The 72,089-nt window shown below is 39.6% G+C and overlaps 1 protein-coding gene across 1 annotated transcript; it reads left to right on the forward strand.

Annotated features, from left to right (window-relative positions):
* Nucleotides 1–5,612: 5,612 nt before the first annotated feature.
* SMC3 (structural maintenance of chromosomes 3) lies at nt 5,613–31,356 on the forward strand. Its single transcript, XM_057375545.1, has 29 exons — nt 5,613–5,789; nt 9,158–9,233; nt 10,596–10,634; nt 11,422–11,489; nt 11,863–11,934; nt 12,114–12,193; nt 12,757–12,835; nt 14,165–14,282; nt 14,836–15,011; nt 15,616–15,696; nt 15,968–16,132; nt 16,659–16,780; nt 17,120–17,333; nt 18,970–19,073; nt 19,290–19,389; nt 19,830–19,990; nt 20,440–20,581; nt 20,887–21,037; nt 22,065–22,217; nt 24,129–24,280; nt 24,414–24,572; nt 25,224–25,331; nt 25,704–25,812; nt 26,300–26,547; nt 26,669–26,881; nt 27,530–27,721; nt 27,878–28,055; nt 28,609–28,715; nt 29,028–31,356. Exons 1-29 carry the CDS (start codon nt 5,775–5,777, stop codon nt 29,097–29,099), a joined length of 3,654 nt encoding a protein of 1,217 aa, XP_057231528.1. The 5' UTR covers nt 5,613–5,774; the 3' UTR covers nt 29,100–31,356.
* The last annotated feature ends 40,733 nt before the right edge of the window (nt 31,357–72,089 follow it).

The following is a 72,089-nucleotide window of genomic DNA, read 5'->3' on the forward strand; positions in this document are numbered from 1 at the left end:
CGTGCTGAGTGCAGACATCCAGAGACTTCTCTGCATCCATCCCCCAATTTCTCCAAGGAGTCTCCGTGGCCCTCAATCAGTCTGTGTGCTGCCATTGCTGGGAACATGTTGAAAATATCCCTTTGGTCAATGATGTCATCAAACCAGCAACACCTCCAGGGTCAAGACAGGCACTGCTGCTTCCCCTTGGTCCCTCACCCCTCTTGTGTAACAGCAAGAATCAGTCTTCCTGYAGTCACATCTTCAGAGCAAGTAGCCAGCCCTGCAGATGGGGGACACAGATTAATGTCTGTGTGACTTCCTTACTGCYAGGATTACCTTACTGCCCACTAGAACATGAGGAGATTCTTTGGAAGCAAAATTCACCTCCTGMTSTCCCAGTCTTGCTGTCTGAGCTGGYGATCTTTCACYTGGAGCTTAGGATTAAACAGGTCTTYATATTTCAACCTTTGTTTATGATTGATTTTGATGAGAACCAGTTGATCCTGTCCTCCATGGGCTGTCCCTGAGCCCTGTGGATGAATGGGCAGGTGCTGGCCTCAGGAATGCCATACAGCCCCCGGAAAGATGCCCCTTCTTGCCCTGATGCCTGTGAGCTGGTGCTGACCCAGGTTCTCTTCAGGTCAGCCCCTACAGAAGTGTGGGATTCTGTGGGCTGCCACCCTYACTGCTAGGGCAGCCACTGGGTGCAACGGATCTGTGGGATCCAGAGTCCCTGATTYGCTTCTCCTTCCTGTTTGATCCATCCAAAAATGGGTCTGGGCTTGCATCTATGGGTGCCCTCCAGCAGAGATGACCCCATAAACAGCCCACTGCAAATCCATTCCCTTCTCCAGAGTTTAAAATAGAAAAACTATAGAGCAATGCTTTCTTCCACAAAATTTCCAAGTGCAAGGAAGCTTTTTGTTGCATCGCAGCAAAGGAAAGCAAGGCTGGTTTCTCCCCTKGGGCAGGATGTGACCCTGGTGGCCCACGCCATCTGCCGGCAGCGCTCCCGGCACGGCCCCGGCTGCGGTGTTCAATACCTTCATTTGATTTGTGATATTGGTGAACCGAGGGAAATTCATTCAACCACAACCACGGTTTATTCACAGCTCGTCTGAAAGATGATGAGCAAAACAACTGGTTTCCCTTAGTAAACCTAAGCAGCAGATTCATTCATAACAACATATGCTTTTTTTCAAAAAGGAACCCTTTTCTTTTGTCCGTTTTATGTCTAAGTTTTACCCCACCAGTCTCTTCTTGACAAATGTGTTAGCTTTCTTAAGATGTTGTTGGATTAAAGGGTTTATAGATGTATACTTAGCAGTCAACAACAATTATTTAACTTTGCACATTCAAAGGATTATAATGGTCAGGAGAAACCTTTTTTTTAACGTTTAAAAAGAGACTGTCTGACTGTTTTGAGTTGTTTAAAGTGACTAGAAACTGAGTCAGAAAAGGAAGAGCACAAAAAAACCCCTTTGGTGCTTTTCACGCATATTTTTCATGTAGCTGTCTCCCAGCATATTCCCCATACCTGGGACCCCTCCGGGCACACTGTAGGAGGGCAAAAAAGAGCAAGAAAAGGATCTTCAGATGGTGGGAAGAGGTACCCACCATGGAACAGAGATACCCCTGGCTAACACTGTGCAGCCAGCATCTGAACCTGTAATTATATCCACCCCTTATCAACTGAGATTTTTTTTTAAGACTCCTGCAGGCTTAGGGCTTCCTCTTCTAAGTTTTGTGACAGGCAGTTGCTCACTGTCAAAATTACAGACATTTCTGCAGGTTCTGGTGAGGGCTCAGAATGTGCATTGCAAGGTACAGGTGACTACACTTTTTGAGAGCAACATAGTTTGGTAATTTTGTTCAAGACAAAAAGAAATTACTGGAAAGGAAGCCTGTGTGTGGTTGGCTTGTATTTTTTTCAGCATAAGTGCTCCTTGTCTCTCAAAATCTGGTGAGTTGAGTGCRTTGAGGTGGATGCATGTGGCAGGGTCTGTTAAGAAAGCTGTTTTCTCTCACTTTGCCTGCCTGAATCTCCACTGTTATCAAAGGTGAGAGAAAGACTTGTTACGGCCTTGCTGCTTTAGGATTGAGACTTGAGAGGTTTAGGGGAAGAGGTGCTCTTGGCTGTCCCACAGTTACCCTGTTTGACCTTGAGCTAGATACTTTCTCACTGCCTTTGTTTCCCAACCCGAAAGTAGAATATCAGAATGTCTGTTTGAGAGTTCAAAGTGCCATTGTTCACTGGTTTCTGCAGGGTCTAACTGAAGTGTCCACRCAAATCCAAGCTCCCTGGTTTGCAACTGAGATCCTGCTGCAACACCAGCACTAAGAAGAACTGTGTCCAGAAGTTCTGCTTCCCCTGATGATTTCAAATGATGGAGCACAAGTGATTGACGTTGCAGTGARCCTACCGATTTCTACAGTCATTTGAAAAAGGCAGTAAATACCTCAGTGATTGCAGCCATTCATGAATAAAAGCAGTCTATACACGTGTTAGTTCACAACTGAAAGCGGTAATRGAAGAGGTTAATAACACTTACAGTGCTCTTCCCCTCTCCACAATAGGTTTAACATTTTTTTCTGAGAGAAATTCTACTATTTGAGAAGAGAGAAAAAAAAACTCTACAGAACTGAAATCCCATCTATATTTCCCATTAAGTTTCATGAAAGAAGTGCTTGACGTATTTTTATGCTGATGAAGCCTAGATGAATTAAAGCAGTGTTCCCACTTCCTCCTTTCTGATGCTAATGTCTAATTCTAGCATATTTATACAAAAACACTGCTTATAAAGCAGGGCCATGGAAAAAATCTCTGCAGCACCTACTGAAGCAAGGTGAACTCTGCTGCGTAGCGAGCACTGATTATATGTTTGCAGATTCTGAATATAGAACACTGTTTTATGAGCTGCCAGCTTTCTGCACTCCTACAGCCACAGCAGCTTGACAGAATAAAAATGACAAGCATCACACTTGGGTTGGAAGCATATTTTAAATATGTACTACCAAACAAAAAAATACCAAAAAATACAATAGCTAGCCCACCACTCTACTCCCTCAAGTACAATCTCTAAAAGCTATGTGACAAAACCCTGTGTGCAGGGGCCTTATTTGAAAGAGTCTTTGAACCAGACAATCATTTGCCACTTAATCCTTAATGAATACAGTTGCTATTTTTGCAAGCACGTCACACTGGTGASAGTGTTTGATGATGGAATATCAGTGGGATATGATTTTATTCCTATGAATAAATATATCCTGGTGTCTGTGCACATTTGTATGCACACGAGCCCTCTCCAGACTGCTGGATCCAAAGAGAGAATAAACTGCGGAATAAAAGAGATCACAGGTCCTTATTTTGTGCCTGTTCATAATAGCRATACACGTGTTGGTACACCTCAACAACAGGAAACTGTCTGGGGTACCAGATGTGGGTTGTTTGACTTGAAGCAGGGTTTTCAAGAAGACTTGGTGCATTCAGGCACAACAATGTCAGAGCAACAGTCAAGACAAAAGGCAAATTTTCCTTAGATGGTTTCTCTGAACCCCTTCTTTAAGGAACRACGATTAAATCCTGTGGGAGTCTATGATTAAGTGAAAATAAGCTTCTGAACTACAAAGGAAATCTCTAAAATGTGACTCAAGGCATCCTGTAYCTCTAAAAGCAGAAAACAAAGAGGAATGAACTTTATAACTTGCCAATTTAAGAACATTTCTATGCCTATTACTGCCCTGAGAAGGTCCACCTGTGTCTTTAGCAGAAGACTGTTAGTGAGGAGATATCCTGGCTCTTTGTTGGGATAAAACCCTCCCTGCAGTGTTTCAGCAGAGGTTKGACTGCACTGCCTGCTGTGGAGGGYCAACAGAAYCTCAAATGGACAATATTGAGATTGTCCATTTCTGCTTTCTCCAGAGAGTTTCAGGTGGTTTTGAATATTTCAAGTTTATCTAGAATGTGTRAATCTCTGTGATCTAGGTTGTGTAAACGTATACAATTTATTTACATGCAGATATTAGCACAAAAACAGATGTAAATTTTTTGACCTGGTACAAGATTAGTCAATTGTGTTGTAAGGAGAAGTGGATAAGTGGGGAATCTGACTTTTCTTTCATTTCTTAAACTCTCTTCTCCCCCTGCCATGGGTCTCCTTGGATGGACCAGGCATCTGGGACCTGAACTACTGGCATCTCTAACTCACTTCGCTCCAGAAAAAGCGAAGAAGAGCAAATTTAGTATCACAAACTAATCCTAGAGAGAAGCTCTGAGACTTATTTGAGGATTTAAAATTTCCTAAAATCCTAAGATGAAAGGGATTTTGAAAATGCAAATAGGGAAAGTATTTTTCCCTCAGTCCCATTGAACGGAGCTATTTAAATGCCAAAGAAGACTGGCAGGAAATTTTCATTTTGAATTTGTTTGCAGAGCRACCATTAAATGCTTTAGTTTTTTAAGCCCTGTGTTTTCTGAGGAAGCAATGGACCATGTCTTCATAGGTGCTGGTAAAATCTGTTAAAATAGCCYCTTGAAGGGCTGTTAGTAAAACGATTTAATTACATGGCATTTAAAAATRTCTGGGACTGGGGAGATTTTCCTATTAGGGAAGAAAAGTAATTCATCCATCTATTATTGTAGGAGAAGTAGAAACAAGACCTTTCTGCTTAAATTTAATYTTTATTAGTGTTAAGAGGTTCAGTGGAGGAATTCTATTCCATGTTTTAGAAGTGTTGGCTATTGCTGCAGTTTTGAAGGAGCACTGTCAAATTGAAAATCGCATTTTCTCTAAGACATCGTGCTTCTACTGTTGTCACAACAGCTCCTGAAATTACCATAACTAGAAGAGATTGGGTGAAAATTAATATTTCTCTCCCTCCATTTTGTTTATTTTTGTGTGTTTGACTGCTCCTCAGGGGAGCTGAAGAGCGGCTCTCTGGGAGGTACAGGAGCAGCCACAGCAGGCAGTCAATCTGTTTTCCTGGGAATATTTCTTACCATCGCTGTTTGCCCAGCTCATCCTGGGTACATATTTGGCTTCGCCCAGACTTTTCCCCTGGGGATGCGGAGCTCGGCTCCCAGCCCCACAGAGCCATGGGCCAGCCGGGAGGAGATGGCTGAGGGAGCGGATGCGGTGGGGCAAAGGGCGCGTTAGGGAAGGCCCGAATGCTGCTGATGTCTCTTTTCTTTATAATTTTTTTATGTTTTAAAATGATTTTTACATCCTGAAACGGAAGTTGGGACTTCAGACCGTGCCTTTCTCCCACCTCCCCCTCAGAGCGGCCCCTCAGAGCGCCCCCTGCAGGCGCGCGCCGGCGCTCGTCCCGCTCCCCTCAACTTGCCTTTGGCGCCCAATCCGCCCCTCGGCGGGAGAAACCACTTCTCCCAACTCCGCGGGGGGAGACCCGCGCCCCGGCAGGCACCGTGTCTCGCCTTCTGCGCCACGCAGCGCCTTCTAAAAGGCCACCGAGACACTTTAGAAGACAGAAAAAAGGGAATTATTGCTGCAAAATAGGTCGGGACTTCTTCGGCGGGACAGGAGCGCTTTCTCTGCTCCGCACTTCTCCCTCCATGTGGCGCTGAATGGTTCGCGCCAGGACGAAACGGGGAGGGTCCGCCGCCATTTTGTTTGCGTGAGGGGTGAGCCTGCCCTGTGCGGGAAGCGGGGGGCGGCTGAGGGGGCGGGAAGYGGCGGCGGAGACCCGCGGTCAGCCCAGGTGCTCGGACCGGAAAAAGACGGGGAGGGCGGTCTGAACGACAGCGTGGCGGGCCTGCCCTGTCCTCGGCAAACATGTACATCAAGCAGGTGAGCCGGCGGGATTCGCGCCGCCCGCAGTGTGCGGTGCGGCCTGGGCCTGGCAGGGGGGTTGGCCCAGCCCGCCCCGCCCCGGGGCTCTGCACTTTCGCACCTGTCCGGCCTGCAGCAGGGGGCCCGCGGGCAGGCGGTGGGCTCCGAGGCCTTTGCTTGGATCTTTTCGGCCCCGGGGGGCGGACCTCGGTCCAAGGTGGGGGAGGCGTCCCCGGCCCGGCCACGGGTCAGGTCCTACCGCTGGCTGGCCCCGCGGTGTSTTCTCTGCTTTTCTGCTCCTGCTTCCTTTTCATTCATTGCAGATGTGAAGTAGCGCTGGGGGCACTCCTTTATGGACCTGAGACTTGTTCGCGGGGTCCGTTTGTACGTCGGCCCCATGTCCCGGCCTCCGGAAGGCTCGTACCCAAACAAAGGGCTCTACTTAGCTGTCAGAGGCATCTTTCAGCTGTTCAATTAGTGGATTTTCTTATTTGTTTTGGGGTGTTGTGTCAGGCCCTCGGGCATGACCCATTTCACCTGTTATGCTTCACGCTTGCCAAACGATCTGTGGCTGGTGGTCAGTTAAAAAGATCCTGATATGSACCTTTTTCAAGCAGTTTTTGGGGTCATTGTTATATTACTCCTGCAGCATCACTGTAGCTGTTTTAGCAGTGTATTKTATAGTGTGCACAGATTTTTATTACTGCTTTCGTGCTGCTGCCTGTGTGCATTTGTACAAAGCCTACCACGATTCTCATTTCCTGGTGGACTCAGAATTGACCTGTTTCTGACATCCTGAGGGTGTCTTTCTTAAGAAGAATACTTTGTTACCTTTGAAAGAGCGTGTTCTACATAGATAACAGGTTTGCATCTACTGTTTGGCTGACTGAGCAGTATTTCAAATGTCTTTTTATTGTGTTTCTGTAAGTCACTATCACAGGGGGRTACATTGCTTTACAGACTTTAGGTAAGAGTTCTTGTTCTCCAGGTTTGAATTGTTCAAAAGCAAACAGTAGTGAAGATATTTAGGGTAAGAAGTCCAAATTAACTCAGAACAGGGGAAGCGTTTTATTTTGAGGAAAATAAAAATAAGGAAATTATTTTTGTAACCAATATTGTTATAGGGGGTAAAGAAGAGAGTATGTGAACGTGGTGAGTACACAAGGTGTGAACATGAGAATAAAATGAATAAGAATGAATTTGAGTCCATCAGTATCCCTTATTTTGTTGCTTCCTAGAAATTATTCTTGGAGTTTGAACATCAAAATTATTTTTAAGTCTTAATCTGAGTCTATACAAGGCAATAAAGARGTTATGAGGTTTCAGAATATGTAGGATGGATGAAGTGAAAACTGCCTAGAGAAAAGCTTTGGGGAGAGGAATGGCAGTGTTTAGAGTCTGCCTCTCGTGGTGCCCAAGTGTGAGTGGTAAAGTTGGTGCTTATGTAGCAATATCCAAGAAATAATAATTGGTTGGTTCTATAATTTTGTAGTGACTTTCAAGTTCTTACGAGAATAAAGTAAATGAATTATTACAGTCCAGATGTTTTTAGAATATTATAGGAAAAATGTAAAAGTAGTAAAGACCAAAATTTTGCCCATCCTTTTAATTTCTCTCCCTCCTATTGAAATTGAGTGAGTTTGGAAGCAGCATTGTTTCAAAATGTTTGGATTTTGTAAAATATTTTTTATTTAATATGTGAAATCAAAGTGAGTGAACATAGTTGCTGTGGCCTAGGATGTGTAGCAAGACCTGAATAAGATATTCTGTTCCTGCTTTTCCTTTAAAAGCTTCTAACACTGAGCTTGCTGCAAAAGTCTCCATCTGGTAGATGAGACAGCCTGGTTTTTTTAGRGGTGGTCGGCTGTTTGTATTCATAGCCACAGTCACTGGGTAATCTTCAGTTCATACATTGTCTTAAATTTGCTTTCTATAGTTTGGTCCATTAAATTCTGAAATATTTGATTACTTCCAATGCAATTGATCTGAATACAGTGGAGGTATATATATTGATCTGAATACAGTGCAGAAGAAAGAAAACTGTATCTGGCCTGAGAAGAGGATGCACAGATAGCTGCAGTTCAGAAAAGGTTTAGGTAGGCAGATAATGAAGGTAGCTGTATTGGAACACTTACTCCTTTTTCAAAATAGCTTCAGCTGTAGTCTGATGTTTGATGATGAAGGATTAGTAGTTTACTGCCTACCTGTATTCTTACCTTCAGATTCCAGTAGTGAAATAACTTTGCTAAGAGAATTTGACAAAGAAGCCGTAGTGCCTGGAAAGAGAAGGACTGTCCTGAGTTCTGCCTAAAAGTTAGTTAGTGCTTGAACAAAAAAAATCTAAATAATTTAATATCCTAAGCTTCAGCAGTAATGATATTGAGAAGTATTTTTTAAGGTAATTTTGTGTCTTAAGAAGGAATTTTTGGTGTATTGTAGCTCTCATAGTGAAACAGTCCTACTGTTTTAACTGTATCCTGTTTCTCTTGGGGAAGAGCTGGGTGAAGAACACAGATATTAAATGGTAACTGTAATCCTTTTTTAAGTGTGCCTGCTGAGCGATCTGTAAACATCAGACCTTTAGGTGGCTGCTGCCTTTCTGATGCCTTACTGAGCAGAGCAAAGCTGCTGTGCTTTCAGCGCAGCTTTCATGTGTGGAATAGGTTGCTTGGTGCTGAAAGTTGGATCAGTTTTGTTGCTATGCAGAGCTGAATTTTTAGGATATTATAACCCTGTACCTTATATATTACTAGGCCGGGCAAACATCAAAATGCTGCTGAAATTAAATAGTTGAAATTTGACTGCTGCATACCTCCTGAAGTTACTTGTGTACATTTTAATTTGTCTTGTTAGGCTGTGAATTGGTAGAAACAAGACAAGCTTGCTTTTTTATGTTTCTCTTTAGATTGCACAGTAAAGTGAGACTATTGCATGTGAAATAGGCAGTCTAGTACAGTTTGTGCAGCCTGCAATTGTGTGGATAATTTGCTAATAAAATTCTCATGCTGTAAGTAGATTGCATTATAAAAATTAAATATAAGTGCTTGTTATATTGAGTTTTCTTTCTTGTGTATGATACTTWATGCAAATATGTATTTTTGTGTAGTTTATCACAAAAACTCCCGAATTTCTCTGGCTTGCTATGCTTTGGCCTGCACAAGTACCAGCATCTCTTGTGGGAAGATAAATCTGTCCCTAAAGTGATGCTTAGGTGAGGGACAAGTTTATGATGTGAGTTTCTGATCTTAAGCTAGAAAGTTGAGTGTGTACAGGAARGGCAGGCAAATTAAATTATAATTGATATAAATATTCTTTCAAACTTTATCATTGAAAAGCTGTTCAATAACAGAAAGAGCTTTGTTAAAATAACTCATTCTTCTCACCAGGTAATCATTCAGGGCTTTCGAAGCTACAGGGACCAAACCATTGTGGACCCATTCAGCTCCAAACACAATGTTATTGGTAAGTTTTGACACTAGCTTTTTAGCACTAGTTAAAGTTGCACTTTTATTTCAGATGACATTCATGTTGGTCTCCTTTATAGTTTTCAATATTCTGCTTACATTTGATGATTGTATTTCCTACTCTGGAAACTTCTGTACAGCTCTCAGTAACATACCATAGGGTGTATATACTTACCGCAAACATCTATTAATGTTCAGTTTTGCTGGGACAAGAGCAGAGTCTTCAGAAACTGAGTGAGGCTCATAAACTYCTTCCTGGGTGCACATTTCTGTATCAGCCAGACCTCTTTTAAAGATTGTCCTTGCAGGAAGAGCAGCAGAGAATTTGCATAGGATTCTGTTTTGTTTTTTTGTCTGTGCAAGTGTTATCATTTTTATTTCACCAGCAGTTATAAATTCCTGCAGGGAAAAAAGATCMTCTTTCTTCCAGTTTTAAAGGAATGAATGTGTGGAATGTGGACTGTCAAAAAGTATATGTTTCGAAGTGCAGTTTCATGACACCTATGCTAATAGTATATTGTTATCCACCATTCTCACACCTCTTCCTATTTCTGCCTAAAGATGCCTGGCCTTGCCTTTTTGTTTCCACTGATTTTAGGGATTGTGCAGCAACTTTTGAGACTGCTGACCCAACAGGAAATAGTCAGCTTTGGTCATTAAATCTTAGTAGCCAGGATTTACTCTGTATTTTTAAAATACACTAAATAAATTCTGATTTCACCAAGGGTTTTTTGCTTTTTTTTTAAAGACTCAATCCCAAGTAGTTTTGGGAATGAGGTGAGTCTGGATGGCAAGTGGGCAGGTAGGGATGTTTATTGCTTCTGGGAGACAAATAGGTTTGAAACTGATACAGTAGGTGCTGATCCTAAAGAGAAGACATGGGGCCTTGCTTTACTCCAGTCTTTAAAAAAAATATCGCTGGATTAACAAGTGGAGTACTAAGAAGTTTGTATGCTATGTGAAGTTCATACAGTCAACCTGAATGTGCAGGCAAGTGGTTTCCTCTGGATAAATGTTCTGGGGCCAGGAGAATTTGACTTGGGTCTACTGTTCTTATTGATCAGAGTATCAGTAGAAGAACCAAAAAGATGACAATAAGTAGGATTGGTTTAGCTATTATTGTGGAGTAGTGTTGGAGTTTGTAAATCAAGGTAATGTGTTTTGAGTGGGCAGAGGGCTTCTGTCTTGTTCTCAATGACTAAGTGATCCACCCACCAAGTTTGCCTCATTCCCTTGAGATTTCATTTGTCTGTATTACATTTGGATTCTGCTCTTGAGTATTTTTATGTAGCATTTAATGTACATTACACTKTTAACCTGGGTCAACTATAACCTATGTTATACTTGTTTTAATTTTCAGTGGGAAGAAATGGATCTGGAAAAAGCAACTTTTTTTATGGTAAGCATGGATATTTTACTGGGCATGAGATGCTGATGATACCAGGTTTCTTTGCTTGTTTTTGCTAGAACTTGGTTTACCAAATGATCCTCCTCAACATGGAGTGGGAAWTAACCTGACAGTAATGAAAGGCAGATCTCAATGCACTTGTTTAATATCTAGTTCAGGTTTTTCCCTAGAATTCAGCTTCTTTTACTAAGGGCCTTTTAAGATTTTCAACTGGCAGAAGTATTTACAGGAGGAAACTAAGTCTGAAAGTTGGCACCATGAAAGAAGATTATGATATTTGCAGTTGTTTTAGACATTCCTAGTAGCTAAGTTCCACTCCATAGCAGTTAGGCACAGCTTAATRAGGTTATGAGGGGGATTTTATGGGATGGATGCATTACTGGAGGAGCAAGGATGCTAATTAAGGGAGGCTTTGTGATGGTTGTTTTTATAAATTGTCAAACACTTAAGTATTTTAGCAGTGTTTGTAGCCTAGGCTGTGTGCTGCGTATATGTAGAGGAAAGCTCAGGAATCCCTGCCTGTTCAGCATTGTTAATGATATGCAGTGAACCAGTAATGTGGCAACAATGAGTTCTTCAGATAAATCCTGATGTACGGCAGGCTGAGKGATAAAGATCCAGCAGATTAAGGTTGTTAATGAAGAAATATTGTAAGATTTTAGCAACAGCATGACTTTATTATACAACAGTAAACCAGTATGTTTTGAGTTAATGAAACTGCTGCATGCCTCCCTGAAGGAAAGAATAAATCTTGTGTTTCTTTTCTATTTTATTACAGCAATTCARTTTGTTCTCAGTGATGAGTTTAGTCATCTTCGCCCAGAGCAGAGACTGGCTTTGTTGCATGTAAGTGAAGGTGTACTGCAACAAAACTAAAGAATAAACTAATGCATTTGAATGCTATGACAAGAATGTTAAATTGCTGGGCTGGGCTGTGGATATTTTAAGCCAATTATTTTCAAGGCATCTTTCTTTGTTTCCTGTTGGCAAAAGGGAATTTATTGCACTGCAATACATTATGTTTATAATGCACACCAGTGAATGTGTAGTTGGGATTTTCAAAAGTAAAAACATATGTCCTGGATCTTACAGAGATGGTCTTGCATCTCAAGTCCTTGAAAAGAAAGGGGAAGTCGGGTCATCAGGGAAAAGAGGAGAAGAGTGAGTTCAAAATTTTTATAAGGTGGCAGTTGTCTAACGAGAACATCTCCTTTCTTAGGAAGGTACAGGTCCTCGTGTCATTTCAGCATTTGTGGAGATTATATTTGACAATTCCGACAACAGGCTACCGGTAAGTTCAGTGAMCTGCCYGGGATATAAATTATCATTTCARACTCAAGTAATCTCAGTCATATGGAAGGCTGCAGTACAGTAGCTGACTCTTGAGTCATTTCTGGTAAAAACAAATATTCTGAGTGTAGTTAYATCTGCTTGCTTGTACGTATATTTGTTGTTTTTTGTTTTCTTAAGATTGATAAAGAGGAAGTCTCACTTCGCAGAGTCATTGGAGCCAAGAAGGACCAATATTTCTTAGACAAGAAAATGGTGACGTAGGTACTTCTTTTCCTTATCTGAATGAGAATAGTAGTTCTGTAAAATTCTGTAGGCAAATGCAACGTTTGCATCCTTAGCATGAAATATTTTATTTCTGTTGTGCAGTACTGAGTGCCAGTAGTCAGACAGCTGGAGCATCAGTCCTTGTGCAATYGACAGCAGACTTTGAATTTGCAGTTTAATCCATCCATTGATGTGGTGTTTAACTGCTTATGTAATATTTCTTTCAGAGCTTTTTAAAATAGAAATTACCACACTCTGGGTGGTTTTATATCCTTCCTTGTGATATCTTTGCCCGTATTTCTCTCCTCTGTCCTTTCAGGCGTTTATTTCTTAATCTTTTCCCAATTCTGTAGTATTTTAGATATTTTCCAATTTTATTCTCTCATTTCATTTTAGAATTAGCCATTTGCAAATAAAGAAGCTTCTTCAAACAGAGCACGCATTGCATGCATTAATTATATTCTGTGATGTATAGTTGTGATACTCTATTGCATTTTTACAGCTGTCACTTTTACACTTTTTGAAAGTTTTTAATGGATTCATAATAACATTTCAGGAAAAATGATGTAATGAATCTTCTTGAAAGTGCTGGATTTTCTCGCAGTAATCCCTACTACATTGTCAAACAAGGRAAGGTAAGATTCTTTTTCACAAGGTGGAAGGAATCACTGTCAAGGGTATCATGTTTCTTGGATGCCAGACTAATTTCAATTATTTCAGAAGTAAATCAAAACCTAAACCTACCTTAGTTTAAAATAGTTCTTGYATGTAGATACTTCTCTGGCAGATACTATTGTTTCAGTATATTGGGCAGATACTATTGTTTCCAGTAGACTGATTTTAAGAAAAAAAAATAATTTCTGTAAATGTTGATATTTAGCAAAGAGTTTTTGTCATGGTGATGTTTACAGTCAGGTGTTTTTCCATATACTTAATTACAAAGCAAACTTGATTCCTGTGATTATTTCAGTGTAAATTCAAAGATTTTCGGATCTATAGACAAGGCTGCAAGGCAATGGTAGAGAATTTTAAGGGGTTAAAAATACTGTTAATGGAGAATGAATGGAAAATGCAGAAGTACCAAAAGTGAATGCACACCAGGAAAAGGGCTCATGGCATGACCTGTCTTAACTGGTCTTCAAGATCCAAGCAGCTTTCTAGAGCTTTCAAAGGACACCCCCATCTGCAGACAGAGGACAGACTAGTAATGGCTCACAGGGTGGATTAACAAGGAGATGSTCCAAAAGGTTACTGGGAGGCATACTTGAAATGGAATGTAGGAGACTTGAGAATTTGATGTTGGGAATGCTAACCAGTAGTAGTCTGCCAGATGTTTATCAGGATAAGTTTTGCTATACAGTTGAATGTGTGCATTTGAAGAGCTTGAGCTGAAAAGCACTTTTGGGGATTGGTGCACACTACTTAACAGCCAAAATACRCATACTGGTTTTAATATAAGACAAATTAGAAACAGTTACCTTCTTAGAAAAGCATGCAGCCACTGAAATGCTGTTGAAGGGAAGTGARTTTTATGTTGGGTGTAATTGTGTGACTGATTTAATGTCATATTAATGAGTGTTTTATGATGTGAATTATCCTAAGATTTATAGCCCATCATTTTACTGTGGTTTTATGGAGGCATTTAAATGATTTGATTTAGCACAAGGACTTAAAAGCCCAAACTTGAGTTTCTCTAAACGTAATTTTGAGTGGTTTATGATTTCTTCTGTGTATGCAATACTGTAATACATGTATCCTGAGTTTTGGCAACAAATGGTAACATAAGAAAAGCAACAAGTTTCATTACAAGCAGAATACTTGCTGTCCTAAAGTAATTGTCTCATAAGGAAAGCAGTGCGGTGTGTGCTATGTATCTGAATCTTCCTGCCCAAACCTCAGGCAAGCAGGTGGGTTAGCCATACATCCAGAGCAGGTCATTGAAGTCATAGATCTTGTATTTTCAGATCAACCAGATGGCCACAGCTCCTGACTCTCAAAGACTGAAGTTACTAAGAGAGGTAGCTGGTACCAGAGTGTACGATGAACGTAAAGAGGAGAGTATTTCACTAATGAAAGAAACAGGTAAAACTTTAAGAAATTATTGCTTTGTGTTGCAGTAATTCCATTACCTCTAAAACTTTGGGCTTTTTCAGTAAAGCTAGATAGATGTTATTTGTGGTGTGTTAAACCAAGCATGTCGTATTTCCTCTCTGAATTTCCAATAACTCAAAAGSTTTAATAAGTTACTTTCTGTGTACTTTCAGTAATAAATTCTTTTAGCTTAGCTATTATGGATAAATTTTGTTGTTCAAAACATATGATGTCAGCTGGCAGTGATCCAAAAATTCGGATACCTAGTGCTGGCAAACACGAAAGTTCACATTGTAGTCAGTATTATTTGAGGTGTGTGAGCCAAGTACATGCTGGTGTTGCCTTACATAACAAATATCAACAGTTCTGCTGTTAGGATGTTTTTTTTGAGAACTTCTGCATTTCATAATGTAACTTCTGAGAACTTTGACGTTTCATAAATGTTGACAAATAGTTAATCACTGGAGTAGATTCAGTGGCTATAAAGATGGGGGATTATATTACAGTGTTTAACTGAATTTCAATCTTGKCATGTTTTCTAAAGAGGGCAAGAGAGAGAAGATCAACGAGTTGTTGAARTACATTGAAGAGCGACTGCATACTCTAGAAGAGGAGAAAGAAGAGCTGGCCCAGTACCAAAAATGGGATAAAATGAGGAGAGCATTAGAATACACCATTTATAATCAGGAACTTAATGAAACTCGTGCTAAGCTTGATGAGGTAAAATATCTTGGCTAGTACAAAATGTAATGCGCTGTTGGTTTCTTTTTGCTACCATCTCCTTGTATTCCTTGATAAAATCCTGACAGTGCTAAGGAAATTTTCCTGTCCAGCCATCCAGGAGCCACTCTGGCAGTCACAACTGCACCACCTGAACTAGGACTGAAGCCCCTTCCCAGCGCTGGTGCCTTGCTTGACTCCCTGCACACCACACTCACAGTCAGACCAGATTTCACATAGCAGAGTCTCAGATGTCTCGATCCTTAAAATAGTTTAATCTTGGTGCAGTAACTAAATAAAAAAGGAACTTTWGGAGCTGGTGCCTCTGAGGAGGGACCCCAACAAAGGAAACTCGGGGTTTTTATCCCATCACAGTCTAAGCTCAAGGTTTCCATGCCCTTTGTTATGTAAAGGGGCATTCTCTTGTTTGTGGCTTCCATCACCCAGGGCTCAATCTGCAGCAACCTGCAGCTGCACACCGAGCTACCTGCGCTGTATGTATTCTTCAGCATCACTGGTCTTCATTAAATATATTATTTTCTTTATGGAATCACAACTCAAACAGAATCTGTCWAYTTAAACTATTGGTGATATTTCCATRCAGCTTTCTGCTAAACGAGAGACAAGTGGAGAAAAATCGAGGCAGCTGAGAGATGCACAGCAAGATGCTAGAGATAAAATGGAGGTAAGAATATTTTAAAAGGGCTCTCCAGAGGTGTATTTTTGCTTTGTGGTTTTGGGGATTTTTTGGRGGAGGCAAGGAGGGTGGGTGAGGGCTGGTGGTGTCTAACTAAAATTATATTAAATCCTGTTGCATGCTTCCATCCTGTTTGGAACCTTGAAGTTTTTCACACATCAAGTGTATTGTCATCTACWGAACAATGATCTTGTGAGTTTTGATAAATATTGAAATATGCGTTCAGTATTTAAGATACTGCAAATTTACATTCGCATAGGAAATAGAACGGCAAGTTCGAGAACTGAAGACAAAGATTTCTGCAATGAAAGAAGAGAAAGAACAACTTAGTGCTGAAAGACAGGAGCAAATCAAACAGAGGACTAAATTAGAGCTGAAGGCTAAAGATCTGCAGGATGAATTAGCAGGCAACAGTGAGCAAAGGGTACGTAACAGCAGTGAAGTCTTAAAATGTCATTGCCACGAGGTAGCGTTCTCCTACACTGAAATGTGCGTTTTAGACTGGAGCCTGTTATTTTGTAACATTTGCCAGGTAAAGTGACTTTCCCCCCATGTCCTTAGTGTGATTCTAGGGGATGTAAACTTGGACTCCTGTGTTTATGGTCCTTTGTTTATCATCCTGTATGTTCTGAAATCAAGCATATATAATTCTCTTGATCTTACTTGCTGCAAATATTGTGAAGGAGGGTTTTGTTTACAGCGCTAATTTGAACTTACTTRTTTGGCCATACAGACCTTCCTTGCTTGCATAGTTTAGTTTCTCGAGAACATTAATTTCATCCCTCTTTGCTGAACTGATTGGAACTAAATTCAGTTTGCTAAGTGTTGAAACAATATAGTGTCAGATAAGCAATGGCATCTTGCAATCTTATGATGTATTTATTCTTCACAAGGGTATATTGATCTATTRACATTACCTAACGTTAAATACTGCTTTGTTTGACTTTCAGAAAAGACTGCTAAAAGAGAGGCAAAAACTTCTTGAGAAAATTGAGGAGAAGCAGAAAGAATTGGCAGAAACAGAGCCAAAATTTAACAGCGTGAAAGAAAAAGAAGAGAGGGGAATTGCTAGGTCTGTGTTACTCCATGCAATTTTTCTCAATGGTATCCATYTGCTGTTAATGAAAACTTGTACTTGTTGCTTCATAATGGGGTAGTTATGTGCACTTGGAGATGATCTGTAAAAAGCCTGCTTTATTGTTGGGGTGGGAACAATATTTGGCAAAACCATTTTCTAAGCTTAACCACTTCTAGGTGTTTTTATTGTTTATAACATGATCCTTTTATTTTTGTTAATGATTTGGTGCTTTAATTTTAGAGTCTGACACTTCATGAAAATTTGAATAGTAGTTCTTAATGCCTGCTCTTAAAAAATCCAAGATTTATTTATGTCTTTCCCTTCTCAAAATAGACTTGCACAGGCTACACAAGAAAGAACAGATCTTTATGCAAAACAAGGTCGAGGGAGCCAATTTACTTCCAAAGAGGAAAGGGATAAGTGGATAAAGAAAGAACTGAAGTCTTTGGATCAAGCCATCAATGACAAGAAGCGGCAGATTGCAGCTATACACAAGGATTTAGAGGACACAGAGGCAAACAAAGAGAAAAATTTGGAACAGTACAGTGTAAGTTTTCAGCTTATTTTTGGTCTTTTTGACAGAAGGGTTAGACACTCCATCTTGGACAGTCAACCTTCAATGCTTGTTTATAAGGAAGATGTGACTTTCTGGTTGGATGTGGTCTTTGAAAAATGCATATTGGAAACATCTGCAGATAAGTTTTAAACTCCTTAGGCATGGCACTAACTTCATTCTGTATGTTGGCTTTGCCTTCTGGTACTTTCCACAATATGTTTGGCCTGAGTTATCAGGAAGAGGCTTCTATCTGCCTTGCTCTTGTCTACATTGCATGTAGCCATGTCACAGATAATTTTTAGATTCTTCTAAAAGTCTATTGGTTGTTTTCAGTTCTCTCATTTTTCCCAAGCAAGAGGATCTTTTTAACTGCAGCATTGCACCATGGTTGCAACTGGTTAGAAATTGCATCCCTAGGCATGTTAGAAGATTAATCTGGTTTTTATTATCTGCATAATTTATATTCTAATTTCCATTCAGAAGCCACTCTTACAGTGCAAATACAGCAAAATAATCCAAAGRTAGCATTCCTGCTAGGAGCTCCAGCCGTGAAAATCCTGCTTTTATACTGAGAGTAGGCTGCCAGTGTTGATAGTGTTCTTGGTCTTTGTGTAAAATATCTGCTGAAATTGAGTGTCAGTCTGACACCATGCAGAAATGTAGTTCTACAAAGAGGACGGTGTTCTGCTAAAATATTGAGTTTTTGGGACCCCTATTAGCAATGTCATGATTTTTTGAATTGGTGAATGAAGAAAATAACACTTACCACAGGCTAAGTGTAATTGTGCAGTACTGCTCAATGGTAATTCTGTAGGATTGAAGAGCTTAAATTTGTGGATTTTGGTTCCTTCCTATRAGCATGTTTTGGTATCTCTTTTCTCCTCAAGGAAGGTTGCTATATGCTTAGGTSAAGAGTTGTATAGCTTTTTGTTGTTCAAAGAGAAGGTGTCTTGGGTGAATGTGATTGAGAGATTGCAAGGTTAGTTTGGTACGAGCTGGCTGTGTTTTTAGAAYACAGCTCCTTCTCCTTGTACACATATAAATATGTAAACACCATCGAGTGCTAGCCCTGAACTGCTTTGAAAATGGCAGGTGTTAAGTGAGCAAAGGGAGGATGTCTGTGCATTGGCTTAAACAGCACACTGTTGACAGCAGCTGTCTTGAAAGTGTGGTACTGCTGGAGAGCAGGCTAAGACTTTTGACTAATAGCAGGATGACATGGTACACAAGATTAGTTGTACTTATCACGAATGTCATTTCAGAGCATGATTACACAGAAGTTATATGTATGTTAGTTACTGTTTTGGTTCCAATTCTTGCTGTGGCTTACAGGGATCTATTTCGCACAGTTCAGCTGTGCCTGCCTTGCCATCTGTGTGGCACCCACATGTTGTTACTGCTTCTTTATGAAGTTGTCTTTATTCTTAGTGCTTTTGCAGTTTGTTGTAAGTTGGTTAAAAATGTTTGTAGGAATTTTCTGAATTTTTAGTAATTCAGCATTGAATAAAATTAAGTTCATTGGTTTTGGGGTGTTTTTTTTCTGGTTTTTTTTTTTTTTGTTTTGTTTTGTTTTGGTTTTTTTTAATATGGAGAACTGTAGTTTCATATTGTTCTTTTTTTGTGTTAGAAACTGGACCAGGATCTTAATGAAGTGAAGGCTCGTGTTGAAGAATTGGACAGAAAATACTATGAAGTGAAAAATAAAAAGGATGAACTACAGAGTGAAAGAAAGTTAGTAATTAATTGAAATATGTCTCAATCTCACTTAATGTGAAGGACCCCAACTGTGTAGTTGTTAACATGGCATGTAGGTATGTTTTTTAAATATGGCCATGTATGAACTTCTGCACTTTKCCTTCCCATTAGATTAGCAGTCTTTAAGAAAATAATAATAAAATGTTCATATTGCATTCACGCTTACAAAATTTTATTGGTTTTGTTCTGTAGTTATCTATGGAGAGAAGAGAATGCAGAACAACAAGCTCTTGCTGCAAAGAGAGAGGATTTAGAAAAGAAACAGCAGCTTCTCAGAGCAGCAACAGGAAAGGTAAGATAACCTCACTCTTGAGGATTCCTTGTGGAATCTTGTTCCTAAAGGGCAGGCAGTTTTATCTGAAAGATAAGATATTTATTTTTAATTACGGTTTTTCTGTCATAGTTAAGATGAACAAATTATATTTCAAGCTGATTTTTTCAAATACTTATAGCCCTAGAACTACTTGAGAGTGAATTTTGTAACCTCAAGGTAATTAATATGAGGAGACTAGAAATGGAATATTTTAAAAATTTATTCTGATATGTTTTTCCTTTAAAAAAAACAAACTGAAAAGTGATGGACTCTTATTTAGGTATTTTCTGTTAAAGCYGTAGTTAGTTAACAAGAATTTGGCAAAAAAGGGGGTTACACTTGTCACAAAGTTAAAGGTAAAATGAATATTATGCCCACATATTTTACCTGCAATACAGTAATTAGTTGTATTTTAACAGGCCATTTTGAATGGTATAGACAGCATAAACAAAGTTTTGGAGCACTTCCGTCGAAAAGGCATAAACCAGCATGTTCTAAATGGCTATCATGGAATTGTGATGAATAACTTTGAATGTGAACCAGCTTTCTACACCTGTGTTGAAGTCACTGCGGGGAACAGGTACTTATGTGCTCTTTAGTGTAGTGTCACAATTTAGTTGTTGCTGCAAGCTGCTACTGAAATTTTACTCTTTTGAACTTCATGTCATGCCTTTTTTTTTTTTGTCAAAGTGCCTTCTATATAGCATGATCAAACTGCTATTCCTTTGTGAAGGAACTAGGAAGAATGCTGCCTATTTAAATATTAATCCTAGCTGGTCCTGACTTTGTCAAAAAAAAACCGTAAAACAAAAGCAGAGATGCAGCGGAATGTCAAGTTGTTCTCTGATCCCATTTTAACAAAAATGAAAAGAATGTATCCACTTTTTCTAAGGTGTGGAATTGAAAATGCAATGCASCTTTATAGTGATGTGTTATTTAATGGTACCTGCATCAACACTGTCTGTACAAAAAAATGTTTGTCCTTTTAGCATAGTGAAGTTTTGTCTATTTGTTTGGCTTATTAAATAGGTTATTTTATCACATTGTGGATTCTGATGAGGTCAGTACAAAGATCCTAATGGAATTTAACAAAATGAACCTTCCTGGAGAAGTTACTTTCCTCCCTCTGAACAAGCTGGATGTTAGAGATACTGCTTATCCTGAGACTAATGTGAGTTAGAATTYCTTTTGAACCTACCTCTGCTTCATAATTACAAAGCCTCACATTTTGAATTGTGTATGCTACTTACAGCCCACCACTTGCTTTTTTGTTGAATGTCTGCACTTAAATACTACTGCTAATGTATGCTTCTGAACATAAAAAAAAATGATACAGAAGAACACTTTCCTACAAGGTATCTGCTCATTACTTGTAAAGTGCAGGCAATAAAAAGGCAATACTAATAAGTAGAGTTTTATTGTGACCTGATAATCAAGAATTGCTTTAATTGCTGAATTGTAATTCTGTCACTTCAGGATGCCATTCCTATGATCAGTAAATTGAGATACAATCCAAGATTTGATAAAGCTTTCAAACATGTTTTTGGGAAGACATTAATTTGTCGTAGCATGGAAGTGTCCACCCAGCTGGCCAGAGCTTTCACAATGGAYTGTATCACTCTGGAAGGTAAATACTGCAATTTCATAAATTATATTTTATAAATAGGATTCCTGAGAACACAGGGCTCATTRGACATTGTCTATTTAGTGTTGTTGAAATAAGATTATTAAAAATAATAATATACTTCACTGAGATGYATGTACAAGGTTGCACTTGGTTAAGTACAGTGCTTAAAAATACAGAATTTCGTGACAAGTTATGGAATTTTCTAAGATCTAAATGTTAGTAGCTATGTATCTCCATCCTGAGATTTATAAARCAGATTAGGTTTACATTCATCCAGTTTTCTTAACCAATTTAACAGGTGTTTGTTTTCCTGGAATGTTTATGGTGTTTTCCCCAAGCTCAAAACCAGTGTTTAGGTTGTGAMTATATGGCCTTAATTTTTGATCAGTGCAAGGTGAATTCTGCTGTGCAACAGATATGTTGACATCTTATGTTCTCTGAAATAGTCTATATCTATTGTTAATTTCTTGTTTTTAAGAAGGTAGATTGCTAGCAGGCTTATTCTTGTCTTTATATCTTAAAGTCAATCTGAAAAAATTCCTAAGGGTGTCTGAGGAGGAAATGATTAATTTTTCAGTATCAGCATACTATACAAGCCACAGATGCTGCTAATTTCTTCATCTCTTGTTTATTTTCTCATAGAAGACTTGAAATTTTTTTTCAAACTGGTAGTACTAGGYGTTTGCATTTTTCCCTTAATAGAAGTATTTTTTTTCCTTAAAGCTGCATGGTTCCTGAAGTTAATTAAAAACAAACAAAAAGAAGCTAATGTTTAAAGGAGGTTATAGCAGTCTTATATGTGTTCATTTTGAGAAAGGGAATGCACTAATGCACTTACTTAAATTGACTACAGGAATAAACATTTCCCTAATTACTGTAAACATACATGATTGCTGATGCATTCAGTGCTTATGTAACTTAGTTGAAATKATCTAGTTAATCTGCTAAATTGCACTGCAGAAACTGTGCTGGACTTCATGGAAAGCTTGTAGTGTGCAGTTTATATCCCATTCTGTTCTGCTTGTAGGTGATCAAGTCAGCCATCGAGGTGCTTTGACTGGAGGTTATTATGACACCAGGAAGTCTCGGCTTGARTTGCAGAAAGATGTTAGAAAAGCAGAGGAAGAACTTGGTGAACTTGAAGCAAAGCTCAATGAAAACTTACGCAGAAACATTGAAAATATCCTTTCGTTGTTAATGGGGAAGGTTGTGTGATGACAAGGTTTTTGTTTTGTGGTTACAGTAAGAGATGAAAAACAGGAGACTGACTTAGTAGCTACAGCATTTGTTTTGACTGTTTTGTGTGCAGCCTGSTTCTGACATTACTGCATTTGATACTGCTCTTTAACGCTTAGAGATGAGGTTAAACCCTAAATTGTGAGACATTCTATTCCTTTTAAGGTCTGTTGTAGTAAYTGCCATAACCAGATATTCTTGTTATCTGTGTTAATCTTCACTGCTTCTTCTGACTCACTCGGTATTTTTAGTACTTGTGTCCTGAATTCATGTATTCTATAGCCCATTTATGCTGTGGAGGGGATATGGGAGAGCATTGTTTATAATAAGCTCTGAGTTGCTTGGCAGTTTGGTCTTTTCAGTCTCTTTGCACGGTGTCCTTTTGAGAAAGAGTATCTACAATTTGGGGTAAGGGAGGTTTATACATTTTTCTTATACATCACCCAGGTCATTCTGTCCTTCAAATTGAACTCCTTTGCTTTTTGACTTGCATCAGTGCATTAGAGACAATTGGGTGGGACATCAGATAAGCAGAACACCAAAGCCTTTGGTTAGGTCCACAGCTTATTAGCGAAACTTTAAAAATATGTACTTAAGTCTTGTTGATAGAAGACTTTCAGAATGSTCTGTTAAATGTGACTTAAACAGACTGAATTTGCCAGCTGGATTTACATGCACCAGTAATAATGAATGTTTTTCACCCTTCTTATGATTACCTATAGGTAGTGTGCAGTACTGTATTTGTGTATCTAAAATTAAGTATTTACTAAGTGTGTTTTTTCTCCTTTAGGTCTTTATTAAACTACAGACATATAGGCATATGATTTTGAAAGTGTTTGTGTGTAAACTTAATTTTAAGTTTAATCCCAGTGTACAATGTACATGTGGTCTTTTCATAASTAGGAATGGGAACTTGAATTTCTGCTGYTTGTAGTTAAATTCCTGAGTTACTTGTTAGGCCCTTGTRTTACTGTGTAGCTTAATTTTTAACCAGGACTACYACTTTGGAACTGMATTTTTTTTCTTGCTATAATTTAWGTCAAAATCTCTAGGTCTGAGTTTCTTTTTCAGCAGGGATCTGTAGGGGACGTAGGTAGGGTGCTCTGTGGCATATGCTTCACCTGTTGGTTGATCCGTGAGTGTAGTAATAAGAGCTGTTACTGCAGTCTGACTGTAACTTCTGGAACATAACAAATGCACTCCTCAGTTGTTTTAAAAGTATAATATATGTTCTCACTAAATTCCTGTTCTATAGCTCATTCAGTTTTCACAAAATGTTTTATGTATGTAGTGAACTGTTTTACTGTAGCCTCTGCTTAGGAAGCTATTTCATTTTTAGGGCATTTAAGGTGAGGTGTTTAAATATACATTGTAGTAGGAGTAACATGATAGCAACTCRACATAAATTAAAACACAATTTTCATCTAGCTCAGCGCCATGACTGAAGCCAATACCAAAATTAGCCTGAACAAATTACACTTTTTGCCTCAAAATTGAGTAAGGGATGGTATTATTCTACCACTTTGTTTTAARTATAGCTATCTGTTCTGTATTTTCTAAGATCTGAGCTTTCCTTGCATGTTCAGTTGTATCCCTTTGTTCTTCTGAATGTCATGTTGTAAAATAAGCAAGGAAAGCTTTATTTAGCTTAGTTTCTGTTACTGATAAGCTGATAARCTTCTCAAGTTACTTTTGTTGATGATTCTTTATTTTTCCTCTACAACTGATTATAAWGGTTTGGTGGAGTTTTTGTTTCTTATTTTGATGACAGATGACTATGTCAGATGGAAAAAAATTGAAGGTACTAGTAGGTGTGAAATAAAACAAGGACAAAATTTTCCTTAGCCCACTGTATGGATTAATAATGAGATTGACCAGCTAATGAACCAAATGCAGCAAATAGAAACACAGCAGAGAAAGTTCAAAGCCTCTCGAGACAGTATTTTGTCAGAGATGAAAATGCTGAAGGAGAAGAGGCAGCAGTCTGAAAAGACATTTATGCCTAAGGTTAGCATGGGGATGTTGAAAGCTGTTACTGGGTTTATATTCATTGTTTTATTAATATTAGTGATAAACTTACATTCATTTCTGGTTAACACCAGACTTTGAGGAATGATTCTGTCTAACATYTGTCCCACAGCAACGCAGTTTGCAGAGCTTGGAGGCAAGTTTACATGCTATGGAATCAACTAGAGAATCATTAAAAGCAGAAYTGGGGACAGATTTGTTGTCTCAGCTCAGTCTTGAAGATCAGAAACGTGTGGATGCTCTTAATGATGAAATTCGACAACTGCAGCAAGTAAGGAAATGAAAATGTCTTGCCATAAAATGTGGCACCTTTCTTTGCAATAAATGTTTGTCCTTTTGTATGAAAATTCACTTATCAATATAGTGTCACTAAAGTAGTGCTTCATCAGTTGTAGGTAGGCATGTTTGAAGTKCTCTCATTTGCAAGGTGTATTTGAAAGTTTTTCTCAAACACTGGGTCAATTTTGCCAGTTGGTTGTGTGAGAATTAAGGCTATTGTGTTAAAATAATCACAGTTTTCTTGCTCTTGCTCTTTGACTTTCCAATGATAAATACAAATAGGTATCATCTGAAGGGAGRATGCAGAGTGTGGGAAGGAATACAATTCCTTTAAGCACATGGTAGGTGAGACAAAACTAAGGTTCTGACTGACACATGTTGATGAAAAAAGACTAGTCTTTMAAGCATTTCTGAGTTTAAGAATTGGATACAAATTCAGACTAATAGACTCACTGATTTGTACAGTTGGCTTTTATACTAGGCAGCTGCAAAACTGCTTCTAGTTTGTTTTTTTCCTGTCCAGAGACTAGTGATATTTTAATACAMAGAATTGTGTGTAGAGTGATTTTTTTAATTGATTTTTTTTTAACAAGGAAAAGGTAGTCTTTGGTGAGGCAACTAATACATACCTCTATTTTTTCAGGAAAACAGACAGCTTTTGAATGAGAGGATTAAACTAGAAGGCATTATCACAAGAGTTGAAACATATCTCAATGAGAATCTGAGAAAACGCTTAGACCAAGTGGAACAAGTAAGGATTTTCTTTTAGAAGTACTTTTGCAGTYTGGTTTTGGTTTATTTCCAGGGTGAACATGTATTAATAATTTTATAAATACCTCTTCTTTACACTCCATTATCTGTGATGGGGTTTGCTTCCCTATGTRTAAACTGAGTAAAGAGTTTATTTGAATTTCAGCACAGTAAGTTTTGGACAAAAATTGCGGCGAATACCCAGCCTGTGTATAAATAGGATTATCATAATGACAGATTTGTTAGAAAATCTAAACTATTGTCTAAAATTTAGCTAAGTTATTGCATACAGTTATATGTAGAGTAGTAATAGGTAGCTTGTCTGGCTTATGCTTTTGTTCCCATTCATGCTGAAGCTTTATTTATCCCACAGGAACTGAATGAGCTTCGAGAAACAGAAGGTGGCACAGTTCTTACTGCCACGACATCGGAACTTGAAGCTATCAACAAACGAGTGAAGGATACACTGGCACGGTCAGATGGTTGGTAACCTCATGTTTTGGAAAGAAAACTSCAGGGTTTTGAAAGTTCACACATACCTTATTTGATTTACAAGTAGACCATAATGTAATGGGCTTCTGACTTCAAGCCATAGTACTTGTGAGGCAACTGTCCTACAAACAAGATCTTCTCTAATTGTTCCTGAATTTTGACTAACCCATCCAAAGCTCAGCTGCTGTCAAATAGGCCATGGCATCTGTATGGCTTGAAACTATCTYTACTTCTCTTTCTAGAATTGAACAATATGACTGTAGTACATTTGTTTGGGGCTCTTCTAAGCTATATGCTCATAGGGAAGAAAGGAGAGGGATTTTCAACCTTTTGCCTGAAATTTAACCTRCTGCTCCTTAACAGATCTTCTTTAGTCTATCTTTTTGTTTTATAAATTCCTTATTGGATCACTGCTGATCGCATGTGGGCATGTAAGACGTAAAACTTTGGTTTTTGTACTCTTGCTTAATTTTGCAGATCTGGATAACTCTATTGACAAAACTGAAGCRGGGATTAAAGAACTTCAGAAGAGCATGGAACGCTGGAAGAACATGGAAAAGGAGCATATGGATGCCATTAACCAYGATACAAAAGAACTTGAAAAAATGACAAACAGACAAGGCATGCTYCTCAAGAAGAAGGAGGAATGCATGAAGAAAATACGAGAGTTGGGTTCACTTCCACAGGAGGCTTTTGAAAAGTATCAGACTTTAAGTTTAAAGCAGGTAAATCATGTGCTTGGTTTCATGTTTCATGACCTGAAACATYAGTGTCACCTGCATCTTGAGTGTCAAATGTGGCTAGAATTTCAAGTCACTTTGATGTGTTCTTGTTTTCCATTTACAGTTATTCCGCAAGCTGGAGCAGTGCAATACTGAACTGAAGAAATACAGCCATGTTAATAAAAAAGCTTTAGATCAGTTTGTGAATTTCTCAGAGCAGAAGGAAAAATTGATAAAAAGACAAGAGGAACTGGACAGGGGCTACAAATCCATCATGGAGCTGATGAATGTCCTTGAGCTCAGGAAATATGAGGCTATTCAGCTGACTTTCAAACAGGTAATAAAATGGGAACAATTGTAAAGACACTGGTGCTTTAATTGATCAAGTTGTCCCATGGTGTAGCAGCTCTATGCGAAGCAGTGGGTACTAAATAAATCCATTATAATAGAAGGCAGTGTCACATAACTTGAAGCTTGTGCATTTTTTAAATAATATGTGCCCATCTCTAATACTACTCTAGMTTTCCTTTAAACCTCTTAGATATTTCCTGTCAAGTAAGTTTCTRTGTACTATGTACAACCCTTTCTGGGAACTGTGGCAAAAAACTGCACCAAATCCCTACTCTAGATGTAGCGAAAGTAATTCTGATGTTAACAAAGGATCTTAACTATAAAGTGTGTGAAGTCTTCTATTTAGAGGCTTTTTTTTATTAACTGAAGGGCACTAAATAAACCTTATTTTTGCTACAGTTGTGTGTTTTAATTGTACTGTTTTCTTGAAAAATTTTTGAAAATTTTCATACTACAAGAACAGTTGTTTTGGCTGGTTTTAAGACAAGTGTTGTACAGCATGTATTTGTCATTTCTGCCTAAGAATGTGGATCTCTGCTTTAAGGCAGATACTTCATTTGTTCATGCAAGAACAGTTGTCTGCATTTGGTTTCACTCTGTAGAATGAGCTGGTTTTATTGGCATTCTTTTTCAGGTGTCAAAAAATTTCAGTGAAGTATTCCAAAAGTTAGTGCCTGGTGGCAAGGCCACATTAGTGATGAAGAAAGGAGATGTGGAGGGCAGTCAGTCCCAGGATGAAGGTGAAGGCAGCACTGAGAGCGAAAGGGGATCTGGATCTCAGAGCAGTGTTCCATCTGTAGATCAATTCACTGGAGTTGGCATAAGGGTAAAGAAAAATGCATGTTTTTCAGTTCCCTGCGTGTTTGTTTAGGTTGCCTTTTAACTATATTTTTAAAGGTAACATTTMGTTGATCCTGTTAAATAGCAAATGATGGTGTGGTTAGTGTTTTAAAATCATCTTGCTGTTACATTGTTTTCTTAGGTATCGTTCACGGGGAAGCAGGGTGAAATGAGAGAAATGCAGCAACTTTCAGGTGGACAGAAATCTTTAGTGGCTCTGGCCCTGATATTTGCCATCCAGAAATGTGATCCAGCTCCATTTTACCTGTTTGATGAAATCGACCAGGCCTTGGATGCCCAGCATAGAAAAGCTGTCTCAGGTACTCATCTACCTTTTATTGTCTTCATTTTAGTTGAAGGTAGTAGTTTGTCTTCTCATCTCTGATGTTTAAGATAAAAGCTTTTAACCATAAAGGCACATTTTTGAGAAGCCCAGTGTGTGTATGAGTGTAACTTTGTGCCTCCCAAAGCTTTCATGAACTTGGTTTTAGGTAGAAGCTCTGTTGTCTACTGCATCTAAAAGGTCTCTTTACTGCACTTCAGTAAGGAGATTTAACAGTCCTATTTTSAAGTCTATTTTGATTTTAAAAGTTAATGGAAAAGTGCATACGCTTTTTTTCATGATAGGAGTGTAATATACTGGGTTTGCTGAGTGGCTGAATTTGTCAGAGTTGATACTGGAATTAATGGTAGTGCTTGTATGTGTTATCTGGTAAATAAAACTGGTATAGATGCTTTTATGATCTGTGGGCTTTTTGCTTCATTAAMGAAGTGATTTTGAATAAGGCAAAACGTTTGCTATTCCTGTCTGTTTCACTTCATTGAAAAGATTACATTAAAAAAATGGTTTTGTGTTCTTTTGTTCTTTTTCAGATATGATTATGGAACTAGCTGAACATGCTCAATTTATTACAACAACTTTTAGGCCTGAACTGCTTGAGTCAGCTGACAAGTTCTATGGTGTAAAATTCAGAAACAAGGTAAATAGTATGATAAGCTTCTCAGTAAACACCATAATAAAAATAAGTTGAGCATCTGAGACTTAGTAAGAGTTCAAAGTGAATCAGATTCACTTCAGTTGATCTGTTTCTAGTTAGRTTGTAGTATTCTATAAAAAAGTTCTCTCTTTCTTGAAAGAGAATTTAAATACYAGCAGGCATCCCTTGTCATGTTCTTTAAAGGCAATTATAAATCGWTGATAGACCTGTTGCTGAGTCTTGGAGCCTTCAGAAATGTCTGTCTTCTTCTGCAGGAAGTACTGTAATAACTGAATACTTCTTTTTTTCCACCAGGTCAGTCATATTGATGTGATCACAGCAGAAATGGCCAAAGACTTTGTAGAAGATGACACCACACATGGTTAAAGGAACTTGTAATTACTGCTTATTTGGAAGATGTGTATAGTGCTATGTTTATGCCAGGGACCTGTACATTTAAAATATGAAGTATTTAGTTCTTGTTAAAAATAGTTTTTGAACACACATTTTAACCAAGACCCCAGAAGGCTTAGTTTCAAATGAGCTTGAGTATCCATTTTGTCTCTGTTGCTGTATTTTATAAGATAATTGTTAATGTTACCTTTATACAATACCTGTAGTTTGGAAGTTTTATTCTCTTCCTTCAAACCTTTTGTAAAGTGTTTGTTGCTGTTTTAAAGCTTTTCAGAAAGTGCTAGCTATTTCTTCTTAAGTATAGTTTTATCATTTATATTGCCTCACATGTTTTTTTTTAATGGCTTCAATTAAAATGGTTGGTTTTATGGCTGTAACTTGTATATATTAACTTTTTGGCTTATATTGTCTTTCTGAAAAGGATCTGTTGAGATAAACACTTTGGTCGTATTAGAGTGGCATATTTCAGAACATAAGATAAAGCATTTCTCCCAAGCCACTCTTTTTCCCCTTTTCTGCACTGTCAGTGCCAGCAGAAAACGGCCCCAAGTGCATGCTTGCCAAAATCCATAGTGTTCTGGTTATTGAACTGAAAAAAGGTAAGTATCAGAGAATCCTGGTAAATCTAGAGCTGTATCAATACAAATTACAGCCCCTTCTTTTTCCCCCACATTGTCCAGTGTAACAACTCCTCCATTACATCCGTTCAGCCTGAAAGACCACCATAAATGAAATTTTTTCCTGCTGTCTAGGCTTTTGGCAAAGGGATATTAAATAATTTGATGTTTAATCCTGGAATACATAAGGRTTTACCACAAACCATTAATTTCTTAGGTAGCAAAGCACTTGTAAAAAGAGAATCCATTGCTACCATAGCAGATTTAYGAAATTGTAATAACATTAAAGAGTACCATATGTAACTTTTAGTAATACAGTGAGAAACAGTGAACTTGTATATTGCATTTACTCTGTAGGGCATGTTCAACAAAGCAGAAGAATAAAGCTGTCTGATAGGTTTTGATCTGCAAGCACCCTTGTTCCCTGCTGAGAACTTCAGGAAGTGCAGGAAAGGAGAGCATGAACTGATGACTGGTCTCCTGACTCAGGAGTGCATATCCTTGCATCACAAGGCAGGGTGAGAGAAGAGTACCGAAGCTGGTATGGAGCAACTTGTGCAGGTAGTGACAGACATGTAGGAAATTATTACCTGCAGTAAGTCTTAAGCTAGAAGGAGGAGAATGTAGTGACATAAGGCTTTCTTTCTGTAGTTCCATGGACTCACTAGCTGCACAATCGACTTGTCTCAGTGAGCAGAGTACAAAACATTAAACAAAGTGTCCCAAATGCCCCCAAAATTTTTTAGCATGGAAACAGACTGTATTTCAGAAGCCTGAGGACTTTGAGATTTGTCTTCTGCATACAGAATTCTGAACATGCATTTAGGGTGGCTGGTGCAAACCAGAGGGTTCCTGAATTACTCACAGGTGAGGCCAGTGAGTTCAAAGTCCAGAGGAGGACCTGAAGAACACAGACATGGGTTCGTACCTCAGGTTACTGATTTCATGCCTTTTGGATCAGTGTGTAAGAGCATRTTGAAGTGTCTGTAATACACAACCACCAGATACATAAACTTGCTGTGGTAGTAGCAGGCTCTGCTCRCAGCTAACTCATTAGGCTGCTGGTGTTAAAGTATCAGCATGACAGTTGTTAGTTTGAATTTTGGAAGAGAGAAGTAGTTCACAGGCCATGAAGCTAATTACTGTGCTTATTAAAARGTGTCATACTAAATCCATCTAAGACTGATCATGAAATTTATCACATAATCTCATTAAAGTGGAAGTAGGTTAGAGCAAAAGGCTTTGTTTTGGCTGTGTKGGGTTTTCTTTTTACAGTGCTAAATAATGGAGCCTAAATACAAATGAATAACATGAACAACATCAACTGTGTTAGGAAATCTCTGGGTTGAGTGTAGCATTAAGYTGAGTTACCAAGCACGGTAGGAAAATGGGCAACTAGCAACGTGGTGGGAACATTGGAACATGTTAACAGCACAGAGGAAGAGTGGACAAGCCGTTAGCTCTGTTTCTCATCTGCTAAAGAGCAAGGTTTAGAACTACTTATACAAAACTTGGGAGATTTGTTATCAAGATTTTCAGAATCCCTTTCCAAGGTAAGTTTGGAGGGTAGTGGTGTTTTTTGTTTGTTTAAATTGCTGTTCAATTTTATTCTGTCCTTGACATTTTTAGAGAGGCTACTTTTTAAGTCGACACTTTGTTTCCCTGTGGACATACTCCTCCCCACGTGCTYCCTCTATATGCTGTGCTGCCTCTGTTGTGTAACCAGTGCAAAAAAACAACGGCGCCAATTCCTTTATGTGGTGTACTGAGTGTGTTACAGTAATGGTACACAAAGGCTGAAGACAGCACCTCCTCGAGATGTCAAAGTACAGCCTCTGTGAATGCCCTGCAGTGAGYTTGGGTTGCTGAGTTAGAAGCTATGGTTAAAATTGAAGAGGACCTCAAGCAGGGATGAAGGCAGGTTATGKAACAAAGTCCATACCAGCCCGTTGTATTGAAAAATAAATTGCATGGAAGAGAAATGCTTGGAAGTAGGAAAAGTGCAACCTCATTCATTATGGAATTATTTTAAGGAAATTTTTGTTGTGAAAAAAAAGTCAGTACATATAACCTAAAGAAGGTTTTTTTCCTCCAGTCTGTTGTTAAGGTTAGGAGTAGCAGAGTTTTCCTTGCTGTTTGCTTCAGATTGCTCCAGAATGCAGTGATAGGAGAGCTGTGTTKCCAAGGTGGATGATCTCATGTTCTYTTTGTGATGGTTCAGAGCTGCTCCATTCAACATCAGAATTTACAAGTTGCCTTCTCTATCTCTTTAAATTCTTCCTAGAGTTTTAAAAACAAGCTTTGTTGAGAATTACTGTGTCCTTGAGTTTCTTCAGTGTCCTGTTTTTCCCACCTGAAGTTTTGAAGGCAGTATTTAGTGGAACTACACACTTGCTTTGAAATGTAGGAAATGCCAGAAATTGTAGATATCCAGAGTGCCACTAATCTCACCAATACAGGTTATCAGCTTTTGCTTAATTATCAATATGTGAAACTCACAGCTGAATCACTGATCACTTCTAATAYCTTAGGATGGTTTTCATCTCTAGCAAACATTCTTGAAGTACTTTGTAAGACTACCACCTTTGAGTTTCATATTTTTAAGCTTATCTAAATGTTACAATATGTAATTTGTAACTTTGAGCAGGAGATGGAGCCAAACTGGATTAAATGCAAAATGGGAGTTTGTTTTATTGTTGAAGTTGGGGGTTAAATCAAAACTTTTCTGTGAGGTTTTTGGAGATTCTTACAGTGGTTGTGAGGATCCTGATCAAATGGAGAAGTACCTATTATAAATAGTTTTACATGGATATGAATGTAAGTAAATTAAATAATTTACAGTTTTTGCTTAAAAATTTATAAAAGCCTTCAAGATTTTAATAATTTGCTAAAATGTTCTTATTGGGTAGAACTTTGCCAATCTAGAAAAATGTATTAAAAATTTATGTAAAAATAAACATTGTACAAGTAAAGTAAAAATTTGGAAAAAGTCACAAAGGTACATGATTCTGGTTCCTCTGAGAAATTACTAATAATARTTTCCAGTGAATTAAGTCTTTGTTCTCTTCATGCAGATGAACTTGTGGTTGTGGGAGGTGATGATTCCCAAGGCAGGGACAATGAGAGTGAATGGGCTGCTCCTTTAAATTTCTTCCCTCAAATTGGAGGAATGAAGTGACTGCTGAAGTCAGTAACTGCTGGGATTGTCTCAGCTGCTCCTATTTGGATGTATTTTCCATAGGCACACAAGACCACTGCCAAAGAACAGCTGCTCTGTGCTTGAAGCACCAGGTTCTAATAGGTAACAGTTCTTCATCTGGGGGGAAATAGCTGCTGATTTTGCTAGCTGAGAGTCTTCAGACATTGGTCTTTATTTCCAGCATCTGTTTTCATTCTTCACTGGACACAATGGATGTTTTTACTGGCTCCCTAATAACCAATGGAAACATTCCCGGTAACAAAATGAAAATCTTTTCACGTATGTGCTAAAGTTCGCCTCACCAGTGATAACATTTTAATTTCCAAGAGGGTTAGGGAAGAGGGAATTTTACTTTATAGAAAAGCAATTATGTAGCACTTCCTTCTAGTGCAATTATAAATGTATTTGGAGATTATATTAGTTGGAGGTGTTTCTCACCTCAGTGCTGGCATTGCATCTCTCCCTCTTAAAATCAGCTGAAGAGTGGAGGGAAACTAGTCAGCCTGAGATCCTTATTTCAAATTACTCTGTTTTTGCTCCTCCTCTTACTCTTTCCTTCTCCATTTTTTTAGTTCCCCATCTTGTGGCTGCAGCCACAAGAGGATATTACTCGGGTTTGGTTGCCTTGATTGCCTTGAGTTCAGCTTTTTAATTTTAGTTTTCTGCTTGTGTGTTTTGTGTCAGGGAAATGTTTCTTACATAATACAGTGACAGTRATGGACAAAATAATTGTTCAGTAGTCCTTGACATTGTTTTCATTTATTTATTTAAGYACYTCAAAGTTCCGTTTGCTAATGTAGRTRAGAGCTTGTAATTTCTTACTGTAGTCATGGCTTGCATTTGGGATAGCTTAATTCTGTGGGGAAATATAATGATGAGAAATGACATGCATGTTCTCAGGTTCTGATGCCTGACAGTTCCCACCATTCTAGAAATGAGATTTACATCGGGTGGGATGAGCATTTAGATTTCACTTCTGCAGCTATGCCCGAGAGGATCTATTAGATGTTTGTTGGGTTACGGGATTCAATGATATGGAATCTGCGTGTACTGAGCTTTAAATAGGAGGCATTCCAGACGGAGCATGTGTTTGAGTCAGAAGTACATCTAATTGCTGTTGATATCATTAAAGGTTGTAGGCAGATACTGCTGGAGCTTTGAGCACAATGAAAATCTGCCTGTTTCTTCACAGGTTTTTGTGCTTATATTTCTAAGGATAAAAGTGCATTTGTGACCTTCAGTGTTCAGATCACTTGAACAGCATCTGGCCAGCTGGATGCAGGCCCTTGTAATGCAGAGGAAAACACTTCACCCTCTTGCTTAAAGTGGGGGAAGTCATCTTGTGAATGAATTTCTGGCCAGTTTTAGAATTCACACTTGTAAATAYCGAGTAGCTGAAATCTCTCAAGTACAGCTGTAGTTTGCAGCACTGTTTACTTGGGAATAAATCGCATTCCCACTACTTTGTAATTCCCTTCAGCCTGACAGTACAGATGCCAAAAGCTGTGCTAGAGTTACTCTGTGTTGTTTCCATAATAGCTAAGAGGGATTTCTAAATTTTAGAATATAACTATTATATAAAATACATAATATTAAAAGCTATAAATATATAATACATATTAAATAATTTAGAATATATAAAGACATTAAGGAAATAGTCTTCATAACTTGATTCTGCTGCTATATTCAAAAATCTTTATTGGGACTGAACAGCATGGGTTTTGCTTGCTTAGACGGTAAATGCAATGTAATGCAGAGGAGGTATTCACAGACAGTTCTTACAACTGCCTTCCTTGATTGGTGCTGGATCCTGAGCATTATTGAATCAGACCAGATTTGTCTCTGGTTCATTCAGAGAACAAATTTCCAAGAGAAAAATACTCTGGAGGACGAGGCAGTGCTTGTGRGCCCAAGTTTGAAATGACTGTCTTGTTGCCTTCATGAATCCTCTCTTACTCCACAAAGATATTTATGCTGAAGCTTGTAAGATGGCTCTGATGCTTAAGAAACATTCAGATGGGTGCCTGGGTGGATGGATGCAAAACTTGGAAGTATGGCCACATGCAAATCTTTTGTTTAATAAGGGACACTCTAAAAGTTGTTCCAGCAACTCTACTTTCAGAATACATGTCAAAGGTTTTGAGCACAATGGTCCATGTTTCTAGATGARTAAAAGGTCTCTTGCAAGTTTGAGGGTGAAAAAGAGAAAGGAACCTATACAATATTGCTCCTTCRAAAGGGCAGGGGAAATAAAATAGCTGGGGTTGTATTAGTGTGAGGCACCTGAATCCAAAATTACCCATTTGGATTTGTCTCCTGGGGAGACATCTTCATCTGCTACATAAGATATCAAGGGTCCAAGCCATGAGAGAATCATGCCTAGATTAGATGTTCAAGGTCGATCACATAACTATTCCCTCAGTGCCCAGTGTAAGGGTAGAGCAGAGACCACAAAGTGAATGGAGGAGGAGACTTTGTTCTCATGAAGAAACAATCTGGTGGATAGCTGGAAAGAAGAAAAACTGAAGAATAYTTGCCTGCTTTCTGCCTTGTAGTTCCTTGCTTTTGCTCAGGAGGCTGGGGCCGCTTTCTGGATGTTGAGCAGTTCTTCAGTGAATAAAATATTCCCTGTCAGAATGGGATCAGCTGGCAATATTTAGCATAGTACACTTGTGCTTCATTGTCTAATTCCTCTGAGTTGCTGAGCAATGCAGCTTGGGCTTGTTTCTGGAATGTGCAGTGAAACAAGGCAAAAGCCTGGATGGATACAGCTGGTGTGATAAAAGGAGACAGCCAGGTTTTCAGGGTGTTGTTTTTATCTTGACTATATAAAAGTTCAGGACAAATGTGCAAGGTGGCTGTGAGGTAGCAGAGGGTATGTTGTGCTGGTTCTSTGACACACCATCGGCTTCTAGGAGACCAGTCCAGAAACAAACTTGAGGGACTGACAATCAGATAGGGATACTGGAATTGTTGAGTGTRTTGCCTTGTTGAACCTACTTGCACAGAAAGGAGTTGTTTCTCCTGTCTGATCCTTCCAAGGTCACCTGGCAGTAAAAGGAAGGGCTRCTCTGTGGGTTGCAATTTCAGATTAGTGACAAGAATTTGCAGAGTTATCCATACCATGCACTCCTAAGGACCCCCTGAATGGAGCCCTGGGATCTACATGTGGGTTTTTAGACTGGCTGATTGTGGAGATTGTATTAATAACTCTGTTGTGTATTGCATAGATGTTGGCCTGTGTAAAAAGAGAGCTAAAGAGCTGGATGAAGGCCATGGTTGAGCTCTCTGGCACTTGCTTTGTGACATTCAGCGACTCAATGGCTACTGTTGTCTTTGTAGGGAAGCTGTACTCACAAAACCACTTTGAGCATTCAGCCTGTGCTACAAGCAACATTACCGATGCCACTCTTATTTCCTTGCTCTCTGTGGATTTCYAGATGCCAAAAATTGAAAGGCAGCATCCAGGGTGCTCTACTGTTCTTTCTGCAGAGAAATCAAAGTACATGGTCTGGGGAAAGCTCTGTTTGGTTTGCATTCCATCCTCCCAAAGAAGCGTCACCAGCCTTGCTACTTCCTATGAGGTACTCTTCTTGGTGACAGGAGAACTTTATTTAGCAGGACATGCAATCAAATAGCTCCAGTTGGGAAAYTCTTAAGAGCAATATAAAGAAAATTATTAGTGAAAGAAGCTGATTAGGTCTATAATACCCAGTAGCATATCCATGGATAAYTTACGCATTGCAGAAGTGCATTGTTTATAAATAAACTGTAATATCACATCAGTCCCTAACTTCTGCATGCTATTTTTCCACTAGGGCTTGGATGATCATTTTATGAAGCAATTTCCTGAGATCTGAGCACCCTTCATGCTTTGTAGTTTCTCCCGACTTCACCTTTCAGGAGCTATACCCAGTGAGTGCAGTATGGGTATGTGTATAATGGCTTGGCAGGTCTCCACAGTTGTGGAATTTACAACCATTGCTGTGTGTGTAATGCTTGGAACAGCTTTTTTTTAAATTTATTTCTGGTGTATGATGAATTAGGCCATCTGTCTCCAATGTCTGCTGACCCTTCTCCCCCACTCTCCTCTTGCCTGGTATGTTGGCACTGTCACGCAGTCAGCCAAGGTCAAGGTCTGGAGGCTGAGTCTGTGACCTTCGCTGCTGAGCCCTCGAGGGCTCRGTCCTCAGTTTCCCAGGGTAATTCTCCAGTATGTTATGCACCCACTGCCCTGAGATGCCATGCAAGGAGAAGGGATCCATTTACAATAACATTAAGAATGCGATAATAGGAACTTCCTTCACGCATGTAGCCAATACTTGCAGAGCACTTTATTCAGCCCAAAGTTAACAAGAGGAACAGTTTTTCAAAACATAAATGGGACACTTCCTGTTTTGCACCTAAAATGGCAGAGGACGCTTGACCAAATAAGTGTGAAATTTTTAAATGCAGATGCATTTAGACATTACTGAGACAGAGGGAAGCTTTGATGAAACAAAAATAGGCAAGTAAAATTGTCTTGGCTTATTCCATTGTGCTCCTTGCCTAAAATAAAAATATATGATAGTGACCTAAGTATYAGCAGCCAAACAGGTATGAAGGTCAACCCTTATAAACTGGGATAGCACTAGCAACTCTAGAACTTGATCCAAAGATTTCTGATATTAATRGGAATTTTTCTATGGAGTTTATAGTGCTTTAGATTAGGTACACAGATAAAAAATATTTTATGTAACAGTAAAGATGTCTGGAAGCACTTGGGGAATCTTTTGGAAGCTTTCCTGTAAATAGCTTGATCTTTAGCATGAGTGTAAGAYTGGAAAGCTTATTTACTGCTGTTGGCAGCCCTCACAGGGATATACAARTGCCTGGGCAGCTCCTCAGGGAAGTGACTTTTGCAGTATTGCCAGTGCTGTTACAAAATGATGAGTCAAGTATTAAAAAAAGTGAAAGCGTACAGAAATCTTGGGGCTTTGTTTTTAAATAGAAGGCTGTAGGTTCTTTTTCGTTGATGCTTCCCTTTTTGCCTTTAAAGGTGCCTGCAAACCATATTTCAAAGCACTTGTGTGTACCGAAGAAGTCCAGGAACATCTTAATTGAAAGATGAAATTGCCATGCAGTGTTATGACTAAAGGATGACATAGAGCATCATGGATTTACATTAAGACCTCTGRTGAAGGTGATTCTGAGCTAGCAGAGGGATTGGTGGAATGAGAGAGTCAACCAGAAATGAGGAAGAGGAGAAAATTCCTCCATGTAGAAAATAGATGACAGAACCGATGTAGCATGCCGGGAAAATAAGCAACTTGTCTTGTGATTCTAGATCAGGATTACCTCTGACAAGGAAAGGTTATGTGTAGTGCTATGCAAATTCTATGCAAAATAAAATTTAACCCAACAACTCCAAAAGGCTGATAATTTTCAGCTCCCCCCCCCACCACCACTTGACCATATGTTTTTGCACCTGTTTTGGCTTCAGTGTTCAGAGGTTTGTCTTGTGGGTCCAAGCAGTCCTGTCTGGATGTGAAGCAGCTGAAGAGGTTGATGCTGAAGGATGATAACTGCAAATACAAATAGCTGCTCTCACGCCTTGAGAAGATTCCAGCCTCTTCTAAAGATCAGAGCCTGCCCAGACTCAGCTGTGATTCTCTATTAACTGATGAGATTGCTGTTCTGAGATGAGGTCCTGCCTATGCTGCAACAAAAGTTTGGTCTTAGAGCAGTCACAGGYATGTGAGGCCACATGATTACCTGCCTTGGCACACGAAGTTGGATGCTGTGCCACCCCTCACACATGGCCTGGAGTGTACATTCACAAGCACTYGGAGGACACACTATAAAGAATTAGTAGATCTGCCATGAGGGAGCCTTGGCCCTTCTGTAAGAGGGGACACAGACATAGCCTCAGTTTTTCCTGCTGGGATTTAGCATATAAAATGAAACCTTAACCTTTGTGGCTTTACTGGGAGTTATTATGTGTAGTGACCTACAGGAAGAGAAAATCCCATTGCATGCAACCTCAGTGTGAAGAAAAGGGGGCTTGGTGGTGGAGTGACTAATAAAAAGTTTATATGTGTTTTCCTGGTGCATTTTTTAGTGTTGAAGTGTTAATGAGCCTTTGAGACAACTTTTGGTCAGTTCTCAGTCTATAGTGTAGCATAAGGGATCACAATTTCAAGAACAGAGATGGACTTAGGAGTTGAAATGAAAATCAAAGATTCCCTTTATTGTTGTTATAATAGTTCCTTTGTACTAATAATCCCTCAAAGACCAAAGCAAAAAATGGCTTGCTCCTTGTAAGGGAGAAAAGTTCAGAACCATAAAATTCAGATTATTTTGAGACTTCTGTCTCTCTCTGTCAATGACATCAAAGAATTACTGGAAAAGAACTTATTTAATTTTGAAATTAATTGAAAATTGTTACATGTGGTTGTAATGCTAACAGCTGCTTTCATGTCACTTTACAACAAGCAGCATTATGCCTGAATAAGGATATAGAAGATGAAGCTGTGAACTGTAATAGAGACATAAGCTGAACTTCCTGGGATGCAAGTCAGGTAATTCTACTGTCTGTACTGCACCTGTTAAGGGTTCAAAAAATTTATTTTGTTTGTTTTTTTTTTTTTAAGAGTTAAATGTTAAAATTAATTAATTTCTAAATTTAAATAAATAATTTTACTTAAAACTCGTTCAGATGAAATATACAAATAACAATCCTGTCCTAACAGAGAGTAGGAAAAATATCTAGTTTTTCATGGTTGTTTTTATATGATGATGAAAATACCTCTATGGGGAGCTCAACCCTTTGATATACAATATATGTCTGAAGGATTATCAAAGGCCTTGGGTATACAGCAAGATACAAGTCTGTGGGCYAAGTGCTTTCAACCCCTATCAGTGGAGTTTGAATCAGAATCCATACAAAATGTGCCATCTTATCCATCTGATTGTAGAATTTGCAGGGAAAGAAATAAAATCCAAAATAAAACTCTGTAGGGTATATAAATAACTGGTCTGAAAAGCAAAATTATTTCCAAATGTTCATATCTATTCTGACCTAAAACTCCATCTCCTAAGCTAAATCAAACTTATGAGGGTTAACAGTTCCTACAGYAAGACTTTATCCATGGTCCATAAATCGTAGTCATTGGCAGGATCCCAGTTGCAGTTTCTGAGATGGCCTTTGTAGATTTGGAACTTGGGTTTTCTGTCTGTTTTTACCTTCTTTCCACCAAAATTGACATCCTATAACAGCACCACAAACTATGCCCTTACGAAATTTTTTTCACAGATAATTCAAAAAAGTTTTAAGACTAGATATTTTTTGCTTATTTAAAGAAGTCCAATTTATAGTAGCAAAAGTCCTGTCTTGTAGCCCTTGAGCTGAACTGGTGAGAGGAAAAGATCACTCACCCACTGCTTAAGCTGTCAGGAAAATAGTATGGGATGTGGGAGGGCAAATACAGAYTCAGAACAGCCTGGGGGGAGGCTTGCAGCTGCACAGTGTGTTTATCATCTGTTTGTAGGTCTGCCCACCCCTTGCTGTTGTGCACAGGCTGTCGTTGGTACTAGAGTTTCCACTGTAGTGGAATAATCAGCGAAGATGCTGAAAAAAGAGCTTTCCTGAGTGTATTATGCAATCTGTTATGTAGAGTTAGAGCTGAAACAGCCCCTCTAGTGGGAATGGGTTTATTTTATGTTGTCCTTCCAGCAGGGGTTCATCCATGTGTACTGGAAATTACAGTACTAAATACCCAGCATGGAAATTTTGTGTGAGGATTTTTGGACTTAAGTTTTCTCAGTGTACTGCAGTCTGGACTTCCTACTGGCACAGGAGCTTCCACTGCCAAGGTTTTCAAACACTAATAGCTGGAATTATAAAAGGAGGAATAACAGAAGAGAATGTTTTCTCTGTTTCACACCTTCCACATGACAATGACAATTAAAAACCTTTGCTTTTCTCTCACTCTCCTCAAGCAATTTATTTTAAGCTTCCCAGCTGAAACAGAGCCATAGCATTTTTCYGCCTGAGTAAAATTGCTCTGTTTTYYTAAATGGCCATTAAAACATAAACCTTGGATACCAAAACGTTATATTTGCAAATTTGCTGCTTTTATTTTCCCTTCTCCAGATTTACACATAAAACACATGTACATGGAAGACTTGTGGTGTTTCCGATACTGAGTGTATTAGCACCTTCTCCTGAGCTGGGTCAAGGATGGTTATCTGCAAATGAAGTTGAGACAGCTCCACAGCTGCTGCCTCCTCGAAGTAGAACTTCAGTTGCTTGCTGTTGCCACCTCTCTTTTGCTGTGTACAGCTCAGCACATTCAAGGTCAGTCTTTCTCATTCTTGCCGTGCACATGTGTGGTTGTGAGAACTTGCATCTGATTCCTCWAGTGCTGAGACCTGTCCAGGGGTGCCACATGTCTAATCTTAAAATAGATTCACCAAATGTTTAGTATCTAAGTGTGATTTTTTTTTAATGAAGATGATATTTTTGGGGGTTTTAAACAGCAATGTGATTGTACTGTATTTTTAATTATGTGTTCATTTCGGTGAGTGCAGCCAGTGCTGCAGTGGTGGAAGGGAGTGTTTTTGAATCCATGTGATGTATCACCACCACGTGCTTAGTGCCTTGATGCTGGCCTGATCTTGTGAGGTGTTCATCACAGTCCAAAAATAAAACTTGCTCACAATGTGATGTATGGAATAGTCTTACAGGGGAAGGTAAGGGAGAACTTTATTGCTTGTATCACTTGACATTGGGACTGTATGAAAACCAGAAAATATTATGCCACAGCAGAAGCCTTTCAAATCRTCTCTGGGTTTGCAAGCAGCAATTACAAAGCTTTATAATCCAGTATATGGCTTTTTTTTTCCATTCAATTAGCTTAGTTTCTTAGAATTTCTTTCTTTTGTTGAATGTCAAGTAATCCTAAAGAGTAAAAGGATTGTTTTGGAAAAACTGTAGCTCACATTTCTATCTAATTCTGATGTTCTGGAAAAAARGGTTATATTAATAAACAAATGATTGTTATAAACAAATTAATTTCCAGCAACTAACTACACAGACCTAGCATTTCACTGCAGTCAGTTTGAGCTACAGCTACGCCTCTTCAGTCTTCCTTGCCTGAGGCTGCAATGCTCCCACTATAAAGCAATTGGTCACACCTCATTATTGAGGTTATTTGCAATAGTGTTCGAAGGACCAAGTAACAGATGTTTTGAAATGGCTAAACAATTTTGATAGATTTAATTAGGTTGGTGCCTGCACATCTTTGCAATGTGCTTTTTCACCAAAACTAGGGAAAGCATCTTAATTACTAATTCATTCAAGCCTCTGTGAGGCTCAGACTTAAATGTTAGAGCATAAMTATTGCTTGCATGCAATTGTAACATTCTATTTTGGCCATTTACACTGGAGATTTTTGTCTCTGAACCTCACTCTTAGAAAGTTACATTTGGACTTAGATGTATGACACTTGTTGTTTGGAGTGACACACACAAATCCCCATATACCAGAATGAAAATTCAGCCCTAATCATCAAAGGGAAGTGAGGACTAAATGAATGTGTCATGCATATCCAATTTCTCCTCTGATCATCCAGAGAAAATAAATCATGGTGGCTGTCCTTCCATTTCTTTTTTGTTTGAAAAGCTAGAAGGAGTTCTCTGTTAAAGTCACCCTGGGTTTCCCTAGGGAATACTAAAATAAATTAATATTGTCTGATTAAATRTTTTGACCCATATTTAAAGCACTGGAAAATGATAGGCCTATTTTATCATGGCAGCAGGCCAGCTTTTTTTTTTTTGTGTGCTACTGGAATCAGAGGATAAAACTGGAGGAGCACATCTTAACTGAATTAATAACCATTTAATTAATTTTAAATAAATAATTTTTGGGAATTGTACTCTTTGAGACAGATTTCTTGTGCATCAATCAGTGATGTCTAGTCTCTGTCTGTGCTAAGATGTCCTATCATCCTCCCATCAGAAAAGACTTCAAAAGTGATACACAGWAAAGATAAAAATGGGGAAAGGCATTGCAGGAAGGCCTGACTTGATTAARTGGAAAATTTTAAATGGCACACATTGCAGATAGGTATCCAAGTTACATTGATTTCAATGAGAATAGGATAGTTTACAGTCCCTYGTCTCTCTGAAATGTTCCTTTGCACCCTAAGGCAATTTAATTTGGAAAGAATTGTTGGAAGAAATATGATAGGTGTATAAAATGAGCAGTATAAAAAGCATGCTGCCACAGCAAGGGCAGTGCCCTGAGACTCAGAACTTGCTCAGAAGTTAATTGAAATCAATTGGAAAGACTTCTGTTGACTTAAATAAGCTCTGGATGAGCCCTTGTGAGAACTACTTTCAACACCCAGGTCTACCATGAATTTTTTGAATGGTTCAAAGTGAGTCATTCAGAGTCATATCCAGAAAAGGGGCCAGATAYTGTAATGGGATTGCTCCAAGTAAGGAGTCTGTAAAAGGCTCTCTGTGCAGCCTCACTCTAGGGCTCTTTTCAGAAATGTTTTATGAGCTGCTAATGTAAAACAAAGAATAATTTCTATTTAACTTGTGGTGCTTACCGTTGTAGGATGCTGTCAAGACAATTTAAAAGCATTTTAAAAATTAYGATTAGGCATTTAGGATTATGAAAAGAGCATCTGTTGTCAGATTAGYTTGTATAAAATGTCAGGGGCCACAAATCCTTATGTTTTAGAATATAAACTCACCACCATCTGGAATAATGAAGCAGATACCTTGAAGGAACAATATGTCACTGTTAAGCAATTTATTGTATCAATTTACCATACAATTTACAATATTTTGTCATCCAGCCTAACCTTTATGTGGATGGAAAGGGGGTCTATTCTCACTGCTTGGGGGGGAATGGAAGAGTTGTCTGTAACTTGTGTAAGTGGGTCTATTCTCTTGAGGTGATGGAGTTTCCTGGTGAGGGCTGCATCCTTCAGACCCACTGAGCTGGGAGTCTAGTCCCTCTGTTTGTAGTAGTCCCTCATAAAATCTAGCAGTGATTTTGGTGCTGTCAAGAAGACCCTGCAAGCACAGAAGCTGGGCAGCACTTTGTGGGATGGAACTGTAGCCATCTGAAATRAGATTAGCTCAGATGGTCAGAACATGGTTTTAGTAACACCAAGGTTGTGGATTCAATCCCTGTATGGGCCATTCAGGTAAGAGATGGACTCAGTGATCCCTGTGTTCCCTTCCAACTCAGAATATTCTGTGATTCTGTGAAATCTGTTCTGGTTTAAAACTTAAAGACACATCCCTGAGTCTCTGGGGTCATGTTGGAGTTGCTTGGTTTTGCCAAATCCCAGATCCAGGATGGTGTTTCTGCTGCAATAGTTCATCACTTCTCAGGCCAGAGGCCTTGGGGGTGGATGCTGATGCCTCTTAAGGCTTTGAAGAGCTGAGATCCCCTGCCTACATTTTGGTAGGCTGGCTGGTTGYTACTACTTTGCCAAGTGGTACCTAGGAGACACCAGCCTGGAAGTCCRGCAAGTCCTTAACTCCCTATACCCTTCACCTCCTAAATTCTATCTGTTTTTAGCCACTGCTGCAAGAGGCCTGTAGATTTGCATGCTGTGATTGTGAGAAAACAGCCATAGTTCCCACTGCTTACAAATCCCCTATGCCCTTTGCACGTGGGGTCTTCTAGGAAGGGTCCATAASTGAGCTGTCAGTGCCTAAATTGGATTATGCGTTCTTTGGTTCAAAGAGACCACTGTGAGGTTTTGCAGTTTCATAACTGAGCATTTCCAGAAATCAGAATTAATTTCAAATGTGATTTTAGGTTGCCTGTAGCCTTTTCCTGGCTGTAGGTTGTTTTTGTTTTTTCTTGTATCCTGAGTGTGAAGTAATTAAATGGCTTTGCTTTGGTCTGTTTGCAGACTGCATGGTAGTCCTTGCATTTCAGATTGTACAGAAGATAAATAATGATGTGCTATCACAGCCAAGGGCAGTCCAAGTAAAAGCTTTGTGGTCTGTGACTGACGGGTGGGTTTATGCCACTTCTTTCACCTTGGGATAGCTAGCCACAGTCTCATCACACATCTTCTTTTAACAGTGGAGGAGAAAAGGACTGAGTTTATGAGTGGATTAAAGCATATGACTTYTCAGACAGAATTCTTTAAGTGCAAAGTATCCTGATATGATCATATTCATTTTATATTTTRTATGTGGAGACATGCCTTCTTCAAGACTCTTGCTTAAACAGATACTGCTTATTAGCCAGCCAAAATATTTAATAATTTGGACTTAATCAGTTAAACTAAGACTTCCATAGGCCCCCTTTTAGGGCTTTCTGGATGGGGCTGAATTTAAGGCGTGTGCCACATGTGGAATCTTGTTTTCTGTTCAGGGCCTGTGTTTGCAGTGGCTTCTGTGTCTCTAGAAAAGTGATGCATTTCTTAGAGACACTATGATTTCCCTTCTCACTAAGTATAAATACAAACATTCAAAATGTTTTTGTGATTTCTGCTTCTGTCTCTCTCCCTAAGAAAACAGCCTTTTTTTTCTACCCTACTTCGATTGTATCCCTTTCAAGACCCTCTTTATATGCATGGTCATGACTTTTATTAATATAAATTGTGGGCCATCTTCAAGCCAACTGAACCATGGGCTTSTAAGGACTATGAAGATTTGCTGGACCTGCAAACTACATAATTTATATCAGCTTTTGCACTTCATGCTTTCCAAGGGATTTTTCATTTTTCATTTTCATTTTTCATTGCCTCTCGTGTTGCTCTAATAATCATGGATAATGGGACATCTTGCAGTATCTAATCCTTCCTCTTGCCCCAAAGTTGGATCATGTTTAACTCATTCCTGACAGRTGTTTTGTGCAACCTATTTTTAAAACTGCTAGGGTCAGGTGTTTCAAAATTTCACATATTCTCTCATTTACAATTAGCACATTTAATCTGAACTTCTCTCGCTGTGATTCAAGTCCACTTTCCTCCATCTTCTTCACCCTGGGTATCAAAACCAATTTATCCCAYTCTCTTTAAAGATTATTTTCTGCTTTCAGTCTTCTAATTTCTAAACTAAACAATATCCTTTCCATCATCTTTTTTTTTTTTGGTGGCTCTTTTTTGTAGGCTTTTGGTTAGTCTTATCCTTTCTTCTGAATTTCTCAATCCATTTCCTACCGAAAGAACCTCTGCCAGACAATGAAGTGCTCTTACTGAGGCCTTACCACCAAGAAAAATAAGGGAATTACGTCAGACAAAACTCCTATTTATATAGCTTAGGTTGATGGATGCCTTCCTTGCATGATATTGTTGACTCATGTTCAGCTGTGATCCTCTGTAATACTCCCCAAGTCTTGTTCAGAACAACTGTTTTCTGTCTAGTCATTCCCTGTCCTGTACTTTCCCAGACAATATTTTTGTTTCCTAAGTACAGGACTTAACACCTGTCCTTCCTCAGCTGAATCCTGTGTTCTTCACAGTTTCTCTGATCTTTCCAAATCATTCTGAAAACTCTTTCTCTGCTCCAATTTGCCTATAGCACTTTACCCCACATGCACATTTCAGATGTGTGATCTGTTCTGTTACTCAGACCGTTGAATAACAACATAGGAAAAGGAATTAACCCTTCCAGATTTCCAAATTATACGCCTTTCTAGTTTGACAGCAGACTACTCATACCAGCTGYGAGTGAAGGTTTCCAAGAAGCCTTACATTCATCTTCTTGCAGCCTCATCCATAGTAAGCTACTACCTCTTTTAGGATTATTTTCTGAGATGGTGGAGCTTTTGCTGTGTTACCTGTGACCATGAGTTAATGCTCTTTAATTTCTGTTTCTTTTTACCCCAATATTTGTCTTTGCTGTTTGCTTTCTGTGCCCTTTCTAACAACATGCTGACAAAGAAAGAGACAAACTCACTACTAAAGTGGGAAGTAACAAAGGAGAAGCCCTCCAGAGCCCAAGTCAAAATGCCTTTTGTTCTTATTATTTCCCTGTCCTAAGGGTCACATTTCAATAAACTAATCTGACATCGCAGTAATAACCGTTACATTTTTTCCTCCATGGTTACAATAACAATATTAAGTTTTCCCTCTCCATAACTGTCTTTCAATACTGCTGTTTCACTTTTCAGTCCCTATGATAATTATTGACAAAGTTTATTTTACAATCCTATCTATTGTATATTCTTCAGAATTTCCATAGGGACGCAACATTAAAAGTTCTTGTTGCTTTTCTAATGGGAAAGAGCAAGTTAGCAGTTGTGGTAGTTCAGTGAAATAAGCAAGAACTGTAGGCTCTAAAATGAAAGGCTAATTTTAGAAGATAACCTCAACAGGTGAGCAGATCATTTCAGGTAACTTCAGAGTCCTTTGCTTCTCTGCATTAAATGTCAATGTGAATTTCTCTGTTGACTGTTACTCTGAATATATAGATTGCTGGAGCTGAGTTAGATTCCAGATCAGCAGGATCATGTTTTCCGCTGGAAGTATTCCAGATGATGATAAACATCATCACATAACTTCAGGCTCACCATGAGTGTTGATGAAAGCATACCTCAGACTTCAGGGACATATAGTCTCACCTACCTTATCTAAATGCCATGAGAGTTGTTTGAAATCWCTGTTGTGATCACGCAGCAAATGCTACACGGATTTGGCACACTTTTGCAAGATTTGTTTTCTTTCAAYTGTAGAGCTGGTCTCTCTGCAGTAGGCTGCCTCTCCTGACATGGCAGCAGGTCACAATGTCAGTGGAATCCCCACTCTTCTTGTTCACTCAGGGCCCACGGTTCCCTCAAGAAGGTTGTCTCAATGTAATGGCTCAGCGCCACTGTCTGGCATGCAGAACATTCCTGGTTTGTCTCCGGAGATCCGCACTGCAAGTGCTGACATGTAACACCACAGCTGTGCAATTTGTCAGCAGACAAGGGGGAAGGAGCCCTGCCTCGCTCCGTCAGGAGGCACTGCAGCTCTGGCCTTGGCTCTGCATGAGCTCTGCAGCCTCCTGGAGTCAGGGCACCTCGGCRGCTCATGCCAGCAGACGGGGCTCACACAAGTGGCCTGTCAAAAACTTGGTCCTGCAGAACATCTTTCACAACTGAAAGGTCCCAGGAATAGATCTGTTTGCCACAGACCAGATCACCATATCATCACTATAGCCAAACATCAGTTAATAGGGGTATAAATTGTGCAGTCTTTGGTGCTGTTCTACTTATACATACTTTCAGGTATCATTTGTCTTCAGATAAAATATAAAAATACCCTACTTTGTACCTAATTTATGCCCAGTTTGTCCCTGTGTCAGTAATATTTATCACTATCAAATGGTACTCAGAAGTTATGCAAAAAACAATGTTTCACCATGGGGAAAGAAACCATTAAGTTTGGACTTTGCCTCCAACCATGCATATATCCTTAGAATTTGCATGCACATAAAAAAGAATTAGTATTTAAAAGCTTGACAAATTAAGCTTTCTAAGGGCTGGATATTACTAATATAGGATCTTTAAAATTCAAAATAATCAAAGTATAACCTGTACTAAATATATTAACTATGGGTATTTTTATTAACAGTGAAGGTGTTCTAGTTATTACCTATCACTTTGGGGATGAGAAGAATAACTCCCCATGCATGTATTAGAAATGAGTGGGGTAAACAAATAAACAAGCAGTTATTGTTAATTCTTTTGTGCTTATGGGGTCATGAAGGATGAGAAACAGAAGTGAGGATGACTGGAAGCAGACCAGTTACGGCRTGATATGAATGGAAGTATGTAATGGTGAAGGCATGGAAAGATAGTGTACCTATTTCAGTTATCTAAAGAGCTGAAAGGATTATTTGAAAAGCCCATTTTTTTCCCTCAGAGTAGCTTAACATTCATTTTTTTACTGTCCCCTTACGTTTTCTTTAATTACATTCTGCTGTTTAAGAAGTTGGCCAGTATAGTTAAAATCATAAAYATCTGCCATTTCTGCAGCTAGAAAAGACCATTATACAAGCCATTAATGACACAAGCCAGTATTCTGGGATCAGATAGTGTGTATAAACCTCCTAGGTATGATCAGTTGCACATGCCAGTGTTTTCTAAATTTATAATATATGAATTGAGGATTATATTGTCACTGGCTTGAGGTGCTGAGGGAGTACACAGCCTCTAACAGTACCTGCGAAAAGACACCATTAGTTTATCCCATGTTGTCCTGTATCAGGATTAAAATTCTGCAGTGTTTGCCTTTCATTAGCTGGCTGTCCCAATATATTTGAAAGTCTGAGCTATCCATGGTTGAGTGTCTGATAGCTTATCTCCAAAGGTTATCCTTTTGCATCTTGGTCTGCTTGACTCTTGAAGGCACATGATCTGCACACCACAGCAGTCAGTCCAGCTCCTGAGTTTTGTCTTTCAGCTTTCAGAGGACTGCAACAAGGCTATATCTCTTGGTGAATCTTTCATAAGCTTCATTTTTGGACTGTTCAGGGGTGATCACTTTGCTTCTAACCTGATGTGTTCAGTCAAATTCTTCAGCTGATTCTGTTCCCTGATAAAAATCTGCTTTGTAGACAAACACTTCTGCAGGACTGTATCTCCCTTGTATTTTTCTTTTGAACCATTAGGAAACTTCCTGGTACTTGGAAATGTCCAAAATGTTTGTTTGTTTGCTTAAAAAAGAAACTTGCAGGCTTGAGCTAAATTTTACCTGGTCTTTTGTAAATGTACCCTGAGCATTTCTGAACACCACCATTTCAATGACATGCAGTCATGAGCAGTGGAGCCCACACAGGTGCAGGAAAATGCAAAGCCAGAATAACTGCAAAAGAACCTACCAGTTGTGGCCACCTGTTGCCATTCACATCCAATGAAAAGAAAATCACTGAAAAGGAACAAGTTAAAAGTGGTGCTGACTGAAATATTTTCCAGGAGAAGCTGATAAAAATAAATAGAGACTTACCCAGAAGGCAGATTTCACATACTCAGGCACTGGAAATTTCTGCTTCAGTCTTCAGCTTCTCTATCCAAACAATGATCAGAGAGAATAAGAAAAACATGTACRGCAAGCTCCAGGTATAGGGTTTAATGTAACCTGGGAAAACCTAATACATTAATAATCATAAATAGCTTGGATTGAATTGTTTTCATTTATTTTTCTGGGKTTTTTTTCTTCATTAATTTTGGAAGTTGATTAAGATAATGTTTTCCTGCCTCTCTCCAAGTTTTCCTGCCTCTCTCCACAGTCTGTTAAGAAGTACGATGTTGCCATTCTTCCTAGATGAAGTCTTTTATTCCTGCAACTGGATACTTACGTTACTTCAGTCCTATTTAAAAGATGACATCTCATTCTATATGAAATCATGTTTGTATTTTAATGACTATTGCTGCTGCAGAGCCGTCACAACACTATCTAGATCATACTTTATAAATATGAATTAAAATAACTGCACTGTAGTAAYAGTAAAAACCAGTGTTTATTCTCCATTATGTCAGGGTGGCTTACCCACTTTGGGAATAAACTGTGTTAGACATGCAGTGGTACCTAAACTTGTGCTGCTCTTAGCAGCTTAAGTGAGCAGGACATTTGCACACATAAGGCCAAGCCAACCCTGGCCCTGAGGTACTCACATTATCTAGGTTTTCCATCTTTCATTTTTTGTCAATTGCTTCTTTTCCCTGATAATGAAGAGTTGATTATATATTATTTTTTAGAAGATTACAATTAAGCCAATTAATTTTCCAAAGATTAAATGTCAGGTCACAGAATAACAGATTCAGGCACGAACCAATGAAAGGCCTCAGAATAATAGGCAGATTGGTATCTTTTATTCATAGATGTGCTTCCTTGCTACTGTGTAACTCTATGGTTAATGAAGCTCTTAAAGCAATGAAACCATTGCTGCTTTTGTTATTTGATGCTGAACTATCTGCAGACACAGTATCCTGTGTGTGCCTGGCTCCATCACTTTCCTACTTTATGATCCCTTTCTTTTTTTTTCTGGGTTTTGCTTGTGCCTTTCTTGATCTGCTCCTAAAACTGGGATATTCTGGGTGTGAGTCCATTTAGACCAGAGCTGCTTCTGATTTATCCTCATGCAAGTTAGAACAGCAGTTAAATCAGGATTTAAGTTTTAGCATGCAGACTGCTATGACTGGAAACGCCAAAAAGGCAGTGTAAGAGGCAGGGATTGTTTAATTGTATTGGGAGATGCAGTAAGCATATTAATTTTAGCTGAAATTATTAGCCAGAAGTGTTTTTTGCCTGAGCTCTCAATAACACCCATGGCACAGATACTTAAAAAAAAAAAAAAAATTAAAAAAAAATCAAGGTTTAATCTAAGTCAGCAACAGGAAAGTCAGTGTTTTGCCAATRTTATTAATAAAATCTCTATTAGCTGACAGTTACACAAACACTGAATATGTCTCTAGCCAAGGGAAAAAACCCTACAGCTCTGATTTCTCCATGTGCATAACTATGTTCCATATTAGGAGAACAGGAACTTGTATAGCTGTTAGCACTTGTTCAGTTCTACTGCCAAACACAGACCCTAAAACTGTGTTGTTTGGGCCAGCCACTGTTCTTTCTCTTTTATGGCAGTGCTCCARAAATATTGTAAGGCTTGGCCAGAAAACAGCTTATGTCGATTTCTTGAATAAGAGAGTCCATGAACATCCGTCAGTCTGTGCTTGCTTATACCCACCCACTTATTTCCCTGTAGRACAACCTCTGAGTGAGCCTGTGCTAGTGCCTTGTGGTAAGACAGGGACCAGCTGGCAGTGAGAGGTCAATGCTTCTGCCACACCAGATCATGCCAAGCCAAACACTGGGGTATGACAGAAAAAAACCTTGACGAGAGGCAGACATAGGGATGAGGACTCTTAAAATGAATGGAGAAAATCTTTGCAGAGTTTGAATCAGGACCCCATGCTGAGACTGAATGCCGAGTTGTACACTGGAAATATTAAGTGCAGAAATAGTAGTGCTTAGTTAAACACACTTGATCCATTATTACAAGTGATGTAATATGTYTGTGTGAAGTAACACGTTCTTGTGACTATCCACCTCCTAATCCAGGGCCGTGCATTAGTGTCATAGCTGTGCTCCTGCTGCCCTCTGAGCCATGAGTCACCATCTTTCACTTCCTCAAATAATTACAGGCAGCAGTAGCTGTCACTTGGTCTCAAGGGCTTTTACTGTTGCTCAGGATATTCACACAAAGCCACTTTTTCTGTGGATGCTCAGTGGACACATGGGATTTGCTTTAAATCTTGGGCAGAGATGTCCCATATGTTCAACTTTTTTCCCCGTGTGTTGCCTCACCTGTCTGACAGACCTTACCTTTCCTTTGCTGGAAGATCAGACATCTTGTAGCTAACATAGTACTGACCATAGCTTGGCCCTCATTGAATCAGAAAACACATAATTTGCAAAATTTTCTTCCTTTTGGGAAAGGCTGTGAAGCTCCTTTTTTTTTTTTTTTTTTTTTTTTTTAGAATATGATGTAAGGCAATGTTTCTAAACAAGTACTGATGGCCATTCATTTTTTAGAAGGTGCATTTGGTGTTACATTACCATTAAGTAACTGTGCAACTGAAATCTGGCCCAATTCTCCACTGCCCTGCACCTGGCTGGTGCTCTCCATCTGCAAAGTGTAAAGTACGTGATTAACGCAACTAACTTAAAATTTTCCAGTCACCGGAGGTGGCATTTTGTTCCCAGTTAGAAGGCTACATACTTGTAAATGACTATACCAGGTGCAGGGGAGGAGAACCTGACCCCTTCAAAATTCGTCTTTCCCCTGAATTCAGATTAATTTTTCAAAGAAGCCAGGATGTGTCTGCTTTCCTCAGTGCGTGTGTGTATGCATGTGTGTGTGCGTGCTGGGGGAGGGTGTGTGGTAGGCAAGAGGTAGTGCAGGAGTAAGTATTGAAATGGYCTTTGACTTGTCCCTCTCTAATAAACAGCACGTTACAAAGGAAGCAAGAGCTGGAAGAAACATTTTCAATATTACTTATTTAAAGCAAGAGTGCAGCTTCTGCTCCATCGGCTATCTGAAATTTCCTCCCAAAACGTGCGCAGGTAAAACTTTTTTTTTTGTCGTGTTTATCATCAGGCAGCAATTCCACTCCTTAATCCTGTGTTATTACAGCAGCAGGTAAAGCCTTCCTGAGTAACTCTTGATCACGAAATGTTACGTGTTTGGAAGTGGGGAGCCCAGGATCGACATTCTTTATAAGAAATTCCCTTTGGTTGGTTCCAGACTGGAAGTTTGCTATAGAGATGTTTTGGTACTCTAGAAGGTTTATTAATTGGCTGACGCACACTCTCCTCTCCCGTTTTGTATCAGCCGCCAGAGCCYACATCTGATAAACTGATAACATTTCTTCAGAGGCGCTACCAGGGAGGGATTAGAACAGTACACACGCTTTTCCCCTTGCCCTTGGCGTTTGATGTTTGTAAACAATTGCCGGGGTGTGAAGGGGCCGGTGCTGCTCGCCCTGYGCTGTACAGTCCGTTCTTTGCCAAGTGCGGCCCCCGGGGCCATCCCGGGCAGGGCCAGGTGCGCTCTAGCCACCCTGCCCCGAACAGGTGCGCCCGAGGCACCCGGCCCCGGCCAGGACACCAGACAGAGCCGAGGGGCGTGGGTCCCTCCCGCCGGGCAGGTGCGGGCGGAGGAGGGAGGGAACGGGCCCGGCGCCCAGGTGGGGCCGGGCCGGGGGCTCCGCCCGCCCCTCCCTCCGGCCCTGCCAGCGCCGCTGGGGCTCAGCGCAGAGCCGGCCGCCTCCGCCGGTGGCCGCAGCCCTCCCGCAGGGCGGGCTCAGCTGCAGGGGGTTGCCTGTCCCGCCGTCGCCAGCCTGGAGGGGGGGCGGCGGGGGGAGCGCGGTTGTCTCCAGGGCCGGTCCTCTGCCCCCTCCCTCCCTTCTCTCTGCCACCCTCCCTCCCGCCGCCGCGGCCGAGGGCTGCGCGGCCACCCGCGCCTCCCGCCGCAGGGGCCGCCCCGCATGGTCCCCGCCGCTGCCATGAGCCAGGCCCCGGCTCCCCGCGGCGCTGACCCGCCGGAGAGCGATGCCCGCAGCGGGGCCCCCAGCMGAGGGATGCCGCCGCCGCCGCCCAGCCTGCCCCAGCTCCTCCACAAGTAAGAGCCGCCCCGCGTTCCGCCGCGCCGGGAGGGCGGGCGGGCAGGCGCGGGTCGTTCTCCCTCCCCGGTGGCGGTGCCCCCCTTCCCTCCCCCCGCGCCCAGACTGACAGCCGGGCGGGCGGAGGGTCGGCCCGGCACCGGCCCTGGCCCTGGTCGCGCTGTGCCCCGTGGGGCTGAGCCTTGCTTCGCCGTGCGGGTGGCGGCGGGCCCGTCCCCTCTTGTTGGGGGCACGGTCCCCTAAAGACTGGCAGTGCCCTCGTTTCCTTCAGAAGTTTTCTGCCCGAAAAGCCAGTGTGTCTGTTTCCCAAGCGTTCGTCCCGGCACCGCGTCTTCTGCGCTCGGGAGCTGGGCCGGGGAAGTTTATTTCGCTTGCCCCGCGCTGGTGTTCGCCGCCTGCCCGGCMGCCGTTCCGCTGCCACGGTTCCCCCGGCAGGCCTGGAGCGAGGGGCTCGTGGGGTGCCAGAAGCGATCATATCTCTGCAAAACTGTCACGGGAAAAGTAACCTGTGCGGGCGTGGAAGGCTTATTGATGAGTGCAGTGATGCGAATGGCATTTTGCTGTTTCGTTTTTCACCCAGAAAGTGGGGAAAAAGCACTTATGCTACATAGATGCAGTGGTGCCAGTGATACTTCTCTGCCTGAATGAGAAGCTTGGAAGACAAAACGAATACTCTGTAGTTAATAGGTGAAGCATGAGTAAGGCCTAAGCTGATCTATGCTGATTCAAGGTGGTTGCGTGAACTGTATCTGATTTTACCCCTAGTCATAATGTATTAAAAGAGGTAAGGGCTTTTAATCTGYTCACAAAGCCTGGCTATGGAGCTATTAGAATTCCCTTCTATTACGTTAAGATTTGCTGCTTCTGTTGACGAGCAGGACACTGGGTGCTGCCCAGCGGTGAAGGTTGAGAGCCGCTTTCGATATCATGTCCCACACGGCTAGGCGGACTGAGCCCATGTTCGGCCCTCAAGCAAAGTGCGAGTATGACAGAGCACTGTGGAGCTGCCATGGCTGTGCTGCTGGGCTTGAGCTGCTTTCCTGCAACAACCCCTTCAGCAAAGGCGCTGGTTTAGGCATCTCCGTTATCCCTTTCCTAACAAAACCCAACAATGTAACTAATGGAGGAAATGCTTTCAAATCTCCCGCGGCCGCAAAATACAAACGTGTAGAAATACTTACGTACTACATGTGCTTTAACGTTGCAACAAATTTAAAGTATGAACGTTATTTTAAGTTGGGAATCACATCAGCTTTTATAAATATATAAGTAACTGGACTTTCAAACTTTCTGCAGAGTGTGGTCTATAAATTTGATGCTTTGTTTTCTTTTAGTCTGTTTGCTTTTAAATCGTGGTTTGTGACTTAATCGYGAAAACTTTCAAGGTTCTTGTTACCTACATTTTTATTTCTGTTTGGAAATAGAGACTTGGAGGTTTGAAGGATCTGGAGGACTGAAACTGAAACACTAAWGATCTCTTCCTAAATCCACTATTTTGCAGTGGTACATACGAATTATTGTGCAACCACTGACTAATTTACACTTACTCAAAATTAGTCTTAARTGTTAAACTACAGTCTTTAAAGATACCCTTATTTTTTCACAATTATCAAGACTTTATGTGGCTGTGTATTGCAAGTCAGGTAGGTAGAGCTGTTGAGAATACTTCATGATYGTATTTCTGATGTGGTGCGTGTTACGTATGAGGGCATCACATTCTTGCTAGTCATGCTGCCTAGAAAATTATAGGTAGGAAAACTTGACATGGTTTCCTTTTGGCTCTACCTTTAACGGAAAGGTTTGAGAGAGATGCCTTATTCTGACTKTTCTTTGTCATGTTAATATGATGCAGGGTGGCAATCATCGAACTTCTCCATCTAAGGTCCTGCAACTCGATCATACAATTTTGTAACAGTGTGGCGCAATTTGGTGTGCGCCTCTGTGTTTACCTGACAATTAATTAAATGCATTGAATTGGAWATGCAGGCAAATTGTACTTTGTTCTCCTGATACTAACTTGGTATTTTATAATCTAAATTGAATATTCAGTGATTGATTGGAAGGGAGAGGTTAGGAAATATCCAAAATTGCTCTTGCAAATTTATTTCTAATATCCTAGAACAGATATTATGACTGGTAAAATATGACAGAAGGGAAAGCAGTGATTCTTCTACAAAATGAAATAATGGTTTCATTACTAGGAAAGAAAACATTGATCTCATTTTCTGAGCATTTTGTTATTCTTGACTTTTTTTTAACGATTGACATCTTTTTGCTTTGCAAGCTGCAGTAAACAAGTGTGCAGTTGCAGAATGCTAATTCAGAGTCATGTGGATCAGAATATTCTGTGGTGTTTAACAGAACATCTCCCTGTTTCAAGTTATAATGTTCATTATAATGTAAAATATACATTTTTCATTGTACCATTTAAACTTTGAAAGCTCTGTAGATTCCTTCTTTCTTTGCGCTCTGCAGTTTTGTTAGGAAGTTTTACAGATGTTAGGTGAAGAGGAATGAAATTTTAAAAAATGGCTTCCTACACAGGCAGCTGATAAAGATTCACTGTGAGTGCCCAGCATTGAACAAGGATTAAAACTGAACGAAACTGAAGATCTGAAATGTCTTTGGTAGCAGCTATATCAGTTGAACTCATGCAGYATAGGTAGCATGTACTATATTCTTTAAATGCCCCTCAGCTTAATATAAAAGTATTACTAGGCTTCTAGTTTGAAATTCCTTTCTGCTAGTTCCTAACCACAATAAGATATAAATTGAAATATGCTCTCTRCATGTTGTACTTTTCCCCCCTGAGTGACAACGTCAGTTGAGTTGATAATAAAGGTCCAATGATAAGATTTACAGAGCAGTTAAAGCTGTCTATCTGTGTAGGTTGTTGTGATGTTTGATGGGAAAATACTTCTTATTTTCCATAACTAAAAGCCGTATTGCAGTCAAAACCTTCAAGTTGTAGAGCTGAGAATGAGAAATTGCTGGGCAAGGGAAGCCTGAATTTATGTGCTACAGAAGACGACTTACAAAAACCCACCTTTGTGTCTGAAATAAARCAGAAGACTGAGAAGAACARTTGTAATGGTGTTGGCCAGTGTTCATAATGGATTTCTGTTGCAATTGTGTGGAAGCAGTGGAAATGCAGGGTAGGGTCTGTTGAGCCAGCGAGTGAAACACGTATTGGATATCTCTGAAAAGACCAATGTGTGGTTGGAACTGGTGGCTTGCGTTTTTCCCCCCCCTCTTTTGGTAAGTCTGTTCGTACGAGAAAATTTATATGATTTGAAGGTTTTGTTTGTGACTTGCAGTTTGCATTGCAAAATGTAATTTTTAAATGACATGTCGGTGTGTGATAAATTTTAGCACCTGCTGTTAGATTGGCTGAGGTGGCTGAGCAGCATGAGAGAGTGGACACTCCTATTAATAATTCCAGGTGTGTGATTCATTGCAGTCTGACAGAGCAACTAGCTGGAAATAACTGAGAGAAAAGACTGAGTGSTGGCTGTGAGTTAGCTGTAGAGATGTTGCATGAAGGGTGGTTTCTGTGAGAGCTGAGAACATGCCACAAGTAAACTCAGCGATTATAGGAGACCTCATTGTATTGAAATCCAACTCTTTGTATGCTTTCGGTTCTAATGATTTGTCRTGGGTAATATCTGTCCAGTGCAAATGGAGCAGTTTTTAACCCCCTGTGTTGATACAGGAATATATGTTTGGTTTACAAATTGAATAAAAGGCACCTTGAAACAATGGGGGGCAAACCAAAGTTAATACTGTTTTTCTCCTAAGGGGTTGTGCCCTGGAGATTTTGAGCTCCTCTGRAAGGAAGATGGAATTTCCAACATCTGCGCCCAAGTTGTCATCAGTTTGTGCCAGTTCTGGGGGCAGAGWGGAGTAAACAGGCTGGTGCTGAATGCTTTGAATCCTTTATTTGCAATAGCAGCAAGGAGAAAACTTGTTGGGTAAAATCACCTTCAGCTTATCTTTTCTGTTTAAAGTCTAACCCATTATGTTAAAAATGTAGGGTTTTTAATTTGCTTCCTTGTCTATTTTGTGTAGTGTGGGATTTTCTTTTTCTTTTTTTCTTTTTTTTCCCCCTCCTCAACTCAAAGTCTCTCAGGAGAGATAAAATATGAAATGTGCTCCCATTATATACATTAGTCATGGCAAATAGTTTGGCATRTATGGCAAAGGCTAAGCTGATACTTAACAAGGGTACATTAGGAGAAACACTGGTTTTACTGTTTCTCTTCTTACTGTTACTGATACAGGCTTTCCATATTTATTTGCCTTTTAAAGTACATCTCCAAAAAATCTCAGTTTCTTCTCTATCTGATAGGGCTCTGAAAACTCATGGAGTTTGTGTTAAAACAACTCTAACAACCCCAGCTGGAGATGAAAACAAAACAGAGAGGTCTGTGGTCTTAGCTGAGCAGCTTTACCAAAACAAGGGACAGGAGCTGCAAAAGCAGCATGGTGAGSGACTCGCCAGGGAATGTGGGAACTAAACCCACATTGTTAAGCTCCTCCTTGTGTTTCCCATCCATTGTCTCTAGATGTTATGAAACAGTGAGGGAAAATGCAGTTTTCCTGGGACTGTCTGGCTTCTTGCGGTATATTTATTGAGACTCTTCTTACATGTCACCTGAGATTAGAATCAGGAATTAAAATACATGGACCAAAGGTGTCTGTGCATAGAGAGGGCAGGGACAGGGGCACATGGAAGGTGTTTCATTTTATGTTTAGTTGTTTTCCAAAAGTAGCATCAGTTATGATAATTATCTTCAAATTAGGTAATTAAAATGTCTTTTTAATTGATTTCTTAAATTTATTTTCTTTTTTTGATGGAAAACAATGACCCCTCCTTTATATCAGTTGTGACGTAAAGCTTAAAGATTACTTAATCATATGGATGTTCTCTGTTTTAAACAAAAATGACTGAAAATGGARTTTGGGACTTGGGTTTGTTCTGTTTGGTTGATTTTTTTTTCCTTAAATCTCTCATTTAAAACTCAGCAGCTTGCTGGGAGAAAGGCACAATGAAAATATTGAAGAGAGAGCACAGAGGTACAAAAATGGAAAGGGGTCAGAGCAAAAGAATTTAGGAGTGTGTTGCATGCAAACATTTCCAAGTACTGTGGCTTTTATTATCAGTTATCAATCAATTCTTAGTTGCCCAGAAATGTCACRTTTTAGTGGAGAGAGATATATCATCAGTGATGCCAACTTTAGCAAAAACTCAAATAATGTGTAATTTATAAGAAGCAATATGGTGACTTCTGGAGTACAACACATGGCAATGGAGTCTTCTGTCTGGATGTTGCTTTTGATTGGAAATTTAATATACTGTTCCCATCAATGGGATCTTTTTGTTTTTCTCCTTTTTCACCACTTGTCCTTTTGAAGCTGTGTGCACCCAACAGTAAGAGGTGTGTGTCATGCTGAGCTGCTGCTATATCATGGTATGGTGCTAAAATCCATCTGATCTCATTTGGAGGAAAGGAAAATGGAGATGGGAAAAACCTCAGTAACCAGTACTGATTTTTTTTGGGGGGTAGGATTTTCAAAATGGGAGGAACTAGATCTTCAAAGATAACATTTTTACTTTATAGAGACTAGAAATTAATTTAGGAGGGTAAAAAAATGGGTTGAGTGCATGAAATAAATAGTAATTTTAATCACTTTAAAATATTCCTTCAAACAGAATCTGMCTTCTTCAGAACAGTAAGTTGTCTTGATTTTTCTTTTATTTAAATGAATTGATTTCATATGATTTGCAGCTGGACTCTTTATCAAACTGATTTTATTCCCCTGAATATACTTCTCCCTTTCTTCCTTCTCTTCATCCTTTGTACCATTTTATAGTTGATTTAAGGATGTAATCGCTCTGTTAGCCTCTGCCCCTCTCTATGTCCAGCTGCTTTCTCTTTGTCACGCTAATGACCCGTCACAGTGGAGCTGTCACTTGACACAGAGGGTGAAACCAGAAAACTTCTCCCTTTGGGCTTTAGAAACGTTTAATATCTGTCCTGCTCTGACAGCTCAAGCCTAGCCTGTTTTACAAATGCCTCTTGCCTATTTAGAAGAAATGCCGAATAAAAGCATTGGGTATTCTGTTGCAGGACGGGGGCAAAGGCTTGTTTTCTTAAGGATCAGTATGTATGAACACAAAGCAGGTTTTTTTGTAGCAGGCTAACTGCATTTCTGTTTGTGCATATGTAAACTTATGAAATGGGACTTTAACTGATATTGAATATGCAGCTTGTGGTTCAATTATCTCATGCATCTGAGGAATTACAAGGAGGATGGGTTTGTTGTTAGTTTTCTCCGTATCAGTTTTGGGAAATAAGCTGAACAGGCTGAGACCAGGACCAGGTGGAGCTGTTCTTTGTGGCTCTTGCATGAATGATGCAGTTCAGATTTATCTTTTATCATCACCGTTGGTTAAGATGTTCAGGASTCTCACCAGCCTTTGCAGAATGCTCCAAGGATGCCGTGAGCCCTGCCTGACTCTGGGGGTGACAGGAATCTGTAGCTGTGCTGGTTGTGAGGTGTAGTCCATCTCCAGTAYGGTTTTAACTCTGAAGCCTGTGTTACATGAAATCTTAGTGATGGTGACTGCTGGGAGAGGGATTTGGCTTATGGATTGCTTTTTCCAAAGAAAAGACARGGACAGGATAAGGGCATGTTTAGCTCCTGTTCCCTTGAGCAATGTTTTCTGCCAGCCAGGGTGGACAGAGAAAATGGCATTTTGGGCAGGTTATGAGCAAATCCCCTGGCAGATTTCTGATCACCTGGTCCCTTCCCTGACTTGCCGGCTTTTGAGATAACAAAAACATCTGGTGTTATCTAGTCTTAACTTTCCTCAACTTGCCATAAATCTTGTGATTTTCTATACAGTAGGATGCAGAGTTAGGGCCACTTCTGYGGAAATGTGCTGGAGTTGCACTTGCATTTTTACTTACATTTTAGTATTTATTTTAAGAAATAGACTTCAGGTAGCTCTGCAACAACTGGCTTGATTGTTGCCTTTTCTGAGATAACAAATAGTCTGTTTCTGCAGGAAGAAATCTTATTTCTGTCTCTGCTGATTGACACGCTTTTCCCCTAAGAGAAGATGTGCTAAGTAATTTTATTAGGTTGATGACACATAGTTCCTTACACTGACCAACTTTTACTGTTCTATTTTTGGCCTCAGTTTTTTAAAAATGTGTAAGATAAAATTACAAAATACCCACTGAGAACAATGTGCCATATAATGTTGTACTAGTAATAATAATAATAGTAATAATAATTTAAACAGTCATTTTCTTTCTATTCTTCTTGGAAATAGAGTGACAGCAGATTAACTTCTGGTACAGAGAAGTTTGCTCCAGTCCCTRCAGTGCCAGGCACAGCTATGGGTATTTGTGTGGTTTGCATGTTATTCCAGAGATTGTCAGAGGTTTCCTCAGCTCCTCCGAATAAAATTCTGTCAGAGATTATGCACAATTCAGACTAAGGATGGCATTTGGAGAAAAGATGACTGTCATCTTCTCAAACCATGGAGAGAAATATTAACAAACTAGGATGAGATTTTTTTCAGCCTTAGGCTCCTCTTATCTTCCAGTCTTCCATTAACACATCTAAACATTCACACCCTTGCTATCCATGTACTCTGCATCATCCATTTGTGTCCCTCTCATGGCACATTCTTGCAAGGTCACTCATAGTTTTCCACTGTCCTGCCAGCTCACAACCACACATTGGCCACTTTTCTTTATTTACTGCTTCATTCAAGGTCACTGTTGTGTTGTGTAGCAGCACCTTCTCATGGTAAGGCAGGGCTGACCCTTTTGTTGGCTGACATCTTCTATTGACTCACTGAGATGACCCAGGACGTCTGCCACAGGTTACTCTGCCATGCATTGCACTTAGGAAAATGTCATTAATGCATCTAGAGGTGAACATGTTTGTAAGAGCTACAGAAGAATAGTGCTTGACTGGGATGGTGGCATAGGTACCTCCGCAGGTGGCATGGGCAAACAGGTTCACAGATGAAGTGTTGTAGCAAAACAGTCAAAGTTCTGTGGTACCTGAATCCAAGTTAACTCCTTTATTTTTTACACTTGAACATACCTTCTCTTTCCCAGCTTCTGGTGAATTAGAAAGTGCTAAGTACTCTAAATTTGACAATGAAATTTAAGTTAAGCACACATCATGTATCTCTTGTAGATCAGACTTTAAAAAGACATGAGATCACCCTAGATTTTGTAGGTGTTGTGAATTGCAAAGTACTAAAATATTCAATTTCCTTCAAAATAAAAAAAAGGACTTAAATCTAAATTTGCAAGGGCTAGAAGTGACTGTCATTTTGTGTAGATGGTTAAAGTATATCTGTGCAGAGTAAASCAGTATATTATAAATATGTAGCATAATATTTATATTACAAATACATAGAATAATATATAGCATAACATAAATAATGCTAGGTGGCCAAGAGTTTGCTTGTCAGTGGTAAATGGGACTTGAATTCCTCTTTGGATATAGTGTATATGCTATGATCTTGTAAAGCCTTATTCACACACATAAGGATTATTTATGTGTTTAAGGCTTTAAAGGATCAAATCATATAAGCTAAATTTGCAAGGCTTCATGACTCTTTACTGTTTGTTTTTTGGGGTAATTGCTGACAGAAACCTAATGTAGTAGAAGCCAAAGTAAATAACAGAAAGTCACCTCATGTTCCAGCATTAAAACTTTCTTTTTAAAAAAGAATATGGATCTGTGCAGGGAGAAGTATGGATCCATGCTCATTTGTGGTGCTTAATAGCATATTAATGGTCTGACATGTTTTCAAACCAGTACTTTGGAGTGTTGAAGCCTCACCAGCTGCAGGGATTTGTAGAGTCGGAAGTGGAGAGTGGTCTACAAAGAGCCCATCAGCTCCTCTGCACAGCGCTGCCCTTACAAGGGCCCATCACTGCTGTCTTCCCATTTGTGCTGAGCATTTGGGAGAAATAAGGCATGGTCTTACATTTCTCCTCTAAGTTGGCTACTTGCTTTGCTTTCTATATAAGTTCTCAGGATTTTTTGTTTGTTTTGTTATCTTTGCTGCACTTTTTAATGGAATAACATGAAAATAACAGATACAGTTTCAGAGAAGCATTTATAAATTTTATAATGATTCCTTTTTATCCCCATCCATATGGCAAGAACATAAATATCAGCAAATAATATTGCTTTCTGGATTGCTGGCAAAAGTTATGTAGGGAATCTGCTCTAAACTGCTARGCAGCCGTTTGTAGCCTTTTCTTTACAACATACTGTCTCTTACTGTGTATTTTGGCAGCACTTGTAATCTCCTTCTGCTCTGTAAAATATGAGACCCTTTTATACAAMGATACAAACACTCAGAAGGAAGCCTCTACGCACATTTCTTATTGATCTATTTAATCTGGTAGATTTTTTTTTTTGGAGTATCCTTCTCTGAAGCATTAAAACCTACTGTTTCGCTTTGATGTTCCTGTAATTTCAAGCTGTATTATGTAGAAGTTGGTAGCAGTGTTCAAAGCCAAGGACTTGATTGGCAAGTTTTAGCTGTGAGTAAATTTTCACAGCTGATCCATAAATCCCCAACAGACCATTAGGAGCTTCAGAGCGGCTCTGGCAAACTCCCCTACAATAATTGTAGTTTTAAGTTTGTTATATTTAGTTTTCTCACCTCTTAGCTGGATGCCAGGGGGCCCTCACTAGAAGTAAACCAGCTCTGTATCTACTTTTTTTCTCCAAGTTAGCAGTTTGCACAAATAGCACAGCGTGGGAGGAGGGCTTGCTGGTTGGCTCCTGGTGGACRAAGCAGAGACTGACCAAGAGTGTGRCTTGTGACGAATTGACCCCAGATCTGGAGTTAGATATTTTAGTAATCTGAGGAGATTTGGAGTACATAATTTTTACCCCTCCACCTCCAGCCCCTGTGCTTAAGAAATAATGAAACCATCAAGGGAGCAGGAAAAAATGCRTTTTCAGGCTTGAACATGACAGAGTTGTATATGACTGTGTGAGACAGACAGCTCTTAATTTAAGTTCCCTGAGGTAACTGTACTTATTTATCTGTTGCGAAGCTGGCAGWGTGACCAGCTCTTAGGAGTCAGCACTTCTCTAAGAACAGAACCGCATGGGTGGCAGCAGTGGGAGCTGCAGGCATTGCTCTTTGGGTGCCGGGGTTGATGGTACTGGTGTTGCTGGACCAGCTAGAAGCTTGGCTGGAGAACATTTTCCCCTCACTTGCCAGAAAGCCAGTGCTATAGGGACTGCATTGCAACTTCAATAAGTCCTGGAGAATGCTTTTTGTTTAGTACTGTGAGACAGCCTAATAAACCTGAAGGAGAGGTTCCTATCATTCCCCTGGATTTAGATCCTGCTGGGCAGGTTCTGGAAGCAAACTCAGACTTGACTGCTTATTTGAGCAAGCAATGACTATTTTGTATGTTTCCATCTGAAATCAGAACTTTGCTTTGCCAAAGGTGCACTTCCCTCTTGGTGGAATCTGGTGTATCACTTTGCTGAAGGGGCAGGAGGGCTCTGTAGAAGAAATGTATCTGCATGGTAAACTTTTTCAAAGGATATTTTTCCTTTTCTAGAAGATAAATAAATTGAATCTCTCTGTGCTCTGCCACAGAAAACCCGCCTCTCATATCTAGAGCCCATTTATGTTTCGTTTACATAGGAGGGTGAAAGAGAGGCATTATCTGAACAATTTAGGAAGGGAAATGAAGAAGAATTGGTCTCAGAAATTTTAGTGGGTTTTTTTTTTAGAGCAAGAAAATCAGAAATGTCATTTATATTAAAAGCTCCTTCAAAAAAAAGTCTTCATGTTACAATTTTAATTTAGGAGGAAGCTTTGTTGATTAGGGTCTTGTTAGGATAAGGATAGAATAAGTAACTATAAATAGTGATGCAGTGAGTGATGATCTCTTCGTACAAAGTTTGTGTTGAACTTAAGCAGGAGAAAGTAAAAATATCAGCTGACAACMTTCTTGCAAGGAGGCATCACTAAAACAGGGAGATCTTCAGTAAAACAAAAGGATTTTGTCATCTCTACGGTCTTTAGTTTCAAGTGCTTTAATTTCATTTGATGCAAGAAGTCAAGTAGAAGTTGTCATTCCAATGGTGGGAATAGAGTGCTCTTGATGCCTGGGCCAGTTTTGATATCTGACACTTAAACTAGAAATGCTAGGAGTGATAAGAGTAATGAGCTAATTTCATGTGTGCAAATGAARTGCAGAGTGTGCTTCTGCTGGGAGAAAAGATAGTGACTTCATTGCATAGCAGAAGAATGGAAGAATGTTTTCAGAACTATATGGAACTTCTAAGATGAATTGGGATTGGGCTAGGTAGGATTGTGGGAAAAATACGGTAATTAAAAATGCGAAATGGTGATAAGATTAAAACCAAAAGGTATCAGTTGCATGGGTGTAAGCAAACCGCAAACATCTTCCTAGGCTCACCTGCCTAAGTGTTGTGCTGTGCTTTATTTCCTCAAGAGCTGAATGGATGGGAAGCAGGTCACTAAAAGGGACAGCTTCTCTGCTTTTGGACACACAATTCACTGAGGTAGTGGGCTAAAGATCATAATGGCAGGGCATCCTTACCTAGGAATTTCTGACGAGCAGGATGTTAATGCAAAATTTCACTGTCTTACATTTCACTTCCCTGGCAAATAAAGTTTGCAAGTGCTCATTCACAGAAGGAGCTGGAATGAATCAATGACCAGTATTAACACAYGTGAAACTTTACAGGTGGAGCCTCAGATGAATCSATATATAAAGGGTAAAYATAAGAGGGGGTATGATTCTAAAGTCTTACTGCTGATTGTTGCTCTGAAATACAAGCCAGGTCATGTAACTGTGGAAGAGGACGGGAGACCTTAGCAGGCTTGTTTTCACTACAGGATTAACTCTGACTCAGGCCTAGGTTTTGAGCATGGTCATCTATCAGGAAAATTAGTCTTAGTTAAAAATGYGCTTTCATGACACCTGAGGATTTGGGGGAGAACCTGACTTCACTTGCATAGCTGACACTGTGAAGGGTATGCCAGAAAAATAATCTRCAAGCTGGTTAGCCTCCATTTCCACCATTCCCTGAAGGACAGAAAAATTCTCAATGTGATGCTATTGAACAAGAAGAATTTTGGTCTTGCTCTTCTGTGAAAATCTGCCAGCCTGAAACAGTTGGATGGGCAGGGACCTGCTGTGGAGAAGCTTTTGCTTGGGTTAGGTCAATCAGAGATATGTCAGGAAGGTGAAGCGTGTGAGGGAGCCATACCCAGAGGAAGAATCTTTATTTATGTGGAAAAAGCCTCCCAGCTTCTTTGGGAGAGCCTAGGCATTATGCCAGCMTTAAGGCAAACAACATTTCTTCACTCCTGCACCCACCCACCTTTCTGGTGTTGACATTTTTGTCCCAAGTTTTAATTAAAAAGAGAATGAAGTTAAGGTGCAAACTCAATCATTTACTTTTCCCTCCTCTTGATAGAGAATARCAGCTTTAGTAATTGCTATGGGTGACTGATGGGAAAGCAAAGTGTCTGTTCCTAGGTGGATGTTATTTACCAGTGAAGTGAACAGAGCAGTCAGGACGATCTCTAACTTGTGTGTACGTCTTTGAAAGTGAWGTGATTTGAAAAAGCAAACCAGAATTTTTTCCTGATTGAAAGGTGCCTAGGCTTATCTAGGGCCACAACAGGATATTTATAGAACATACTGCATTTCCTTCACATAAAAATACGAAGGGCACTTTGCTGAGAAAAAATCCTGCTGTCCCTTTCTGTCTTTGGGACCAGCTCATCACCCAGCTAAAATTAAAACATGAAGTCAGGCAGTTCTTGCTCTCTATTTTTAAACTGCTTCAGCATATGAATGTGAGTGTGAAATCTTTCTTTAGGCCTCTCTTAACTTAATTACCTACTTATTCAAAATATTCTCTTCTCAAATTGCTGAGCTATAATTATATTAATTTTTTCTGTGGATGCACTTTAGCTACTTCATGTTTGTTTAATTAGTTTTATTCTTAATTTGTAGTTYTGTTATTATTTACAGTGATGGAAACTTCATGGTAAGCATTTAAAATCTGTTTTGATATGCTAAAAAATTAGCAAGTAGGTACGGTTTTTTGCACATCTGTTCTATGTGTTCTTCTGGAAAATATAATGAGGAATTGCACTTAAAAAAAAGTATTCAAATTAAATGAAAACAAATGCCTTTTTATTCTTTCATTTCTTCACAACTTTTGCTTTGTGYAAGGTTATTCCTATTTTATTTTCGTATTATGTCTTTTGTTTGTGTGAAAGGGGTGATGTGATCCCAGAACAGGAGGTGTGGTGGAACTGCTTATATACCATAGATTTGTACCGTTTTTCTGCTGATTTGGATATACTGAATTATTTTTCCTGCRTTTTAGTGAGTTTGAAAAAAATCCCCGCAACTGGCTTTCAAACTGAGCTGCYTGGAGCACTCCTGTTTTCCAGTGGCGCAGTCTCAGCCTGTAGAGGGTGTGCTTCCTCCTGCAAACCCTCCTCTCCCAGCTCAGYGCCCATAACACCCCATCCATGAACACAGTGTTCAGAACCCAGCACTGCACCCASAGATACCAAGGGAAAACAGTGTCTCTGTTCCCTGTGGCATCTGTCCCTTGACTTCTCTGACTTTCAGCGGTTTGGAGCMCAGGCTGTGTGACTTATTCCCAGCTGACCCCTTTCACTGGAAAGGACATTCCTGAGAGAGCACACCGTTTCTTTGCGTACCCTTTTGTGACTGGCTCTTGACCCTAACCATARTGCAAAATGGAAACACATGCCCTTTCCTTCTCAGTGTTTCCCTAGTTCTTTTGCTTTTGTCAGTGCGGTGTAGCTGTGACATTGAAGATCTTGGGAAGGGTTTTCCCTGCAGTTTCCTATGTCTGGSCAAGCAAGGATCAGGCTCCACTCTGCTGGGTCCTTTGTGTTCTATGAGGCAGATGAAGCTGGGTGAGTGTCAGTTTTGAAAGGCATTACCTTCAAGATCCACATGCTCCTGGAGTATGCATATGGGAGTCTGTTTGCAGTCCTACCCTTGACAGCTAAACGAGTACATGGCCTGCTGCAAACTGTCTTTAGGATGGCTGATAACTGGGAATGGCAGTAAGTGTCGTTACATCTGCTCAGGAAAATCCCACTTCCTGTTCTGACTGCTGGACTTTCACACATCTGCTTACTAGAAATGCTGGAGATTTCATAGATTTGGGTATTGGATGACAGYACATTTGTATCACTGGTGAGAAACATGTTGCTATTCACAGTGGTTAGTGTCARTATAGTGAGATGGCTAGACAGTGATGTTAAGTAACACAAACCTGGAGTCACAGTYTTTTGGACACATCTTCCCATGCCAATCTTGGTGCTTGGAACAGTTTGCCCATTAATTTGTTCCAAGCTTCCACCCCCTCCCTGCCCTCTCCAGAAAACCCTTGGCAAACCATCTCTTCCGTAAATCCTTCTGCCTCAGCTGGCTGCTGTCCCTCTGTTCATGYTCTGCTCTACTATTGCCCATTTTTTACTTCAGATTGAAAATTTGTCAGCRCAAAGATTTATGTGAGCATATTACATCCTGTAAAGAAATACACAGACCCTTTATTCTTTCAGAAATGCAAAATTTAATTTTGAGACTATAATACAGATGTGATGTTCACCTAGATATTTTTTTAGTAAGGGTAATTATATTAATAGATTGTCGTGTCTCCAGCTGAGACTACAGAAATGCCAAGCTAACAGTACTTGCAGAACTTCTGCTTCTTCTGAAGTTTGCATCTTCTGCTGCTGTTTAGCTTTCAAAACTGRTTGGTTTTGTATGTTTATTTCTGTAAATGAATTAGTAAAACATGCTTGACAAAAGCATCTTGGCAAAATTAGTGGGTTTTAATGGTGTGCACATACTTTTGTGCTTGAAGTGAAGCCTGAAAAATTTGTCTTCTGGAATGTTACATTAGGTGTTGCCACTGGAAATGAAGCACCTGACAGCATTWAGTTATCAGAAGGATTTCCAGTCAYGGGCAAATGGCCATTRTGTAAGTGTTGATCCACAGTAGGAGATCTGGACAGCTTTTGATTTACTAGCAGTCATCTGTTCTATATGACCAGGACAGCAGTTACCTTCAGCACTGATTGAAGAGTACTGAAAGAGAAAGGAGAATTTAATGCATGCAAATCTAGTAGACTTGCTGATTGTTCTTCTAGATAAGCTCAATAGTGCATTTCTCAAGGTGGTGAAAAGAGCTGTTTTTGTAATGTCTCTGCCTGTTCAAAAATATCTTACCAGCTTTATCCTATTTTAAGGCAGACACTTCAAATTCCATAATGTCCTTTCCAGTAGATGGGATTAAATGGTTGGAGAATTAGAAACTGTATTTGTTTTTTAGCAGCTTGAGCTTTTAGCCATTTGTTTGAATGCTGCAAAGTTCKCATGAACAGATTTATTAGCAGGGCTAAACATGTGATTTTAAAAAGACTATAAAAATTATTACATTTTCTTCATATTGRGGCTTTAAATAGTTGTAACAGTAGATGTTATTTGAAGAATTTGAACCATCATGCTTTTTATTTCAAAAAATGGCATATGAAATATATTTATTTAAGGGGCTAGTAAAATGAAAGACCGAGCTCATAAAGCACTTTTCACTGAAATGTATACAAAAAATGGCAAGATTCCTGTCATATGATCTAATAATGAAACCAGATAAAATAACTTTCTTGTGTAGCATGTCATGCAGGTGGAATAGAAAACATCTGTGTCAATGTTAGTACTAGAGATGTATGTAATATATGAGCATTTTTATGTGTGTGTGTGTGTGTGTGTGTGTGTGTGTTTTGGGGTGTGTGTGTGTGTTTGTGAACATATGTACCATTTTATTTATATAGCTCACATTTAAGAGACTTTGCACCATTTTAGCTATTAATATTACTAACCTTTCCCAATGTATAAATACTCCATTCTGGTCTCCCACACAGCTGCTATGTCATCCAAAAAGGCCTGTGCTTCTTTCACCAGGGAATTGTGARAAATCAGTCTTAGAATAATGATGTATGTGTTTGTCTAAAAGATCTCTTGCTTTCTTACCACATTTCTGGAACTGCCTGGGTCAAAGCATTGRTATAGTAGAAACAGACTTTATATATTCAGGGCATTTCAGAAACAGATTGTTTGCCTTTTTTTTCAGTTGAAATTTCCAATTATTGCATGACCTGTGASATGACCTAACTTTTACAGTAACTTCTAGAAAGTACTCTTTCTATACCTGTGTAATAAATCTGTGACAAGCTTAGCCTGACCTGATTGTTTGGAGAGCTGGAGATCATGGAAGAGTTGAGATTGTTGTATCAGTGTGGCTTTGTATGGAGAGTGTGTGCTTACATATATATATCTATATATCTAAATATATATATCTAAATATATATATATATCTATATCTAAATATATATATATATATATATGTACATCCATCTATCTGTCTGTCTGTCTGTCTATCTATCTATCTATCTATCTATCTATCTATCTATCTATCTATCTATATATGTAAGTACATAGATTGAGCTGTGGATAATCACCCCATTGCATATCTGCTTAGGGATACCAAAGTCTTGGAAGTAAAATGGGAATGGCTGCCTGGGAAAGCCAGTCCAGAGTTTTCATTTACTGAGCTCTCTGCAGGTTGCCCTGTTAAGGACTTGGCTTTGTCTTACTGGAAAAAAAACAAACTTTAAGAATGTGGTGGGATATGTCACCCAGAGCTATTTGCTAAGGTGATCCACTGTGAAACCAAACTGCTGGGTGTTGTTGACCCACGCTGGCTTTCAGCTGTGGAACAAGTTTCACAGAAATGGATCTAAGGGGTGTTGTGCAGACTTTGCTTCACATGTCAGAAGCAGTGCTAGTCCCTTGCTGGCAAGGAGCATGGCTGACTTTTCTTGTAGTGAGAGTGAGCCCTGCAGCACCTGCATCCTGGACCAGGAATAAGGATGCTGGACATTCCTGATGAGAAAAGTGGCTGACAGTAAAGGCAACTGTGACTATACAAAACACGTTTGTCTGCTGAGTTGCTCTGTGGTGCATTCTTAGGACAGCATTTCTCCTCAGCAGCTGGCCATGGGCAGTTTTTTTCTGCCCCTGTCAGCACAGGAATGGTGGATAGATCTGGAATAACCTATAGCCCCTGAGGTGCAGTGACTCTGCCCACTGCCATGCACACCCTGAGCTGTGTCCCATGCACACCCTGAGCTGTGACCCAACTTTCTGTGTTGTTGTCTAATGCCATCATACTTTTGAGTGTCTCTTCATACCTAATAGAAGGTGCTAACCAGGCCCTGGGGAATGTTCAAATTACATTGCTGGTCCTGGAGAGKTCTATCTCAGTATGGTTCCTCTGAGCTAACTAATCCACTGCAAGAATGGATTTAGCAAGAAAATTTATCAGTGAARATTTGCACTGGTATATAATTGGTTAAGGATATAAGCTGAAAATCAAGTTTGTACTTAGTATGGTAGGATATTAAGAACAATATCCTACTTAGGATTTCACTAACATATTTTACAAATCACTCTTCAGATTCTCTCTCTGGAGCTCAAACAGTTATGTTATAAATGAAGAACGGATTCGGGAGGCTTCACAGTATTAGTGATTATRTTGTAATGTTTTCCAGATGGTAGAACATGATGTAATCCATACTGCCCAGTTTGTTTCACTGCACTGGATACTGTTATACCCAGTATGTAACCAAGAGACYCTAAGAAGCTCATCAGGCTGTTACAAACAATAGCTGGTTAATCCATATGTTCTTTATTATGTTATGAAAACTGCAGATTAACAAATCACTTGGTGAATGCAGGAAGATTGATTGCTGCTCAAAGCTCTTCGAGAACTGGATATGCAACYTGGATTAGCTTAGCTCAAGCTACACATTGGTGAATGAATTCCTTTTTCCTCAGGGCTATGAAGTA

This window comes from Malurus melanocephalus, unplaced genomic scaffold (assembly GCF_030028575.1).
Source record: "Malurus melanocephalus ecotype Western Australia unplaced genomic scaffold, MMel_1.1 scaffold_252, whole genome shotgun sequence".
Lineage (NCBI taxonomy): Eukaryota > Metazoa > Chordata > Aves > Passeriformes > Maluridae > Malurus > Malurus melanocephalus.